Below are 72089 nucleotides of genomic sequence, written 5' to 3'. Positions count from 1 at the left end.
GGCAGCACTCTGCACGTGAGAGGATGACTATCGGGAGGAAGGGAGGATGGGGGCCAAGTGAGGGACAGCAAGAGGGACAGAGGGAAAGTAAACCCTGTGAATCATGAAGCATGAAATACAAGCCCATGAGCAACAAGACATCGCTGTAACTTTGGAGGAACGTGTCATTTGCTATATTCTTACTCCCACTGAATTATGTGAGCAGAGCTGACATCTCATGCATAAAGAATTAAAAAAAAAAAAAAAAAAAAAACATACATAAAAAATAAGAGAGGAGCTTGTTAAAATTTCTGATATTCTGTAATTTCAACAGAATTATTTATCAAAGCTCAATGATGAGTCAAACTGTTTATTCCTGTCCTCCAAGGGAGTCTGGAAAAGTATATTATTATATATGATTAAAACCTATAGTATGAAAATAGCACAGTGACGAGGCATTCCAGCAGCAGCAGAGAAAGAACAGATTCACTTCATTTTAAAAACAGATCAAGTCACAAACCACTGCCTGAGCAGTTCAGTTAAACTACAATTTATTCACAGGTTCAAGTGAAGGTCAACAGATTATGTTAAAACACACTTTGAAAAGGTTCAGACTGAAAGAAAAGACAGGATTATCTGCATTATTCTGTTGTAAGGAATGGTTGAAAGGGTAAAAGCAATATGAAAGTGTATTCCTGAGGAGTTCTTTTCAGGGACACATTTGGTCTAAAACTTTGAAAACATGTAACAAGCATGCTAAAACTTCTCACCAGTCATCAACATGCTGTGATATGACAAAATAACAGGAACACGCAAACGGGACAGTTTGACACACTTGGCATGAAGTGTTTTTACTGGGCTGCCAATTAAAACTGAGTCATTTTTTCTGTGCGTAAATAAGCAAAGGAGCTTATTTGGCTGCCTTGCTACAACCGTCCAGAAAACTGGGTCAGTGAAAAACTGATGCAGGAGTGATGCAGATGCAGACAGGTGGCTTTCCACTCATACAGTTTGCAGTGCATCATATCAGCTCTGAATCACTAGCTGAAGTAGAAGTGGGCACGGCACGGTGAGGGAAAGTGAATGTACTAAAAAAATTGCAAATTACAGCACATCAGATCTCAAAATAACTGCTGGAATCTATCTAACGATGTATAACAGTCCATATTTCACCTCTCAATTTCAAATTTGAAAACATTCAGAGCGGTGAATAGAGAATCTTCTCTTTAACTGCTTTTGAAAAAGTCTGCACTTAAAATCATTTTAAGGTCTGTTTTACAGTTTTGTTAATCATTTATTGCTTTTTATATTTTATTGCTGGTAAGTATTTAAATTTTTCTGCTTGTCCATTTTATTCTTGTTACCTGATCTTGACTTTATTTTCTATTTTGCTGGTTGTTGTCATATTAACAATAATAATAATAATAATTATTATTATTATTATTAGTAGTAGTAGTAGTAGTATTCACATGTTTTAATATATTTTATTTTCATGTGCTCTTTGCAAAGCACTTTGTAACACTGTTTGTTATACAATGAGTGCTACATAAATTAATTTTATTAACTTTTCTGTTTTAAAACCAACGTGCTCACCCACAGACAAACAGCCTCCCTCATAAACCCTATAACCACTACATTTGGCTTTCCCTGCAAACAGCAGCAAATGTCATTGGACATTTCATATTTGAGAGCAATGTTACCACCACATCGATTAAAAAAAAAAAAAAAAAAAAAAAAAGTGGGTCAAATTATTATTGATACGCTCTGTATCATATTTAACTTTGCCTGTGTGGAATTATTGTTAAAAAAGAATCTGATAAAGAGGAGAACACCCAAACACTGTCACACGTACACATACACAAACGTGAAATGTCTCCTACAGATAAGACGTTTTGATTAATGAGCGGTGAATAAGCTCTCCTGGTTATCAGGGCTTTGGGAAACTGTGCCACCACTGGCTCATAGTCGGACTCCTTTGTGGCTACTTTGCCCGTCGTCATCAAACCAACCTTTACGTCCTTAGGTTAAAAGCTGCACGTGCCCACACAGTGCCGTACTGCCCTAGATATATATCTCCGTCAGTGACTACATTAATTGACAGCGAGACACAATTTGCCAATGACAATACACCATTAACATGACAAAAGCGTAATACCAAGTGAACTCCGGTGATTCATCCTGTCAAGCCTCCTTAATTAAAAACTATAATTCACGTGGGCCAAATGGGGGCTCTAGATGATGCATTAATTTTTTGCTTTCTGGGTTTCTGGGTCAGAGCATCAGTGCCTGCATATGTTTGCCATAAACTCATCATCTTAACATTGGAGTGGAAATATGTGGGTCACCGAAGTGCTGGTTAAGTTTTAGTTTGCTGACGTAAAAAGGATAGTTGGCTAAGGTCAGATCTTGTAGACAATAATGGAAGTGAAGACTGAACGTTGCTGCACTTCTTGAGGGAGTTTGTGATTTTAAAAGGGCAAAACCACATGGCAGCAGTGCACTGGCACGTTCATGTTTGAGGCATTTTTTTTTTTTTTTTTGTGGTTTAATGCATCCAGATCTCAGATTTCAAACAACTACAGGGCAATACTAAAGAGAGCAGCAGGGTTCGAAGCAGTAGGAAGAATAATATATGGAGCAGCCATCTAGGGCAAATTATACAATATGTTCCCACTAAGCGAACATCCTCACTCCGCACATGCACCCACATACCTACAAGAGGACTCTTCTCATTGTTTCATGGTGGATGACTAAGTGTATTTGTTAAAACATGACGTGGCTCTTGAACCATTTATTTCTAGCTAAGTGGGCAATTAATTACAAATTTCTCATTTTCTCTGCTGCCATGAAATATAGGTCAACCAATAAAAAATGTAACCCATTTATCACATCCTGGCAAATATTTTTAATCTGTCTGCTGCTCCTTGACACGTAGTGCCGCTGGATTACCTCGAGAAAAGAAAATCAGACTGCTCCACAGTACGTGACATGCTTTTGATCTCTTCACTACAGGAAAAACAAGGGAAGACTTTAAAGGCGAATGCAACCCATTTTAAGAATTCACATGCCAACAATAGTTCATTTAATACTAAATAAATAAATATGTTGCACTCTTTTCTAAGTGGATTTAAGTGTGTGTGTGTGTGTGTGCTTTTGCATCCTAATGAGGTTTAAACTCTGGTTCACACCTGTTGCATGTCACAAAGTTATTCTCTAGAGAAAAGCTCCTGTTTTTTGTTTTTTTTGTGTGATTTCAAGCTTTAGGAAAGCAGTGTATTCGACAAACATTTACTGAACTGTCCTGGAGCACAGAAGTGACAATATATTTGCTTAAAACAAGTGTGTGTGTTCCCCTTTATCTATGTATCGCATAGTTTAAAAAAATGATGCTGTTTATAAGCCTTGTCTGTGTGGGACTGAGCTGTCCTGTCCTCTCTTTGTCACGTGAGCCTGCTGGGTGACTTTGGCACCAGCTGCCTGTCAAAACAGCAAACCAGGAGAGTATGACAGACCTTCTAAATGCCTGCACTCTCTCACAGACCCAAACATCTTATTCATCAGACCTTAAAAAGAAAAAAAAAGACCGTTTAAAGTTGCTCATCCTCGCTGAGTGATAAAGGCGCTCAGTGCTGTGACAGAGCTTGAAGCAGCTGAAGACACGCACGCATTCACAGCTGCACACGCACGCACAGTACATGCACATCAACACAAGCACATTTACCGATCCAGCAAGGATGGATGAAATAAATATTTTAGATTCAATTTGAGATTAAATTGAATGCTGCTTTCTTCCCCTCTGCACATTTGCACACTTTGTCATGTGGACCCTCCCCATGGATCGGAGCCGTGACAGATACAGTTGGATGTGGCAGAACTGATCACCCAGCTGTCACACGGCTGAGGCCAATGCAGACTGACAGGCCATCTGACTGCTGCTGAGTCACATGTGCACACACACACACACACACACACACAGAAAGAGAGAGAGAATGTATGTTACAATTGAGTTAAAAGACAAAAAATACATATGCCGTAATAAACTGGGACTGTACCAGTGTATAGCATCCTTTCTCACCACTTTAACACCATATATTCATCTGGTCCATTCATTTCCATCCATCCGTTTATAAGAATTTGGTGGTGTATTTGGTGTTGGATGTAGTAAAGTAAATTAGTAATCTGAGAGCTGATCCTGCTGCAAAAATATTCTTTATCACTTAGAGGAAACAGCTACTCAGAGGAAGGAGTTTAGGTTTGCAAAGTGTGTGTGCAATTTACTGACACCATTACAGGATTTCTAGATACAGAACTCTATAAAATATGACTTCTTGCTGCCATTTGGTGCTGCCAATGTGCGAAATTGCCTGGTGCAGCTTTAAAATTGCAAATCTTTTATCTTTTATGTAGATACTTTCTGTTCCTTCCTTTGTCTCCTTCTCTGATACACACACACACACACACACACACACACACAGAGCGAGAGAGAGTAATACAGTAAGTGTGTCCGTTCCAGACGTCCAGTGCCTGTCTGCTGCTCATCTGCCTTCCTGAAATATCTCGGCTCTGATTCATTCTTATAACAACAAACTGATTATGAACAGGATACATTAACCCTTACACACTTGGCTGCGAGTCATGAGGTTGAGCTGTCTGCTTGTTTGCTCGTGTATTTCCTGTTGACTCCCCATGCCAAGTGATATGCTCACATTTTAATTGGAGACGAAAGATAGAACGCCTGCATTTGGGCTGTTCAGGGTTTGAACTGAGATGTGTTAGTGCCGTCTGGCTGACACTGAATATATTGATTTAGCAAATTTTATTCACCAACATCAAAGTGGGCCATGAGGAAGGAAATTATCCTCCGGCTATTTGACTGGAAGACAAGTCAGTGGTGCAGCTAGTCTTGACTGGTGTGAATGTGGAAGCTCACCTCCTGTGGCAACCAAATCGTTTTAAACCATATTTAAATTGGATGTATTTGTTTTTAACAATAAGAGGAATATTTAGTGGTGGTTTGGTTACATATTATCAATATCTATAGAAGAAATTTACTTATCTTTTAAAATTGAGTATGGTCTCTTTAATGACAGTACTGCTGCAGTTGGTGTCGCACATATTTTCATTTATGCACAGTTCCCAGCATTTTTTTCAGCATGGGGTTATGTCTAGATAGTAACCCTAGATGTGCAAACCTTAACTTTAACACCAACCGCTCTCACAAGAGTTTGAACCTAGATTGCCAATCTAGGGTTACGATCTAGACAAGCCCATAGTTTGACATTTTTTTCAAGACAATTTTTTCACCATGGTATAGTTTTGGTGTAGGAAATGTCATTTTTGGATTCACTCCTGTAAAGAATATACTTGCCTGTTGACACTGACCTGTTGGTGGACACTCATCTTGGAATCAAGATTGTTTTTATTTTTATTTTTTTATTTTTATTTTTTTATTGGAATCCTATGAAAGCTTAACCTCAGTTCAGCCTAGTTCCATGGCCAGCCCCAACACCTCCCCCTGCAAGTACTCCCGTTGCATAAACCACTACAAACAATAAAAATGAATTGGACAACATTCAGAACTAAATAAGATACATAACAAAAACTGATTAGATCTTCCATACCTCAGATTATGCAGACAAAGGAGCAAAGGACCATTTCACGACACATGGATGCAAATTATGCAAATTATCTTTGACTCCTACCTCTGGTTTTAATTGGTCCACTGGTAAGATTTTCAGTTATGAACACATTCGGCTGCTGTGATGTGATTCATTCTGAATTCCTGTGAAACCCCACTTGCCCAGTAAAGCATTAAAAAAATATTCACACTTCACCGGTAAAATATTTCCTCATCACTATCACCCGCGGAGGACTTAATAAGACTTTTCTTAGCTGACGAAGGAGCTGCTGTTAAAACATTATATTGCATTACTGCTCTGCATTCTCCGGATGACTTTACTCAGAAACTCAGTAACTCTAGGACTCTGAAGTTCCCTAATCATGGGAAATAATCCAACAGTGATTACAGCTATAGGAATGTGTGAGATGATGTGCATAATTTAGCATCTTTTTTTTCCTCAGGGCATGAGTTCTTTACTGGGTATTTCCATTTCCCTTTTTTAGCCCATCCTTCAGAATAATTTACATACATTAATCAGCATTCAAAAGTTGCACCTTCAGAAAATTCAGTCAACATAGTGCCTTCAAGTCACTTTTTTATGCATTTTTTCCCCGCGCATTGCTTATATTCCATATCAGCGTGCAAAATTCAGGTACATACATTTTTGCATTCCCTGTTTGTGTCACATGATGCTGGTGCCGTATGGAGAGGATGTGCGCTGGGTTAGTATGCCCAAGAGATAATGTGCTGAGGAAGAGGACATATTTTCAGGGCAGAGGGGTGTGTATCTGTTTACACACAGATAAAACTCCTTGGTGATTTGTCTCCTTTCCCAACCTGCCACCCTGTTAGTAGGGGTGCCAGATAATAAAGATGAGACAACTAATTATGGTGCCATGATCGTCTCAGCAAAGGTTGTCAGGCTATCTTGGTAGCTGAATACTATATAAACACTGAAAAAAAAAAATGTTACATGTCATGCAGTATCATAAATCGGTATTTCCTGCACACAAATATCCTCTGAACCACAGAATTTCGAGACTGAATACAAAGGATTAATACAGATGAGGAGGGAACACTTGGAGCACAGTGGAGGCGCTAGAGCAGTGTGTACTGCATACTTCAAGGGCACAAACCCTAACCTGTTTAAGAAAGTGCACTGGAAAGAAAATCAACAGTACACTATGAATCAAAAGAGAGATGCTGCACTTTGCCGCTCTGAATCACAGTCCACTTAAGGGATAGAAAAAATGAAGCCCTGTGTGTAAACAGAAAGACGGCACCAGTCCAACCTGCACATGAGGAAGAAAAAATGCAGGGGCTTATGTCCTCTCCTTTTTTTGTGCAAATTTCTTTAGCATAAAGTATTTTCATCTGATTTTGTTTTAGTCAGTCACATAGCAGGGGAAAGAATAGTAAACATGACATATGCTTTGGTGGTTCCAGCACATTCACTTCAATGTGGTTCCATGAATAACTGAACACTGACTTTAGATTACATTGACAGAAATATTTTGTTCTACAAGTGAGTATTGGCAAATGGTTGATGTATGTACATGGGAATTCATGTGGCATTACCTTCAAATGTCCCTTTAAACCATCAGCATCGTCAGCCAAGTCAAAGATTCAAAATCAAAACGAGAAAATAGGGCATGTCAGAAAATCAGTACTGATGTAGCGGACAGGGATGGGTCCAGAAGACGAGGGACACCACTGTCTCCCTTGGCTGAGTGATTGGTAAGCACCACCGATGCATGCCTATCACTAAGCTACAGAAGATACAGCTGCCCTGATTGTGCTTACCTATCTCTGAGCTCTGTAACACAGGTGACTCTGTATGACTTTATGGACCTGGCAGACATCCTGTCAGTCCAGCAATAAGAACAGCTTCACAGTATGTTGGCGATTAGCGCCGGCTATGAGCTTGATTCCTGGATATAACGATACCAAAGATGTTTGTTTTCTCAGCTAATTGAGCTTATGACTCCACTTTCCAAATCAAATGTCTCTCTTCCTAAACCTGAAAGGAAAAGACCAAACCATAAACACGATTAGCTTCTACGTAAGGAAGTCATATCAAATAATTGCATGGCTACGTCAGCCAGCTTTGAGACCTTAACGACAAAAACATAACCATAATGATGGCATCATTTCTCCCATTCTCTTTTACTACTCACCTATTTGCTCACCTACTGCACATGTACTACTCGGTTTGCTGAGACCAGTACTGAGAATACTGAGTGGAAGGCCATTTGGAATATATCCAAGTACCATATCAACAAAGCATTATAACCAAAGAGAGGAGATTTTACAGTGTTGATAGTGGGCGGTCATGACTAACATGCAACTGACCAGGGCTCCATTGCAGGAGAATCATAGAAGAACATGAGAGGAATGAGTGTTGCATCTAAATCCTGAACACTAAATTAATGTTCATTATGCATGATCTCAAATTTGAGCCAGCAGATGAGGTGGTGATGTATGTAAGCCCAAATAAACAAATATAGCAGCTTTGTACAAATACAGATGTCATCTCAGCTTTTACACTGCCTCTGTGCTTCCCAGGTTCAACACTGGTGCAGGCTGTTGTGTTAGCATAAAGTTGTTTTCTGGAACTGCATATACAAACTTACACCTAGGTAATGCTGGCTGTACTGTAGGTGCTTTGCCAACCACATTTGAAAAACAGTAATAATAAACAGTCACTCCTTGAGCACATGCACTTGAACTTGTCACTTTAAGGGCTTGGGTCATACGGTTGCATTAGCTGATACGCTCAGTGGCCGCTTTATTAGGTCCACCTATACAATCTAATACAATCCAATCCGACTGCTCTGTCATAAAGTTTACTTTTATGATGCCCATAATGCTCAGGTTTGCTTTTTGTCAATTCTTGGTGATGTTGTACTGGACTGCATTTTATTGAGAGGTGTTTCCACTATTCTGTCTCCCTACATATATCTAAATAGGGAGGACAAAAAAAAAAAATAGAAACACCTCTAAATATAATGTAGTCCAATACAAGACCTCTACAAACTACAACCTCAACAATAAGCATAATTAAATTCACACATTCTCCATAATGTTAGCAAAAACTGAACATTATAAAGTTTCTTAAAAGGTAGAATTGCATTAGATTGTACAGGTGAACCTAATAAAGTAGCCACTGAGTGTGTATTGTAATATAATTGTAACATTTTTGTGTTCACCTCTTGTATGTATTGTGTGATTATGGGTTATATGTTTGTTGTTGTTACCTCTGAGCACACCAAAACAAAGTCTCAATCCATTGTAAAGTTGAAGTGGCAGCACATTATTGAATCTTCAATCTTAATAAACAGTAGCCATATCAAACTGCCAATCCCAAAAGGTAAAATCTGGATTTATTACATAAGCCCAAACTGGAGTCCTGTACTGCACACTGACTACCAGAGAGTGCTAGCATACTGCATCAAGCTCTGGCCTGCAGCTACACAACAGCTGGCAGGCAACAGGTCACCGGAGGGGCACGGTCAGCTGTCAGAGCATGAAGGATAATTCACCAAGACACTCCAGGAATAAACTCGAGACAGTGAGAAACTCTAGACAGCGGAGAGTTAAGTGATTCTTCACAGTTTCATTTAAATTCTACAGTGACTCAAGAGCTTAGAGAGAGACTGTTAAACTGGAATTATACATCATGCACGGCTTGTGGGGTCTTAGAGGAGGATGCATATTGTTATATTCTCATGAGCAGCGGATACTAAAATCCTCCTTCTGTATCTGCATCAAAACATTAGAAAACTTACAGAGAAAAAGCATCTTCCAGAGATGGGGGAAGGTTAACTCATATGTAGGCCAACGTCTATATTTGTCTTCTGTCAGACTTGAGCACCGTCATCTTCTGGCATCATCATGACAAGATGACAGCACGCTCCATGTGTTTCCCACAGGACTATAGATGATCAGACTGAGGGCCAAGACACAACACACTCCCTCCTCAATAATGTGCAAGGGACTCATAGCAGCTACAGTCTATTCCTAACAGTTAAACAGACAAAACTTAACAAGAGTTGACCTTCTCTCTTTGAAAGAAAGACTTGGGGCAAGTATAATTACAACTACGACATGTATATGCAGCATGCAAGACTGAAGGGTAATTCTTTTGTTCACTACCAACAGTAACGGGTACAGGCATCAAAGATTCAGTGCCATTTATGACAAGCTGACTCCGAAAGCACATGCTGCTTTTTAATTGGTGTGCACAACCAGCTTTATGAGGGAAAAATGGAAAGCCTGGTGAGAGGCGTTTCCATCAGATTAGAGCTGAAAGAAAGGAGAACAGCACATGTTGGTGATGTCTGAATGAGCGCTCTGCATAGAGACCTACAGTGAAAGGGGGAACATTAGCAGTCAGGGAGAAGAAGCAGAAAGGCAATTAGACCAAGCACTGATTAAGCAAGGTCACGTGTCCATATTTAAGAGCCACCCCTACACACACAGACACACACACACACACACACACACAGCATTGCACATGCAATATAATTCAAAGCACACCCACCTATTGAATAGAGACTGAAAAAAATGAGGAGACATTATAGCAGACCACATAAATAAAAAGAGATCCTCACTCATATAAGAAAATGTCAAGGTAAAGTCTTGTATCAAACATGTTTTAATCACTGACCTGGACTAGTGTCTTTCAGTGTCTCCAGATGTTCGCCATGTGACGACTGTCTTATTAAAAAAAAAAAAAAAAACAGGAATAGGGAGGAAAACTAAAATTCTCAACAACAGGTGTCCATTGTATTCCATTTCTATTATGTGGTTTAAAATTGTTTGGGACAGTCAAGGAGGAAACACTACCCATAACACAGACAAGACAAATCTTGTGCAAGTGCCACACAAGAAACGGAGTGTCTAGTGGCTACGGATATGACACTCCAATTTTTGTTCAGTATTCAGCTCTCAGTGTTGCTGCTTCTTGGGATACATGTGGGTTCTTGATTGGTTGTTTTCCATTCTGCCATGTGCACATTGGGCATCTAGGTATGCAAAAATGGTTGTGCTTCACAGTGATGAATGAATGATGTCTAAAAGGCAAGGTAAAGCAAACCAAGGTTTATATGGCTGATCTAACATGTGGATGTTTGTTCCATATATGTGGCATAATAACTAAATGCTGCTTCACCATGTCCTTAGACACCAAGAATGGTTAACAGACCAGAGGGGGTCATACTGTGAGAACATATCACAGATGTATCTTGGCCCTAAACCACTGAGTGACTAGTACAGCAGCATGATTTTAAAATTACGATCTTTGAAAGGAAAAATCCACTTTAGCGTACTGTTGCACTGTTAGATATCATGACTTAATGATAATAAGATAATTCAATGAATAATTTTGTGATGCAGTTTGTATTAATTTACTTTTTAGTGTACCCACTTTCCTTAACATGCCTCATTTATTTCTACTTCAGCTAGTAATTTCCTACCTACGCCAGAATGCCTTTCAGCAGCCTGGAGAGAGGAGGGTTATCTGTACTGTACATGTGTAGGTGCAGAGAACTTTAACAAGTTGTATTGCAAAAAATGCAATACATTTTGTCAGAGGACATAAAGTTATAGTGGAGTGAGAACAATGCAACATTGTTCAAATTATTAAAAAGTCTTAAAGGCCATTATGTTTCACACACTACCCACAAGAACAACTCCAGAAAGGTGCAAGCTGTGGCTTCACTGCATTCTGATCTATTGAGGGTTCAGTCTGTGGAGGAATACAGTATATGTGCCTCTTATACAATCTATCTCTCCATGTAGGATTGTTGGACGTCTGTGCACATTTGCAAGTTTAGAAGTGAGTTCTTTCTATTTGATATGGAGGGACTGATACCAAAATCTTTTTACTATTAGAGTTAAATAGCTGAAAAATACAATTTAATTTCACTTGCACCTTGCAACATCTAACATATGCACATCCAACATGTACCAAGTACACTGGCCGAAAAAGAGGAAACAGTTCTTGAAAGGAGATGGCCGAACACATGATCGATGCTTTTAAATTATCTCACAAACACATTATTAATCACAAATACAATGATGTTTTGCCGTACATCTTCATTAGGCATCTCTTTTCAAGTTACATTGTGTTTGGTCAGTTGGCCACAGGACCTAAAAACCCAAACTTAACAACAAAAATGAAAGGTCCATCGTCAATAGCTGTTTTAACAGAGTTAAAAGATTTAAAAGTCATTTTTAAAAACCACTGATGTTAACAGGTAACACCGTCAACTGCAAGGTGTGGGATGAGGAATTGACTATTGATTAAGCAGAACTGAACAGTTATGGCAGCCATAGAAACTGGACAGGAAAAGTAAACATTTCTGGAGCACTGATTGAAATTCCACAGCGGTGGCTTTATCATTATCACACGGTGTGTCAGAGCGAGCACAGGAGCAGCTCGTATTCCCACAGCGCTCAGCTCTGCTCCACTGTCTATCAGGAACACCGGTCCCATAGGGAGATGGTGCATGTGTGATTTTCTGTGTGTATTGTTGGTGGAAGAGGTTACGGTGTCCCCTGAGGCTCACTAAGGTTCCACACTGTTGCTAAACCTAACAAGGCAGGGAGAGACAGTCGGTGAGACAATGGCTGTCCCGGGGGAAATTTAGGAGGATCATGAATCAGCCTTCGTTGTCTAAAAGAAACTAGAAGGCGAAGGGAGAGACAGGCAGGGTTCAGTTTCAGACAGTTACAGGCAATGCATCATATCTAATTGGACACCAAGGACAGATGAAATGCAAGCTGAATGTTATCCACACACACTCATCTGCCTCATCATGTGTGATTGAATCGAGGCTGTCCTTCGACTTTCCATGTGTAAACTGTCTCTAGAGTCGAGACAGATCAGTCCTATGAGGGCATTTTTTAATTTAGTTGGAATTAACACCACAGGATGTAATTTTTTTATGGCTTCCGATCTACTCCAGTTTGAGTTGCATCTTTAGAGAAATAAGACAAGCTGCTATTACAAGCTGCTAATTCTAAGATCAATACTAAATACACAGAGTCACAAATATTGAGACAAGTCACAATGATCAGTGATATATCAGAAACAACTTTCAGCTGATTATGAGACAATATTTGGACTGGCTTTTGGAGAGTCTTGAAAGTAGTCTAAGGAAATCCTCACAAAGAACCCCCAGTCTTGTCAAGTAATGAAATACATATGAATGAGACTGATTACAGGACCATTGATAGGATTACTATATTTAATGGAAAATCATCTTTCATCTACCGACCAGAATATCACAATATGTAAATTTCCAGTGTCCTTGCTGTACATAAGGTATTCTAGTGTGTGTTCCTCTCCTAGTGAAAACACAAATCCTGAGGTAAATTATTTATTATCCACATGATATGCTACTTTGCATTCCTGTCGCCATCAGCTTCTCAATTGCAATTTACATTTTTATTGCAGAATATGCCAAATGCAATATTCATCCAAGCAGAGATGTCATTTTTGATACATCAGCATGCATGACACATAATTTATCAAAGTCTGTATTATTCATGGAATGAGCCAGTCAAGGAACTGTAGCACACAGTTAATCAATTAATCACAACACCAGGGAGGATGGATATAACTCTATTAGCAGCTGTTGAGGAAAACAACGCACTATCACAACCAGCACTATCCTCAAGCACAGAATTCCTCCCTTCAAACATCTTAGAACATCTGGTCCTATTTATGGAGAATTGCTGATATCATTCTCGATTTCTTTATTTCTCTGTATTTTCCTATCCTGCGAGAACTGAGGAATAAGAATGACAGACAGATGAATAGGAATATCTTTTCTCCGAGTCTGCCTAGAATCATAATAAGGACCCTGTTCATACGGCATTTTCTGCGCTCCGGCTGCTGTTGTTTATTCACTTTCAGATATCACCTCCTTTCTTCCCCTCCTGAATCGGTCCCATACCCTGATTTGCATGCCAAGCCATCATTGGCTGCCTGGCTGTTGCATTTCAACAGGCTGCCTCGTCCTGATTGGTGAGGACTGCGAGAGGGCAGTGGAGCTCTGCCAACAAAAACAGGCATAAAAGGCAGTGTGTGGGATCACAGACACAGATGAGCACCGGTTAGACAACTTTGAGAAGGTCTGACAAAAAGCTACTGCTGGTCCGAAGAGCGGGCATGTTAAAGAAAGAAGTCAGAGAAGTCAAGAAACAAGCTGCTTGTAGAGACTCACAAGAAAGTGTAGAAGGGATTTTTTTTAAAACAAAGGTTGAAGTGAGTGTGTGACAGGTGTTGAGATTCTCAGTCACTTTTGCAGCAGCTGAGGCAGCCACTGAAGTAACCTCTGAAGTAGTAAAATTGAGACAGGCTTGAGTATTTGGGACATTTTCTCTACTCATTCAAGCAAGTGATCCTTTAATAGAAGCAGCAGCATGTCTCTGGAGGTGAAGGAGAAGACACAGGTGCGGCTAGTGTTTTTGGGGGCAGCCGGGGTGGGCAAGACAGCTCTGATCCGCCGCTTCCTCCAGGACAGCTTTGAGCCCAAACACCGGCGCACGGTGGAAGAGCTTCACAGCAAGGAGTATGACATCGGCGGGGTCAAGGTCACCGTGGAGATCCTGGACACAAGCGGCAGCTACTCCTTCCCGGCCATGCGCAAGCTCTCCATCCAAAACAGCGATGCCTTTGCCTTGGTGTATGCTGTGGACAACCCCGAATCACTGGAGGCGGTCAAGAGCCTGAGGGATGAGATTCTGGAGATCAAGGAGGACAAGTACACACCCATTGTAGTGGTGGGGAACAAAGTAGACCGGGAAGACGAGCGTCAGGTGTCCACCGACGATGTGCTGTCAACTGTGGAGCTGGACTGGAACAACAGTTACCTGGAAGCGTCGGCAAAAGAGAACGCCAACGTGGTGGAAGTGTTCAAGGAGCTTCTGCAGCAGGCAAACCTCCCGAGCCGCCTGAGCCCGGCGCTGCGCAGACGCAGGGAGACCTTCCCCAAAGACACCAGCTTCCGGCCGCCCATGAACAAGACCAACAGCTGTATCCTATCATAACGAGAGACAGGGGGGGATGTGTTGCTGTGTATCATGAAGGGACAGGGTGGAAACAATAAGAGTGTATGTTGTGCAATGTAGTGCTGCTGGACAGACCTGAAGAAAGACTTGACTTTAGTGAGTGGGTGCGAAGTGGAGAACTGTCTGAATCAGAAAACTCATCCTGGACCGACAGGCGCATGTTAGTTCCCAGTCTTTCTGATGTTGTTGCTATATGAGGAAAAACCTGCGTTGAGACTGAATTTGAGCTGTCATCAGAGTCACACATTAAATGGAACTAAGAACTAAGAGTGAGAAGATGAGGATGCATTTACTAGTTTTGTTTACTCGATGTGATGTTGTTGCTGCTTACTTGGTGACATGCTGCTGGTGTTTAGATCAATGTATAGCTTTTGGATTTCCACTTAAATGTTCATCCACTTTAAAGGCATTGGGACTGTTGCAGATATTGTTTACTGATTTGAAAGAGGGATGGTGAAATATACCTATATATATATTGTGATTTGTGCAAACATATTAGCTTTCATGTGAAATGTTTTAATTGAGACAAATTCACTTGTAGCACATCATAATGTTTACAATTTTTGTATACAATTTTGCTATCAAGCATGGCATCACTCTTATGTTTGACACAAGTGGTGAAATTCAAATGCATACTGCAAATGCACTTTCCATTTTGAAATTACCATGCACATGTTTTTTGTTTTTGTTTTTGATATTTGAATTTTTTTTCCTTCATTTGTAACACTTTTGCTGTTTATTATACAAGTGTAAATGGAATGTTCATCTAAATGCTTAATAAAAGATAAAAGAACACAAACATAAATTTTCGTGTGATTCATTCCATAGTGTATGTAGTAAATAAACCAGGTGCTGGGTGTGAAAAGGAAAAACAGTAATGATGGTGAAACAGATCAATGCATCTATTTTCTGACTGGTATCAGTTAACCTTTAAATAAGTAGATGAAAATGTAATGATTGCTGGGGGGAAATTGGGTGAGAGAAACAGCAAAGAATGAAATGTAGGTAAAAAAGAACAAACAGAATACACTGATGATGAATAAACGACAGAGGGAAGATGTTAAAAACAAATAATGACATATGTTTCATGTTTGTATTGGTTGGGCAAAATTCTTGACATTAACAGGTTAACATGTTTGAAATTTGAAAACTGATGATTAATTCCCTGGTTTACCCAAGCGGCCTTGTGCCTATTTACAAGGAATCTGTAATGAGAAAGTTTGATCATGTGAGTCAGGGAAATGCTCTCCAAAGAAGGAGCCTATCATCAGCTGTCATTTGTAGAATAAAGCTCCTAAGGGCAAAATTTACAAATATTAGATTTTTCCAGGACATTGCTATTTGGATGCTTTATCATTTACCAACTGCGCAACAGCTTAATAGGAACGAAAGGAGAAGTGTGTGAACATGAGATGATGAGTATTGTGGAACAGTGTAGATTAGAAGCCGTGGTATGGCAGTCCCACTGGCCCATATTCATCATCCACTTGTAAGGCAAAGCATGAAGGTAAACAAAGTATGCCCACCCATCAGCCCAATTACTCTTGACATGTTAATACAACTCTGGGTGGAGGGGTCTCATCACGCTCACCTCTTCAGCTGTACATCTTCCTGTTCCACCAGTCATAAACTAAAACAATGGACAAGAGACAGACATCAACCAGGAAGTGTTAATAAAAATAGTTCACACCAGTGCTCTCTGACCCTTTGCTTTTGAAAAGTGCACAAACGTGCTGAAACCTGTCAAATTTATATGACTTTAATATTCAGAGAGTCAACCAGGCAGAAAAACGTGTTGGAGTGCATGAGCTCAGGGGGTAGCAGGAGTTTCTAGAATGTCTGGGCCCTATATTAGGAATTTGGCGCCATCTACTGAATACAAACACACACCACATTTCCATTCAAATTACGTGTACATGTGTGGCATTTTGCTGAATTTTATTCATCCCTCACAAAAGAAATTTGCTCTGCCAGCCGTCCCCCTTCACAGGGAGACAAACAAAAACAATAATCACATAGGTAGGAGGGACTGACCTGTTGGACACTTCAACAGAACACATTGAAAAAAAAAAAAAGTCTGTCTGATCATTATGCCACAATGCTGCACCTTAGGGCAACTGTAGTGGCACTGGAAGACACAATCTTTGAATCACATCACTAATATGACATTTCCACCAAAAAGGTGCTGGTACCTGGGACCAAGGTGCTAACTAAAGAATTTGCTCGCAATTTGACTAGTTTTTGGAGTATAACCATTGCAATATCGATAGTGGGTGTGCACAACAGAAGTAAAGACCATGAGTATCATGGTAATTAGCCTACATAATCAATTAGCCCACATAATCTGATCTTAACAGGATTCAGATTGAGAATTACAAACTCTAGTTTTTTATGTTTTCATTTGTAGATATGTGAGAGAATTTCTGTTTAGTGTTGGTAAAAACATTTAAGCACTATTTTTAACCACATCCCAAAGTTTCTTGTTAGTCGTCTTCATCGGTCTTTGTAGAATAATACATTCGCACTCGTTTCACACTTGAGAGCTACTACTTTCTGGTTCCCACTGAGATCCAACTTTTCCGTTCAGGAACCAATCTAAGTTTAGTGAAAATGCAAAGAACAATTCAAAATCTAGTGCGCAAATCAGAACGGAACTGGTTCTTTGTTGGTGGAAAAGAGGTGTAAGCGCTTCAAGTTCAATGCTTCCTCTGTAGTGTCAATGGGCCACCTGTATGCTGACACAGGCACATCTCAGTTTTTAGGTCAAGAACTCAACAAGCAATTCCAGACTTTTTTTTTAAATCCTCAATTTCATTAGTCTTCTGGTAACTGGAGAATATGAATATGTGTTGATGTCATTATCCATCATCAGCCTGGGGTTAATTCCACTTATGATGCACAAGAGGCTGATACTGTGTACACAAATTGTTTCCACTCAAATGAGGTTCATTATCCACTGTTTATTATCCAAAAATACATGTTTACACAACTGAATCATCCCGGGAGTAATCACAAACACATTTTCCATCTCTGTAAATTGAGACTCACTGAAGAGAGTGGCCCAAGTAAGGTAATACAATGTGAACTGCCCTGGAGCATAACATTTGAATATTGCATAATTCAGTGGTGCTCCTCTTTCACCGGTTGACGAGTTGGTTGACAGGTTGGCCCATTGTGCAGTTCTTGTAATAGATGTGTATGGTTCCCTTAATTCAACCTGTAGAGCAGACAGTTGTGTGTGGTGCTCCCCCGCTCTCCATCAGATAGGATTGAACTAAGTTTCCTGTTTTAATTTGAGGAAGTGGCTGGGCAAACGTTTGCTCACTAGTTCCTCTTTCAGTCCACTTTTTAAAACAGTCTTCCGCACTCTACTGCTGTTCACTTGCAGGCAGCAACAGGAGGGAGGCCTATCAGCTTCACAATCATGCAGGTGTGTGGACTTTACCTTGCTAGTAACATGACGTTTCAATACTCTAGTTTCTGCGTCTGGGATGTTGAGGTTGTCAAGCTGGACACTTTACTCAGACTAACCTCTTTTTTTCGAACTACTTGGTCACTTTTTAAGGGAGCTGCAGTGAGGGTGGTCATTCATCCAGCAATAACTGTGCGTCTCAGCGCCAACATGTCTTTGCCCCTGGACTTGGTCGAAGCTCCTCAGCAGATTAATGCAATTCTGAGGCGTTTAGAACAAGTTCAGGGTCCTGGGCAGAAAGCAACAAGATTATCCATTGCAGCGTAATGAAATGTAATTAATATACGTAATCCTTGAAAAAATAATAGCAACCTGAGACAGAAAAGTGGTTCTTTGGTCCGCTCAAATCAAAAGATCATGCCGAAATATTACCATTAAAAAAGATTTACAGCTTCAGTTCTGCTTTAGGCAACAGCCCTAGATACAGAAAAATAACTACACGGAATGTATGACATGTCTGAACATTTAGATTATGCCTCAATACATCGTGCTGGTATACAAAATGTACTTGTGAATTAAGTCACCAACTGTACATTAAACTTCACAAGAATGACTATGCACTGTGTAATCATTTTTGTTATTTTAAAAAAGAAACACTGAGTATGTATGTAATTTAAGTTTAGTGCAAGATAATATCTATGTCTACAGCCATATTGAGAAAACAGAATTTATCAAGTCTAAATGCAAATCAGTGCACACAGACACAACCAAACCTCAACGGCCACTTTTTAAACCATATTTCATGAATTAGTCCCATACTGTATGGAGGCAAGCATAAAATGACTTCACACCTGATACATGTGAAGCACTGCTTCATTGGCACAAGCTTGCAAAGGGTTAATGATGATAATTAACATTTATTTTGTAATTTTGTGGTGAGCACTGCCAACTAAGATGTCGTGCTTTTTCATGCTTCACAAAGCAAAGGGCCTCTAAAGTGACTGAAACTGGTACTGAAAGTTTTCTGTTCAGATGCAATGCTTTTCTTTTTCATTTCTTAGTTACACCATGTGCACTACCTTATTCCCCACATTTACATTTCAACAGTAAACTACAGCTGTAGTTCATATTGCTGATTTAAAATTAGAAAATGTGATGCTTTCATCCAAATACTCAAGTACATCCAAACTTTACTCATTGGTGGAAATAATGACAAAAACTTACTTATCCAAGAATAACTTTTATTAGCCAAATACCGGTGCATACTGGGAGGCTGCATACAATACATAATGTAACACTATTTTCCTCTTCACACGAGAGGAAGGAAACACTAATGCAGTGAAACACTTTGTGCTGTTTGTACAGTCCCCATATTTAACATACTGTTGGAATAAAGCAGACTGTGAACGTTGAGACAGAAATTTCTTTCATGTAACATACAGCAAGTACAAGCAATTTTTGTCAAGGAGGGGTAATTAGCAAAACAAACAAAAAAAATGTAGTATGTGGTTGGTTCTTGGTCCTTGATGTGTGTTTGTCATGTGTGCTTAGTGTGTACAGGAATGTAAATGTGTGTTTGCGTGGGTTGCCTCAGTCATCCACGGCGATGTTGCGGAACAGATAGGCCATGGACTCTCCATTGTGGATGCGTCGGATGGCTTCAGCCAGAATCATACTGACATCGACAGTCTTGATCTTTGGACACTGCAGCTTCTGTACCTCATGAGGAACAGTGTTGGTCACTACCACCTGGGGGCGCAATAGGAGAGGGTTAGTTCATTTCCTGTAACCTTTTTAGGGACTTGAAACCATGACACTGACAAAATCTATGCACACTGTTGTATTCAATGTAACACACACATCCTGACTGTTTTTTTGTATCACTGATACGAGAAGCAGCACATAAACATGTCTGACATAATACATAACAAAACAAAATACATCACACACAAAGTTCCCACAAAATCTCATGTAAAATTCCCTTTTCACGGTTTTCAATGGCTAAAATACTGAATTTCCATGACCGACATAAATGGCAACGTGAGGTTTTTTCCTTGCCCAAAATGGTTAACACGTCAAATTGAGAGGCCTTAGTAAAGGTTATTATTCTGTTTTATTTTGCCAGGGATGTTAACATAATGTGAACACTCACAACCCCATGATATTCTATGCTTTCTCATAAGAATTTATTAAATTTGTTGATTTTCCCTGTCTCTCGAAATTTCAGGACTTTCAGATTCAGATTCATTCTTTGTTATCCTCCAAAGAAGAAGTTTACTTTCACAGTCTGTACACAAGTATCATTCAAACCAGAATATAAAAAACAAGAACATCACAACAACATTGTTACAGTGTGCTCAGGCTATTTAAGGCAATGATAGCTGAGGGCACAAAATTCCTCCCAAAGCATGTTTTTGCACAGTGGATGTCTGAATCTGTGGCCAGAGGAGAGGAGGGTGAAGCTCGGGTTGAGGGGGTGGCAGGGCTCGTGTGCTATGGTCAGTGAGCTCGGTCAGGATCAGGAACTTGTTTCTATTGGTGAGGATAAGCATGGTAAAATAGCAGGTGATGCAAAATGGGAAGATGGGTTCAATAATACTTTGGTGCAGAAGGAGCAGGAGGTGGGGTCTGACTGAGAAAGTCCCAAGTTTGCAGACGGTTAATGGTTCAGAGCAAAAGCCAGTCCTTACGATAGAACACTTGCTGTTTGTCTCCAAGCCTATCATTTATTTGAGAAGTTTGGAACTGGGGTATTTTTTTAAAGTTTTGGCTGGGATGGTAGTTGCTGTGCAAAATCTGATGTAATCCGTGATTATCTCCACTCTCATATTCAATTGCTGTCAAAAATATCCCAGTCAGCACACCTGAGGGACCCTTGTATGTATCTGTGCACTTGGGTCCATCAGCCACTGGTTGATTGGCTATAACTGGTGAGTTATGGCAGTTTATGGTGCTCACATGTATTATGGAGAACAATGTTATGTTCTGTGGAGCCCAGTGGTGGCTGCAGACAAGCAATGTAAGTGCTGTGTATGTTCCCATAACACGAGTCCAAAACATTTTCTTTCCTTGTTAAAGTATCAATGTACTGATTAAAGGACAGGAGAACACTGCCCAGCCTGCAGCTGTTAAAATCCCCCATAATGAACAACGGAGAATCTGGGTATTTTCCTAGCACAGCATGGGCACTGTGGTATGCTATCTCAGCTGTGTTTTTTGTGTTTACGCCAGGCGGGATGTACACACAGCTGATGACCACAGTAGGAAATTCCCGTGGGAGGTCGTACACACAAAGCAATAGGGTCTGCATTTCTATGTCCGGTGTGCAGACTTTATCATCTTGATGTTGTTACACCATCGGTTATTGATGTAAATATCAGACCCCACCAACCCTCTTCTTACCCGAATCCCTCATACTGTTTTGATGATGTTAAGTTATCTAAGCTAACCTGGAGGATGTCAGCTCGGATTGTATCTGATGGTTTTAGGATGTGAGGGGTGGAACCCCAGAGAGAGATTTTCTAGAGAGAAGGTGGGTCTGTTTTCACCATGCACTCCCAGGTGAAACACAGCATATGACTTGTAGGATCATCAGTATAATCCACAACAATTTTCTGGTGTTGGCCATGTTATCCATGATAGCAAGTTGCGCACTTGCACAAAACATGAACAAACATAGACTGAAATGTTAGACAAAAACTTGACAGACGAGGACCAGGGACATGATGCAGACATGACAGACGAACCTTGCATACACTGTGCCATAATTTTTTGGTGTAAGAAATGCTTATCCTGACATTTTCAGGCCTTAAGACCTACAAGAATTGCTCTGAAAACCAATGCTGGGGATTATTTGGCTAATCTGAAATATAATGGAGCATGATGAGTTAAAATTTAGTGAATGATTTGCTGTTGCACTTTTTCCGTTCCCCGATGTGTTTAGGATATAGACACTTTTCGCAATTAACATTTAACTTAAACTGTACAGTCATGTTAAAGGCATTTGGCCCAGTTTCTTTACTGGTGAAATGTGTGATTCATGCACTAATTAATGTTGAGACTCCCCTCCAGGTTTTGATGTCAACACACATCAAAAGGCGTGTGAAGATGATAATGATCTTCAAAATTTGTTCTCTTTGACCTACTTCCCTCATGTTCAAAAGAAATGGTTTCATGATTGCACCTCATCGATCGCAGACTCCTCGATGAGTCTTGGCGCCTCGGCAGACAGCAGGCCATGTGTGGCCATGATGTAGATCTTGTAGGCTCCTCTCTCCTTCAGGATTTCTGCAGCTGCTACAAAGTCCTCCACGTCATCTATGATGTCGTCCTACAATGTTGGCCACAAGGGTAAGAGTTAAAAATTACACAAAGAAGTGGAATAAAATGCAGAAAATCAGGGTACAAGCTTCTCCCTGGACATGGAATTCCATACAAACCTTATTTTTGGATTGTTTGACTACATCTCAACATTTATTATATTTTTGTCTGTAAGTTATGATGTAAAGCATAATGAGTTTTGGTTATTTTTGTTATTCTCTGCTGTCAGACTTTATGCTAGATGCTAAGAATTCATAGTTAATAATAATGATTCGATTCAATCAATATGAAAAACCACACACCAGAGAATCATCAAAATGGTCCCTCACACAAAGTCTTATCGATACAGTTGTTTTTGGAAATCTCATCTGTGATTAGGCTAGCCTAGGCCCTCTTCAGCTATGTTAAGAAAAAGTAGGTCACAAAAGCTCAAGGTCTTACAACAATGATGGCGATTCTGCCTCCTACATCTCCTACAACAGTAATAGGTGGCTTCTCCTTCGCCATCATTACTGAAAGACAAAGATAAGAGGAAGTTATTTTCAGCACATAACTGAGATCTATCCAGTGTCTCAGATCAGGAGAGGATACTGGGATCAAAAAAAGCAACAAAAAAACAAGGGACGGAGATTTGGTAAGAAGGGATTTGGTTAAAAACCTGCAAACATCATGCAAGACAGCTCTACCTCACCAAACATCCAGCTACCACAGCACCAATGCAATCACTTTAGGCAAACTTAGAAAACTTTAGGAAAATGGAGTAATTAATTGGTGGGATTGATTTGTAAGATGAAGATCCTTATGAATCCAATCCAAGAGTTCCCATGGTCTTGCACTGTGATTGCTTTTGGTAAAGTAGTACATGGATTAATGAGTGTAGAACTGATGCTTTTGAGCCACCAAACCAGGTTCAAATCACTATTTGCAATCAATTCAAATACAACTTGTAATGAATAAATATAATGAAATAAATGTTTATTTAGTAACTGATCTTGCCAACCAATCAATTTAACTGCCACAATCTTAAGTCTTCCAAATTCAGGCAGGCATGTACAAAGTAGTTAAGTTTAGTTTAGTATGGTTTATTAAATTTATTTATATCAGGGACCTTGTACAAAATCCATTAACCTTAAATAAAGAGAAAAGATGCTTTGTGTCAAATTTAGCTATGGTTAATTTCCATGTGTAGGCCCTGTAGTTGAAGAGATTTCAAATAACAATCAACCCTGGTTTTCAAAACCACCACATTTGAATAATATGGACCACCACACTGAAGCCCCGACCATGCCAAAAAACTTCCTCCGAACAGCAATGCAGTTTCAGTGGTCAGTCCCCTAATGTGTCACAGACCATCCAACAAGGCTTCTGTACAATTAAAAACTCTACAAGAGTGTCAGTCAGGTGGTTACAGATTTCTGGGTAGGAAAGGAAGCTGGGAAACTGGAATCCAAATACAATGACTTTTTCAACAAACAAGAATCAAACTGTTGCTTAGCCAGCAGTTTGAGCACATAACAAAAGAGAAACTAATCAAGCAAAAGGATGCAAATGGCAAACATGAACAGAATACATCAGTGCGCAGCAAACTGGCTCATACTCATTTTGGTTCAACTCAAACAACAAACATGAAGGATATTGTTCTTTATGGAGCTTATAGCATGATTTCATTCATGTTCTGCAATTGATTTCTTGTAACATGTCATTTATGGCTAGCGGTAATTTGTGTTAGCTATTATAATGCAATGCAATGTAATAATCCATGTTTTCATTTCTATTGGGTGTTTCCGCTCAGTTCGAAGCATTCAGCAGTTTCAACACATTAAATGAACAGATACTGATATCTATGGTGAGGTGTGATATCTGTGATTGAGGGGAGACAATTAATAATTTTTCAGGTCACAATTTCTCAGTCCTGTAACAATTGACGTTTATCTCACAAGAACCAAAATCATTCAACAGGAAAGGATCTGAGACTGAGGGCTTCCAAAAATTACCATGGCCACACAAGGGAAACTATTTTCATCTCATGATCCAAATGTGCCTCAAGGTTGAATCATATCAGAGGAGCGCAGCTCCCTGTTCTAGAAACAATGTTAAGTATTTTATTTTCCCTTGCCAACAAGCAAGCTCAGGCACACACACACAGTGTAACATTTTGTGCCAGGGGCTGAGTTTGAGGTGCATCTACTGACTAGTCAGAGTGCCTCAGTGACCTCTTCGTGGCCAAAGCACCAAACAAGCTTAGCCTTCAGCAAACTGGGTAGTTCTGTATTGGTCCCCTTGTCACTTCACAAAAGTGTTTCACTTCTAGCTGACAAAAGAATTACTGTGTGTGTCAGGAAACGTGCACACTGAGAAGAAAACAGAGAGACTGAATGAATAACTTGATTAATTTGTTTGATGTAATCAGAAAAGATATGACCAAGCAGACCAGGGTGAAGCATACTTTAAGTTGTAAGTCACTCATCAGACTAGCAGCTTATTGGCCTGAACAACACAGTTCTGCTGTCCCGACATCGTTCAGTGATGGGATGGACAAAACTAGGACATAAACGTCCCATGGGCTTTACTAGCTTGCACCACCCATTTCAAACTCTTTGCAAAGCAAAAGCGCCCTGTTTGACTCAGAGGTAAACTCTCACAAAGAATTCATTAAGAAACATAACGTGTCGCTTGCACTTCACTTGATGAACAGATCTACCTTCTACTTCAAAAGCCGCAAAGAGGAGACACAGTGTTAGCTAAAGTAAATGCAGCTGGCATAAGCAAGATATCCATGAAATCCCTTAATAACCTCAGGAGTAAGCTGGAATCCGTGTATTAAGTATCTCCCGTCAACATAAAGTCAATCAGTATTCCAGCTAGCTTGGATTTAGCTCTTGAGTGAGGCCAACAATAAAAAGAGCTGACAGGTTTGCTGCATCAGGGTCAAGTGTGGGTGAACTCAGTGCAGTGAAACAAGTCGGAGCTACTGGCATCAGTGTTTTCCCCTAGAGTGACGTTTTTTTTTTTTTTGTTGTTGTTTTTTTTGGGTGGGGCTTTGGGGGGATGGGGTTCTGACAATCTTTGGTTTTAGACAGATTACATTAATAAATTACTCTTGTTAGGAAGCTTTTATTGAACTTACAGTAACACAAGTTGCCATCAACTTCACCTGTCTCTCGCGTGCGTGCATGTGTGTGTGTGTGTGTGTGTGTGTGTGTGTGTGTGTGTGTGTGTTATCGTTTAATATCATACCACCATTTTCATTCAAATTTAGTTTAAAGTAATTCCTCAGTGTCCAGCTGTAAACTATATTGGAAGCCCTCAGTAGCTCATTCTGTTATTCCATGCAGGGAGGCATAAACAATCAGACAGAGAGAAGCGAAAATGGATTCAAGCGTTATGGTCATACTTGGGAGCTCTATCCCAGGGAATGGGACATGATGTCTGCTGCCTGTGTTGCCAAAAGATAGGATGGTACAGAACATTAATGGAACAGTCACACATATAAAAAACACAAAAAAAACAAGCATTCATTAACACACAATCACAAAGTTGTGAATAGAGACAAAACATTACAGTACACAGAAAAAAAACACCTTCCTCTCAGAGGGCTCTTTCCCAAGGCTGTTCAAAAGGGAGGAAACTCATATTGAGAAATGAGAATTGACATTTCATGACAAAAGATGACAGACATGTGTTTGCAAAGCAAAAAATTGAAGTGGAATGAGTGTGATTCGGTTCCTATTTCAGAGAATGAAGAGGAGATCAACAGAAAAAATTGCCAAGCCAATGAGGGAAGGCGAAGGAGCTGGATGAGAAATTCATCTGAAAGGAGAGCAGATGAGATGCGACAAGAAGAGAAATAAAGCCCACTGAGGGAGAAAAAGAGGCAGTGTCAGTCACTGCCTGCAGTATTTCACAGCTGGCCACAACAATGTCTGGGTAGTGGGATGGGCTGTGCTGACCTAACACATGATGAGAAAACTGTGTGTGTGTGTGTGTGTGTGTGTGTGTGTGTGTGTGTGTGTGTGTGTGTGTGTGTGTAAAAAATCTTGCAGGGTCAGCATTATGGCTACCCAAGCCTTTTCTCTTGTCTCAAGCTGGCCTTTTATGCTGCTTCTGTAAGCAACTGACTGAAAAGCTCAGTGTCAGGGAGGTATTATAATACTTAATGGTCTTTAAGAGAGGGACTGGGATCGTCCAAGTGAAAGATATCATCACGAATAAAATAAAGATCTCACAATGTCTGCCAGTTCCACGCCATTCTCCAACCATTCGCGGAACTAAAGCTTGCTTCATGCTTTCTGTGTGGCTAAAAATGTGTGGAGACGCAGACACGCCACATGTATATGTTGGCATTAATAATTTTTGTGCCTCTCATGACAACCACCCAGCTGAAAACTCCCAGAGTTTTGAGACACCACAGGAAAATAAATTTAGCTCTGTACATCCCTCAACAGCAACAACAAAAAAGTTCAGTTCCTCTTTGCTATTCAGGATGTTTCAGATTTCAGGTGGCATGAAAGTGCACACAACTGCAATGATTTCAGGTCACAATTACATTGTTGTGATGTCTCACACTCCATGTTCATTTCTGTGTGAAGTGTAATCCAGGATTAAGTGCTAAGAAAGCCAGACATTATGCAGGTTATTTCAAGTGCACAATCCTGACACAGTTTGACTGCTTCCTGTCTGTGGTGCAAAAAATCTCTTTTTCATTATAAACAATTGCAAAATCCTGCTATCACTCTATGACTGTTGTGGTGTCTCAATCAAGGAACAGAAGTGTTGTATCTTTATTGAATGAACATAATCTGTTCATGTGCACTCTGATGTGTATTGTGTGTTTGTATTGAGGATGGACCTTGCATTTAGCCCCTACTCTAAGCAGACATGTGATTAAAATTGTTGAAATCTCAAATCACTAAATTTATTTGCAGATAATACTTCTGCTGCACGTCAGGTCCACTGCCGTGTCTTTCTCACACAACTTTATGTCACCATATGCCTAAACTAACCCTGACATTAAACTGAATCACAGGAAACTTTTATATGGGATTATCCTCACTTTTCTGTTATCATAAGAGGAAAGGCATGAGGAAAGCAACACCCAAAGGCACATTCTTGGTCTCTCAGAAGAAGACTGAATGTAAGAAGGGCGTTTGACAAAGAAACGGGCTTGGTGCCAAATGTACAATCTGAAAAATTCTGAAAAGTATAATCTGTCCTAAAAATGTTTGGCCATATGTGATACTAGTGCTATGTCATATGTGATTGAGAGTGTGAAAAAAGGAAAAAGTAAATAAGAAACTGAATGGAGAGAGAGAGAAATTGGTTAATTATGTGTCTTCCTTACATGGCAGCTCCAGGCCGGTGTGACCTGTGGTGGTCCGGGACGAAGGGGGCGAGTGTCGGCCATCAGCCATGTCCGACTCTGAACACTGGGCCTCTCCATGGATCACAGCCAGCCCTAGCCGCAGCCTCTCAGCATAGGACTGAGCTCTGAGACACACACACACACACACACACACACACACACACACACACACGTCAAAGAATCAGATAAACAGTTAAGATACAAGGGTAAAAGAAATCAGAAAGTAGTAGAAGTAGTAGAAAGTGCACAGTTATTTGAACACACACACACACACACACACACACACACACACACACACACACACACCCACACACACAAATGACACCAAGTGCTAGTATGCAAACACACAATAAGAATCATAGTAACTGTGACAGTGACATATGAGATACAGTTTTGTATAACAGGAAGCATGACAAGCAAACCTGCAAGTCCTGCATGTGTACGACTTGTTCTTACCTTTTGGCAGCTGATGGGGACTTTGCAACGATTATAGCATTCCTGTAGTCTGGGATCTAGAGGAAGGAGAGAGAAATGACGCTTACTGCAATATAGAGTTGATCCTCAATCTTTCAACCCTACTTCACAAATACAAAGGCTTTATTGTGTAATTTGAAGACATTTTTGAAAGTTATTTTCAGATGTACAACATAATCTTACTCCTGGCATCTGTTTGTACACACAACACTACTGTGCCCTTTTGTCAATGTAACGCAGCTGTACCTCCTCTTGGATGTACTGAATGAGGAAGGGCGAGGCCCTCAGGTTGTCGACGGGGAAGCTGAAGAAGCCCTGGATCTCCTTCTGGTGGAGATCCATGGTGATGATGTGAGTTAGGCCTGCAATAAGCAAACGTTTTGGTACAGCTTCCAAGAAAAGCTCTTCAGTGATTAAAGTGCAAACTACAATATATTACGTTTTAAGTTCATCAATAATGAGGTCATGAATAACTGTGGATAAATAAAAAAGCCAAACTAAATGTGGTTGATTCTGTGTGTAATACAACGTCACATTTGTATTAATGATAATGAAGTTTACAGTATCAATGGATTATTCCAGACAGACCGTACCAGCTTTAGCGAGCATGGATGCTAGCAGCTTGCAGACAATGGATCCCCTCTTCCTCATCTTGCACTGCTTGCTGTAAGGGAAGTAGGGGATGACGCCGATGATGTTCTTAGCACAGGAAGTCTTCAGGGCATAAGCCATGATCAGCAGCTCCATGATGGCCGTGTTAACATCTCTGAGCAACAAGAGAGATCCAATCAAAAACACTATTACCACCTTTACATCAACCAAACTTTTATATCGAAAAATGAACACAAATTAACACAATGTTTAACTTTGGAACCTTAACCCCACGTGATGTCACATATAACGCAGCGCGTGCTGTCACCACCAAGCTGCTGAATAATGATAACAGACAAAATAAATGACAAGAGAAAAGCTGTATGGCAAGTTTTCGCTCAAGAAGTTTCCAGATGGATCATGAGACAGAAAGTCATGAACAGTTTAAAATATCATGTGACAAACAGGTTTCTTTGTGCTTTCAGTGGTGGTGCTCATCTATGCCACTAAACCACACTTCTGGGTTTGCAAGGCACAAATCTGTCAACACAGCAGAAATGAGCAATGCATTTGCCAAATGGATTTCCATGGACTGTCGGCCCATCAGCGCTGCTGAAGACAACAGGCTGAAAAACAGAGAGACTGCACAGGGGAATTCATCCTATAAAGCCCGTTGAAGAGCAAGTAGTACAGCAACTAGTGCATTGTAAAATACACTATTCAACGGTGAAAGGATAAGCAAGAAATTTTGTATATTTTAAATGTATGATTAATCATGACTATTATGATCATGACATATACACAGACAGTTTTTTTTGTGCAGACATGCTTGAAGACTGCACATGACAGGATTTTGCAGAAGTGGCCTTTGCAACAATTTTTGAGCAAAATTATGTGTGTTTGGGAAATACTGAGCATATGACTGGATACTAGAGACTTGGATTACACAGCATGATGAGCGTGAGTGCTCTAATGATGAATCAGTAGTTTGTTCAAATCAGCATTGTCATCATCTTACTCACATTGAGCAATGTGTTATTACTAATTTTATGATTACAGGGCAGTACAATAAGACGTCAGGCATTCCACTGAGTTAACAGTATATAAAGAAGACCAACTTGTTTATATTCCCATTGTCTTCCAGCTTCTGTTATTATTGAGCAGCATCACACCCTCACCAGCCTTTAGTCCTGCCAAGAGGCAAATATAACCTCAAATGTACCCAGCTGTTTGTTTAAATCATAAATTGACCAAGATGCAATTAAAGTATGACTTCATAGCTAAGCACTGAGACAGAGGAAAATGCTGTTTAGAAAAAAGCCTGCTCACAAGACCTCCTCACTAGTACCCAAGCGTCACACCTAACAACAGACACTGGCATCAAAAATTTCAGCAATCAAAATTTCTGCTGGCTGCCATACAAACACTGTACTGTGGTTAGATGTTGATTAAGCAACATGATGATTATTACATTGATGACTGGTGCATTATAAGGCAAAGAGTTGGTGGCTGATGTAACGGGATAGTGTTTGCTTCCTTTTTAGCCTTGACAGTTTGATGACACCGAAGGCCAACACAGAGGTCAGCGGCCTGCATGGTTATTCATACTCTCTGTCTCTCTCTTAAAGGCAGATACACACCAAACTGATGTTTGGCCATTGGTGAGCACCTATTGCCCTTGTTTTTGCGCTGTGTCACGCATCGATGGCACTAGTCGCACCCCTGTCAGCGGGTTTTCGACCAATTGAGCATGCTGAATCATCAGCAGAGCTGGTCGATGAGAAAGATCACTGACTGGCTATTCAGTTTAGCAAATAAGTGCACGAGAAGACAAACGGAAGGACCAAAACAAGCAAAATACGAAGTCAAGAGGGCACGTGAAACTGATCAGGAAAGAACTGAGAATTTATTTATTTATTTTAAATCAGATGGTTCATATATCTCTAGCTCTCAACACAGGTTCAGGAAAACCCCTTGAGTCTGACACTGTAGGTTCCATAATTTCATCCATTTAGTGCAGTTTCCCTTTATTTTTGGCCTCCGCCTCTGCCAGTACCATTTGCAACTTCTTATCAGACACATTCTCAATTAGGCACAACTATATTACAAAACTGTGGTGAGCGAGAGAATTTTGAAAATTGTAAGCAAAGCTGCTTTGTTTACGGTTTGTGTATGTGCATTCGTGAGTCTTCTGGTTTCCCTTTTTCAATAACAAATACAGACTGAAGAAAAAAATGAAAAAAAAGAGCGCTTCATGGACTCATTGTTTAGTTCAAGGTGCTCTTTGGAGAGGGATATATGTAGTGCAAAAAACAGAAAAATTCCAAGGCACTCTCTTATAAACAGTAAAATGCCTTTATTTGACTGGAATTGTCAAAGTGACATACTAATAACCACTCCGACGTGTTTTGGTGTCAAGCCTTCATCAGGGAGTTAAAGTTTAAGTTTAAGGTTTGCCAGTCAAATAAAGGCATTTTACTGTCTATAAAAGAGTGCCTTGGAATTTTTCTCTGTTTTTTGCAACAAATACAGACTACTGCCACCTGCTGAAGAGTTCTTTCCTCTCACACAGGCACAGAAAGTATGAGCTAGCTGGCTATTGGTTGTAGTCTTTGCAGTGTGTTCAAGTGCAACATTTTGGCCCCAACGCAGGCAACATGAAAGGATGTGCCTGTCGGCCTTTGTCGTGCTAGTTCTTTGTCGGTTTGGTGTGTCTTCGGTCTATACAAGAAAAGACAAAAAAACAAAAACAAGAAAACCCTAAATTGCCTGCAGGTCCAGCGCACATTAAGGTTTTCCAGCTACACCTGTCTTGACTTGTTTCAGTCAAGGTTTTACCTCTGGCTTTTTGGAGGGCTGTGTGTCTCTGTGCATGTGAGTGGGAAAGAAAGACAGAGAGTGTTTGCATGTGTACACATGTGTGTGTCTCAGCGGCTTCCCTTTGATCAATAAGGTAAGTTCTGCACCAAATGTGTACTGTGCCAAAACTATTAAAAATGATTAAGTCTTATTATGGCAGGGAAATACTGTTGAAGTCAATAACGCAATAATGAAAAATACAGTCTATTGGTGTACATACTGTGATTTGGATTACCGGAGCTAATATAGAACTTTGTAAATTTTTTTCTGAGGAGTTTCGTCATGTGATTAGGATTGAGCAGTGCTTTAAAGGCTTGTGGGGTAAATAATGTTAAATAACTGAATTTGCATTTTGAAATATGCAAATTAGTAAATATGAATGAGAAATTCATCTAGGAAAAAACGAAGTAGGCTACATCAATTTAGGGGAAAAAAAATCTCTGAACCTAAACATATGTGCCAATCAAGTATCCGTAGCAACTTTTTTCCACAGTTTCACAGAAACATTTTTGGGAGTGATGAGAGTGAATAAAGGGTAAGTTAGCTTTGACTTCTAAGGTAACAAAGAATATTATGTAAATACTTATGAAACCGGTCACAGACAGATACAATAATATCTGTTAACAAGATGTCACAAACAGGACTGGTGCGGTCCTTAAGATAAGATGAAAATATTGACTACTGCAGTGAACACTGATTGTTGAGTCAACAAAATCAAAACGATGCAGCGGGAAAAGGAATTTGAACATCAGCACACAACTAGAATATTAAAAGAATCAATATAAATGGTAGAAAACTGTGAAATTCAGTTTAATAAACTGAAACCACAGAATGTGTAATTGCATCAGTAAAAAGGCTTATCTCTGCATCATTAATGCACAGTGGTCTTACTTCTGATATGATAATATCATTATAATATTATAATATGATAATACTGTGCCATCATCCTGAAGCCATGAAAAGGTTTTCTATTCACGAAGTCGCCTCATGTTCCTCAGGGCTGCAGTGATGGGAATAGTACAGTCAATTTTACGGTCAGAATTTCCCTTCAGGATGAATGAAGCTCTATCTATCTATCCAGAGTGGGCGAGTGGCCTGGAAACTATAAACCTTTATGATATTGCTGATCTAATAAATATTGTAGCTCTGATATGATAAATTACAGTGGAAAACAAAGTGGTTCTGCGGGAGTCTAAACACTACTGCCCTGTGAACAGACCTACTTACTATCTGTTAATTAAGTAGCATATCCCTAATCAGCTCTTTTTTTATTGCTTTAATTTAAGTTCAATGGTTTTGTTTATATTGGCCTTTATGAATGCAATGCTTTCGTTTATACCAGGTTGTATTTATATTGAGATGAAATTTGTGCCACGATGGTTATTAAAAAGGTTTTGTAGGAGTGGTGACAAAATTTTTCTAGAGAACTGAAGAGAATGTGTGCCTTTTAGTGTTCATGAGAGCTCTGTTGCTCAAACTGTCCACAAAGAGTTGAACTGAGGACAACTGGACTTGTTTGTAGATTCTCAAATACGTTTCACTTCTCATTCAAGAAGCATCTTCAGCTCTGACAGACTGGTATTTAACCTGTGTGGGGAAACTCCTCTAGAATCTACAAAAACATTCGTCTGTCCTTAATTCAATGTTATGTGGATAACCACGAGCTGGAGGGCTGAGAACCTCCACAGACAACAATATAACTGCTGCACAACACCACGTGCATTTGTTGTCATCTGTGAGAGGAAACATGAGGGAGAGTGAAGAATATCTGGCCAACCACCAACAGGACATAACCCAACATAATCAACACAACAAAGAACTTATTAAAAAAAAGAAAAGAAAAAGAGGAGCAAATTACAGGAAAGATGCCAGACTAATCTCTTGACATACGGAGAAAGAAATTTGCTATGCAACGTAGCAGAATTCTATTTTTATAAGCAGCATGTTTTTTTTTTTGCTTTGCAATTATTTGAAAATCTCATCTTTTTTTCTGTTTTGACAAAGTTTGTGTGACTGCTTCAAATGAAAGACTAACTGTAAAAGAGCACTTTCAATGTGCCAAATATTCCATTTCTTTTATTCATAAGCCATGGCCAGAAAAATGACTGTACTGTGATATAAAGCACTGCTGCCAAAGTTATGCAAATATAGATGAAATACACAAAATCTCATCTATACACAATCCACCACAGTGAGTTGTAAATGAGGTGTCTCTCCCCGTGTCTCACCTGGGAATGGTCTGGATGATAAAGATGTCTTGCCCACGGACGGACTCTTTGACATCCACTCGAGTCTCTGACAACAAGACAAAACACATGCAGTCAGTTAGGGTCCAAGTGCAAAGTCAAGCGAGACGGCACGAAACCAGACCTCAGCAGATAAATTCTGTACTTGAAATAGATATTCAATGTGAAACGGGGTGACTTGAAGGATATTTCTCAACCTTACCTCTGTTTGCCTCCTGATAAACCACTGACTTGCCCAACTCAACACCTAAGCGTCTGGGAAAAAAAAAAAAAAAAAAAAACAGAGCAGAGGTGATAGTGTCAAAACACACACACACACACAAACACACACCAATTTCAACTAGTAAAAGATTAATTGATGTAACCTATATGTGGGTTGGTTTCACAGGCGCTATCTGAGAAAGATGAAGGTTGTCAACACAGTTATGTCAACCCTGAGTGTTAGCTGAGTGAGTCATTTACTGCATGGTTACTGCTTATCTGCTATTGTAAGCATCTGTTGAATGGGTTTCCCTCTGCTATGCCTTTCCCAAGATTCACTGGATGCTGTCAACAGGAAACAAGCCCATCATCTATAAAACAGAGTGACTGTAAAGTACTCTGTCATATGCCAGTTTGTTATCAACTCACTTGAACAAATGTTGTAAGACAGACAGGCAGATAAGTACCATGGGGAAACTGAGATGTTGCAGCCAAGTAAAGTACAATAAAAATATGTATAAACATCACTAAATGTATTACAGCAAATAAACAGACATGTGGTAGTTGAGAAGCAATTAGACAAAGGTTGCAATACCTACAATGAAGGCAATATGAATTGCAAAATGCAAATACCAATGAGAGAACAAACTTGCACAAGTGAAAGCAGAAGACACTGTCATGACTGAATGACTGTCATAAATAAGTGGTAACAGAAAGAGGCACGAAACTGCTGCAACAGGCTGTCATTAGCACTGTGCAATTTTCAACCCTGAGGCGAGCCTTGAGACACAAATTTAAGTGTTTGTTTAGCTTCAGTACTTTAGCTCATAACTTTGATGGGCGGAATCAGGTTTGCAGCATCAAAGACAACTTCACAAAACCCTCTTATACGGCAATACTGTGCAAAAAAAACAGTAAGTTGAGACACAGCATAATATTTAAGTGTTCATAAGAGCTATATTGCATGTGTAAAGTCACAGGCGCAACAAGCCCAGACGTTATGAAAACAACCATACCAAGATTCCCACATAATTATGCAGTCTAATTTCAAACTAAGAAGTCACACTAGGATATCAATTCAAAACAAAGCATGCAACAAAAGACTCTAGGACACATATGACTGAGGGCTTGGCATTGTTGATGAGGGAGGCTCCTCTTGTTCTTGTTAGTATGGATTACTCTTGGCAAGATAGGGCACCCTGGCCTCTGTGGCCTCACCCTGTTTACACGCCTGAACCTGGATCCAATGTATGGTAGTTTCATTAACTTTGATGACTCCGCCTAAGTGCACAAATAAAAACACTGATCAGAACAGACTGTGTTGCATGTGCTGGGCCTGCTTTCAAAACATCTGCCTCCGCCTATGAACCATCTATTTGATTGGCTGGGGAAAGATCCAAGAATGTTGCAGAGGCGACCCAGTTGGCAGAGTCATGTACCGTTTTAAATCTGTCACATTAGTAAAACTTTACAAGGCAGTGAAGGAAGAAAAATGAGTTTAGTTCACACAGCCCAGTAACAACATGTGCATGTCAGGGTAAATATTCTAATTACGTCCCGTTGATCAGCATCGTGTGTGCCAGCCCAACCGTTTCACATCGACCTTTCGTTCACCAGACTTCACCTTTGCACCATAACAAAACTCTATTCAGGTTTGTAATGGCAATGCTATCCCCCTAATAGTGTTCTGCAGTGTTGCCAAACAGTATGAAGGGGGTAAGCTCTTTTTCTTTGTGTGGGTAAGGCGATACAACTGCTGCTTGGCTGACTGACAAGTCTGCAGAGCCGGAGGAAAATGGCTGCCTTTTTCCCCCCTGTCAGTCAACTCTAAACTAGACCAACAAACAGAGATAATGCTAGTGGTGCCAGTGATCTGGGAGTTGGCTCGACTTTAAATGGGTCACTCCTGTGTCATTTTAATGTGCACCAAAAACCATTTCACTGCCCCGCAGAATGATGGCTAAGTGAATGTTGTCTGACTGCTGAAATAACATCCAATATACAGTATTAGGCCAGTGCATATTCCTTTGATGCATGTAAAGAAGCCATATATGAAGTAGGCTCCTTTTATCAAAATGATTCTCAGTGACAAGTCCTTTGAAGCTCCTCAGATGATGTCCTGACAAAAACCCTGATAAGTCCTGATCTAATATAACAAATCTCTCATCTTCACTTGAGAAGCGTGTTGTCAATTTGCACAGTGATGTCACTATTGATGATGGGCTATGATGACGGCAGACAAAGTCAAACATATGCTGGGCATATTTATTAAGTCTGACCACTTCAATGTCAAGTAATTACAAGCAATCCACGTTTCCACCACAATTTCATTCTCATCAGGCTGGAAAAGTCTCTGAAACAGCATTTAGACGATCATGTGACTCTAAATCTCTCAACTGAGACCAAACTAATTGAATTATTTTCGTGTTAGCAGCTTCTAAGGCAGGGTGCCTCACCCCACCCATGCAAAGACTGGGGAAACTGTGGGATAGCTTAGGCACTCAAACGAATAACTGATTTACAAAAGAAATGGACAGCAAATAAGAAACAGTGTGCAAAAAAATAAAAATTCTTAACAGTCTTTAAAACGTTTTCTGATGAAGAGAGGACCCTCCTCCATCATATCTGAGGTAGGCAACACTGACCTGTGAAGATATTAATAATAATAAAGGCCACTTCTCTCTAAACGTACCTGAAAAATCCTACATTTTGAGGTCCAAGTACACAGGAATACAAAATTGATTGGAAAAAACCATGCTACCCCTTTGAGGGAGTAAGACCCACAATGCATTAGGCCCTTATTAGTAATTGCCCAATGAAGAAAGCTGATAGTAACAGCATTAAAAGTTGCATTACCTCACAATTGATATTTTCCTATCTATTAAGCACAACTGTGATTGTCAACCACACACTAATCTGATGCCATCATGCCATCAGCAGTGCTGTCTGTATTTCTGAGAAGCCCTCAGTGTGTGAGTGTGTGTAGTCCAATAGTACATAATTCAAAACACACACACACACACACACACACACACACACACGCCCTGTCACCTCACTCTTCTATGCTACGATCCCAAGTTTACGGTCATGGACATGGCAGATCCTCATCAAAACTGCATTTAGACGGAAACAAACAAAACAACGCAATCAAAAATGTATTCATAGATTATTTAAAGGCCACTTACTCTGTGATCTTCTTGGCCAGCTCGGTCGAGGCGGTGGTGGAGTTGGCAGAAAAAACACGGTACCCACTTTTTGAAACATTCATTTTCGTGTAACCATAGGACAGCTTTGGAGGTTGAGAGTGAGAGACAAGAGACTTGTGAGCCCCAAAACGCCTAATGGGCATGTTGCTTTGGAATCAGTGTGTTATGTTATGCTTTTTTTCCCCACCAAAACTGTCAAAATGCGACCGTTATTACCTGGACAATGGCATCCACACCAAAATTTATGACTGACTGGTTTACACTACTACCATGCAGACGCGTCTGCAGGCAGTAAACATCAACTGAAGTCGATTAAATTAATAAAAACACAACACTGAGGTCACTAGGGCTTCGTAAAAAAACACGATAAAATGAAGTAAAAGAACAAACCGCACAAGTCCCGTAAATATCCAGAAGCTACATTCGTTTAGGTTGGGGAGAGGAAACAACCACCTTTAACATCGGTGACCACAAACAGAGTCTGGCACGCAACTGGGAGCAGTTAGAAAACCGAGCTCCCTTGTTTCCACACGGGCCAATCAGGCTTTTTAGTCACCAACACGCACACGAAATGTTTTTTAACCCCGAAAACAACTGAGAAAGACACAGTGACAGTCGGCGCGCCGCTACAATGTAGCAAATCCAAACTCCGCAACTAGAATTCAAATGTGTCGACTGTAACTTTGTTGCAATGCGGTCGCATCCAGCAGCAGAGGGGGGGAGAGGAAAAAAAACATGCCACGAGCACACGTTCATTGGATAGTTGAAAAGATGGAGTGGCGTTTGAAGGATCCAATCAGAGGCTGAGTCGGAGGAGAAGAGGGCGGCGCGAACTTAGTCTCGACCAATCAGTGCGTAGTAGTCCGTCTGACATCAAATTAAAGCGCAGCGGCGCTGCATGTGGTCTCGTCACAGACAGTTAAGAAGAAGACGGCTCACTGTAAAGGTATTTCCTGTACCTGTGTCACATGGATGCCCCGCCCCTTTAGGGGACTGGCGACAGTAGCATATTTACCCATCCACACCACATTCACATCACCAAAAGTCTGTGACATCACTTAAAAACGAGGTGTGTTTGTGTGTATGTGTGTGTGTGTGTGTGGCCTGGGGGGGATTAACTCGCTTATGAGACCGGAAGTGTGTACCATTTCATACCACTGGTGCAGCTTGTATAGACGCATCTTTTGCATACAGTATCTTTGGTTTCATCATGGGAGGGATGACATTGACATACTGGACGTACAAGCCCCGCCCCCGCCGCCCCTGAATGGCTAGTAACCGTTGCCCTTGATTCAGATTAGGGTTTAGGGTTGGATGAGGATTAGGATTAGCCAATCAGAGGCGGAGTAGGGGCGGGTGTTCCTGCCACTTGCACGCCCACTATGTCAATTTAATATCCCATTTCCTCTTGGTGGTGCTGGGTTTAATCTGTTTCATATGCACAGAAACAGTGTCTGACTTTTTTATTTGTTTGTTTGCTTGTTTTTTTCCACGCAGACCAAGCCCTTTAATGTTATTACTGGCCTGTTTATTCTGTTTATTATTATTACAACACGACGCCACAAATGTATAACATCAAGATATGTGAGTTAAAGCTTGAATAAAAGAAAAGAGGTAGGCCTACATGAGGATTATGTTGAATATTTAATAACAGAAAGAGATAAGAAAGATGAGGTGAGAAAACTACATTCAAATTCTTCTCAAGTAATCTTGCCTAAGAACTGCAACTCATCTAACAATCACTTTTTTGTCTAATATTAAACATATAATTAACAACATATAATGAAACATGTATACTGCAGAAACCAATACTAAATATAGCCTAAACAATAACCAGTATTTCATCTGGCTCCCCATCATCCTGGACTGATGTGTGTTGTCTACTGATGACAAATCAGTATCGCATCAATAAATCATAAGCAACTTGCTTTTATATCAAGAAATCCATACAGCAGCAACATCCATGATTTAAAGGACAAAGAACAATTGAATAATAAATGCAAGCTTCTTTTCCTCAAAATCATATAACTAGCAATTTGGACAGATACCTGCTACAGCAAAAAAATTGCCCCACCATCACAGACACATGGCTCTGCTCTGGTGTCAGCATCCCTCTGTATAAGGTGGCACATAAATTCATAAGATCAGTGACCCTAATTAAAAGTCTGTGATTTTTTTTTTTTCCCTTATAGGAACATGAAGGCACTTTGCAGCCTTGAGGATATAGTTGTGACCATTGTAATAAACTTTTTCATTGGGAAGCATGTGGCAGTATTACCAATAATATCCCAATGAACAGTTACAAATCCAAATTTTGATCTAAAATGATTACATTACATTAAAATAATGAGCTCACCTTGATTGTTTAACCAATCTGAAAAATGTACCTTTATATAGTGGTTGTTTATGTAATGCTCATTAGTATTTTTATTTAAAGCATGTTGTCATCAGTGATATAGGCCCTTGTATCAAACAGTAACATCACTGCTGACTAATATAATAATATAATGTAATAACGTCAAACTGAAATGATCCTCTAAATGAGCTAAATATGTAACAAAACATACCAATTTATTTATTATTAGTAATTACTGATTATTATTTTATTTAATATTAACCATCAACTGTTGCTGCTTATGGGGTGTAACAACTGATGATCCGATAACAATATTAAATAATAATGTGTATCTTGTAAGATTAAAAAGAATGTGGCAGCTTTTTGACATCATTACTTAAAATAGCATCATTAGTTAGGAAGTTACACCTCTTATGAAGTAGCAATCTATTACATTATTCGGTAATTTATTACATCAGTTGGTTATATTATATTTTGGCTCATTTGGAGGAATGTTTTTCAAATACATTTGGGAAAGTCATATATTATCCAGCAACTATTTTAGGAGCTTGCACCATAACTCGAAGTGAGAGGATCTCTAATTTGTCATCTGGAATGTAAACCTCATACGCAGTTAACTACAGTCTGCATATAAGGCGTGGTCAGACGCCGAACACTCAGCGCTACCAGATGAAAAACTCGACAAATGTATCTTCGATCTTCAGCTGGAAGTCATATTTCAGCACCACAAGCTTGGAAAACTGACGCATAATTTGATCAGGGTATTTAGTCTAATATCAAAGTTAGGGCCTTTGCAGGGGGGAAAAAACAACTTAAACTTGATGAAAACAGTGATTTGTATTGAAATACAAAATAACATCAGTGACATAAAATTTGTCAGTATTTTATACATTTTGCACACTGCACAGGTAGATTCAGATTGGTTTATAATTTGGGGATTTTCAGATAGAAAGAAGTGCATATCAAGCCTATAAGGCACCATTTTTTCAGCACATTAACAAGACACAGATTTTGACTGACAGTGACTAGAACTTGAATAATATTTCGAAATCTCTTTATGTGGAGAAAGAAATGGTTGACTAAATGCACGCCTGATCTTAAGTAATATGCTTAATACTTGGGCCTGCCTCCCCCACACTTTTGTAATGTTTAGGGACTTGGCTTTTCATTGTCAGCGTGGAACCCAAACAAACCACTTCTCTTCGCCTGGAAACAAGAACTCCTGATTGTGTCACATGACGATAAACCAGACACTTCAGAGCTTATGCAACACTTGTTTATGATCCCTGCCCACCCGTTGTGATCAGTGGATCACCACACCTACTTTAGGTTTCGCTACATTCCATCATAGGAGGAGACACCACAGTAATTGCAGCTCTGTATCATTTAAACACTGCTGATAAATGGGAAAATAAACACAAGGGAGTGTCTTTTCAGGATCTAAAGGAATCAGGTTGGTGTTGCTGGTGCAGGCAAACATAGTCACCTTTAAATCACAGTCAGCTGTTCTGCCTCATACTGGCAACTGCAAATCTTTTATTGGTGGTCTCCTTTTTCAATCTAAATTCACTCGTCATCTCTTTCTCCATATTCTGTTCGATTTTATCAGGCCGACGCCCTGCATGTACCTGTAGCCATTGATCCCTTCACTTCCTGTTTCCTTGGCCTCCTCTCGCTCAGATCCTTCCTCATTTGAGTGGTCTATTTAGTGCCTTATTTCCTTTCTTCTTTAAATGTTTTGATCTCTGTGAAAATGCCATTAACTTCCAGTTGATGCAGTTCCTTTCTCTCAGCCTTTCAACACCTTTTCTTTGAGCAGGTCGAGGATGACCTGCCTCTCTTGGCTTTCAAGCTCAAATCTCCTCTCTCTCTCTTTCCTCTCGGCTCCCAGACGCTCCCTCTCCAGGGCGATCTTACCTGACAGCAAAGAAAGATAAAAAAAAAAAAAAAATGTCACTAATCGCTGCTTGATGATGATGACAGCAGTGCATCCAGCAAAGCCTTATTTCCTCCTTTAAGTTGCTTTTTTAACAAAACTGTTCTTTTTCAACTTGTATTATATACAATAAACTGGTGCAAAGGGCAGGTCTCCCTTATTTCTGCAATTCACTTCACAGATATATGATGTGATTGACAATATGCAGTTCAACACGGCAGGGCACACCACTTTGTTTACTAAAGTTAAGGATGAATCTGAGCAAGGATAAAATTCTCAAGTTCATGTCAAGACTAATAACTCACAAAATTAATTAGATTTAGATTAGATTCACCTATATTGATCCCCCAAGGGAAAAATTCAAAGGACACAACAGCAGGTAACATCAAAGCAAGAAATACAAAAAAGGTAAAATAACGTAAGGTAAAAATGTAATGTAACACTTTGAATCTAATGTTTTGATGTGAAATATACACAAAAACATAAAGAATACAGCAAAACACTTTTTTATTTTGGGTGATGATGAGGTAAAAGAGTTGTCCTGAACTCCTGAGGCATTTCTAAGTTCTGTTCCTCTGAGAAGTGACAGGCGTTCATCACCATTTACCACATCATAACAAGGTGGTGTCCTCGCCCATGAAACCGAATAGTCTAGCTTTAAATGTCATGGTCAAAAAATCTCTTCATCAAGACTCTGACATATTGAAATCGTCATTCCTCACATCATGGACATTTTGCAGTGTGGAGAAAACATTTCTGCGGCTGTCGTTGAGCTGCAAAAAAAAAAGCAGTTCACGGGCATTGTCAGCATTCCACACAGAAACCAACGAGCAGGCTTATCATTTATTTCCATGAGGAATGCTAACAACAGTATTACATAAGTTTCCGCTTAGTGACAATCAAATGTGCCAATACAGAAGCTTTTTTCCCCACAATGTGACAAGTAGTTGGAATGAAAAGGAATAACAAATTAAAAACATCAAGATGTGTCTTTTTTGTGGTGCATTGAATTACGGTTGTTAATCACTGTGTGCAGTGGTTTTGATAGGGAATAGTGCTATTGGCATTGTCAGGATATTTGGACCTCACTCCTTTCCAGTTATGAGTGGCATCTTTTTAAAAGGACAGGATTAATATTTTAAATCAATTTATGTTTGAAATTTATTTTCTAACAACTATGGTATTGCTTTATCATTGTGTCACACAGCCACTGCAACTTGATCTTGACTATACTGTCAATAACGATGACATACTGTAACACTACTTTTAATTGTACTCATCTTTTCTATTGCATATTTGTGCAGCTTAACTCCCTCATCTTATGTATCATTATATGTCTGTTTAATGACCAGAGCCCAATGTCTGTTTTTTTTAGCTATCTGCACAGGCACCAATGATTAAAACTAGTTTTTAAATGTGCACTGTACTTGTCAAATAAACTAACAAACTAGACTAAATTAAACTGGGACATATAACATATCGTGGCTTGCAATATTTGATTTTTCCTCCTCATAACTGATGAAAATCCATTCTCATTCCAACTGGTTAGTATTCGCCTCAGTCATATTTAAAGGCAGTGATTTTTACCATTATTTATTTTCACATTAATGTAGCACAGGGTGGGATCCAAAATATTTGAGAAACAATTGCATGCCACATTTGACTGTTGTGTTTGGGTGTGCTCCAACAGGGTGTGCACGGTTTTTGGTCCAGGTAGGTGTGGTTTCATGCCATGTAAAAAGCAGCTCATGCCAGGAGAAGCTGGTTTGGCAACAACAGGCGGTAACCCAACAAAAACTTACATGTGGTGCGGGCATGGTGAGTAACAGCATTGGGTTAAAACAATAAATTAAATATTGTCATTCAGGCACACACACGACTATAACTGTTCTTCATGCTGGCAGTTAAAAAAATGTATTTGTTGCAATTCAAGGGGCATTTCAAAGTCAACAAGGGCAGCTACAACCACGGCTTTTACTCCGTGTCAGGGTCGGTGAGGGAATGATTTACAGCAGAGGTTTGTACTTTAGACCAGCCTATTCCACCAGACCATCCTCAGAATGGAAGTTAATCATACTACAATTTCTATTAGGGGCTCACTCATTACAAGTACAGACTGTTCCAGGTTCGCAAACTGTCTTTTCTTAGTCAGTGTATTTAGAGTCATTTTTTATAGAGCTAGTAGTGGCAATAAGATTTCTTGTTGCAGTTTCCAAATTGTGTGGTACTTAATGTAATAGTACTGGGCACAGTTCTGCCTGGGATCCTCCTTGCCTCATATGCTGCCCATCTGGCAAACTCTGAACAACAAATGAGTTTTATCAAAACCAACTGTCATGCTGCATTCCTACTTTAAGACCACACACATCTCTACCTGTCCTCTCAGGAGTTAGAGTTAGTGGGCTTTATCATCATCAATAAACTGGCATACTGGCAAATTCTGAGCTGTGACTAAAATGGAAAACAGCAAATGTCTAGGGGTCATATAACAGTTTTAATATTCGTTCTTTGCATTTTAAAAGCAGAGAAGCTATTTATACACAGTCCAACCAGTCCTTTAGCAAATCCTACACCCTACATTGTGCTTCGTATACCATATTGCACTTTACACGGCAACAGCACTCTGCTGCTACCTACCACATCGTCGCCATTACTCCCATGTCATCATTACCCACTGGGCCTTGTGCCACTGGCTGTAAACTGGTTTGAGCTCGAAATATATTGCTAAGTTAGCTGTACTTGCTGGCCGAATCTTCCTCTATCGCTTTTCTGTTTTTAACTGTTCTGTTTTTACTTTTTGCTCCCTCCCTTCCTCTTTTCACTCTGCCTTTTCTTTACACCTGAGCTCCGTCTATACACAGACTGTAAAATCGCTCTCATCCCCACTATCAGCATCTCTGTGTATTTTGGTGTGTGTCTGAGGAATAAAGGTGCCAGTAGTGCCGGCTCTGTGTAACCCAGAGATAGGGCAGACTGGGGCCTGGCTGGTGTGAAGTCACCGCTCAGCTCACACAGCAGGTACACTAAAGTATAGAATTAATTTATAAATTTACTATACATTGACTCGTGACCCACCACTGGCCCAAACACTTCCCAATTCTCAAGATGAGATACTCGGACACCGCTCTGTATTCCCTGTTTGTTTGTTTACTCAGCTGTCCAGTGTGCTGACAACGACGTGTTTGTTGTCGGCAGCTGACAGATTAGATTGCACTTTTGCTGCTGTGTAATGAGCGATGCATGGCCACAATCTAATGCAGTGTACCCTCTAAAAACCTTACTCCTCTGAATTTCCAGTTCCTCCCTCCGCAGGGCAAGCTCCTCCTCCCGCAGCCGTTGCTCCGCCTCTGAGCGTTTCTCCAGGAAGCTGAGGATCTCAGAGTAGGTCTGGCAGCAGCACTGGCAAGGCCGCTTGGCTGTTGGCGCCGTCGAGAGATCAGCCAGCTCCTCACGGTCCTCCTCTGGCTCTGCAGTCACTGTAATAATAAGATCACTCTGTTACTCCCTGTAGGAAAAGTCTTTTTGTCTGTTTTCCGCAGTTACAGGAAAGGTCAGGGGTTAGGTCACCTCCAGAGCAGCAGCCTGGAGCCTTAGTAAGGACTCAGTGTCTTGTTCAAGCACACCGCAACAGAACCCCACTCAAAATGAGCTCTCTGGATGAAGGACAGTCTCACTCAGAGCTGCAACTCTTAATTTGATTAGTTATTAATCTGCTGAGTATTTTATCATGTAATTAATGAATGCTGTATGTATCTGAGCAAAATTTGCTACAACAAGATCAAAATCAAAATGACTTCTTCACATGAATGTCAGTGTATATTAATGTACAAAAATAGTGTAACTAAGAGATTTATTGAAAAAATATTTTTTTTTACATGGAAAGATTATCAAAGACAATACTAGTTATGGGCCGATGTGCCAGCAGGTTGCGGGTGGGCGGGGACGATTTGCATGTTCGTAGACCAGTGCATGCTTAATTAGTGCAAGGTGTAGAGTTGTATCTAAGGTGTGAAAGGGTGTTTCTTTCATGGGAAAATACTCTAAATATGTATTACTGATGAACAGCGATTATTTTTAGGGGGTTAAGAAACGACTGGAGGGGGGCTTTAAATATTATGATGAATGCTTATTGCAAGTTTTATTCCAAATTCCAAAAAGCCCTACCATTGTGAATCTGTAAATATCAAATGTTTGGTATTTTCAACTGATAAATGTAACGATTCATTGATTTTCAACATTGATCAACTAATTGATTAATTGACTAATCATTTCCATGCTACTTACATTACTTGGCTGCAGGGTGATGCAGTGAACAGAGAGACCATGTGAAGGGTTAAAGGTCAGAATGGGCAGGGGGAATCATGTGTTTTACCCTGTGATTTCCACTGATCATGTAAGAATCACATTTACAATAATATATTTCATTACCTGAGTTAAAGATGCTTCTTGGTGGATTAAATATTTTATTGAGCACCTTGCCATGATACGTGATCCATGGTATAGTATGACCTGCTGTCTTTTTCTGGTTTTAAAGGCAGCATTACAGTAACGAGATGCAGTTCTGCAACTTATTGGACTGTCCTATGATTTTCCACTGCGTGATTGTTTACCAAAGATCTCATGTAACTATTTTATGAAACAATAGTCATCCATATAATGGTAACACAATGTCAATATTGAGTGAAAGATAGTGTGATATTTGATGTTGTAAATATCGCCCAGGGCTACTGACAACCTGTCTCCAAACTCAGAAAGTCAAAAGTGAAACAAAAAAAAAAAAGATTTTATGTTGTGTTGTCATACCAGCCGCTGTCTGTGTGATGGTGACGTTGGGTTTGTCCTGCTCGGGTAGATTTAGTTCTTCCATGGCTCGTTTTCTTAGTTCCTCATCCTGTTGATGATAAAGAGAAGAATAATGATATTACTTAACAACAAGAAGAAGTAGCGGAAATTTCAGTACTGGTGTAGCCTAGAAATGATCATGGTGATAAAAGTAGTAGCACTAATAGAAGTAGTGTTAATAGTGCAAGTAGTAGCATTACAGTAGCAGTATTATTATCATCATTAGTAGTAGTTGTTGTACTGGTGTAGTACTGCAATGATAATAAAACCAGCAAAGGCTTTTCAAAAACATGTATTTTAAAAAAATGTCTGCACCTGCACTTATACCAGCACCCTGGCGAAAATCTTGATGAAAGTGCAAAGAATTCTATTGAACTAAAAAATTAGGTGGCAAAAATGTACAAATTAAATTGTTGTACCCGTTTTCTGGATCTCACCCTTTTGTCAAATGCTCAGATGTGATCGTGACTACTGTCCCATGTGAGTCCTTCACAAAACAATGAAGTACATTGTGTGAATCAGGAGGAAATGTTGCACCCACACAACCAGAAGTAGAAGGAAATGTCAACCCCACACAAACTACTCTATCAATTAAAACATTAATAACCAATAACAGGAAAAACCTCAACAACTGAGGGGTGAAATTTAGACTGGGTTGGGCACAGAGAGGGAAAATGGCATCATTGTCTTCTGTAAGGTCTGCCATGAGTTTCCAGCAGTGGTTTAAGTTGAGACAAATTTTAAAATTGAGTATTTACTGATATAGTATTTCACAGGATAATAAAGTTGCCCCTGAAAAGGACCGAAATGTGCCTAAATATTAGACTGGGGTCAAAACAGACCCTCTGAAAATACTTATTTGTACTTTCAAACCTGACTGGGGTTACTGCATACCCACCTCCACAGCAGTTTACCGCTCGTCTTCCATAAACTAACACAACACTACTATACCTCGGACCCCCACCTGGTACTTGGTGCCCTCACCGCTGCTCAGGAGACCCTTCTCGGCCTCCAGCTCCAAAACCTCATGGAGCAGGTCCTCCTTTTGGGCATACAGCCTTTCTGTTCCAAACCTGAATACACCAAAAGCACACACGCACACGCACACACACACACACACACACACACATCTCCACTTCACTGCATGTCCAGTGTAGTCCTGTCATTCCCTCGTGTAACATGACATAAACGGCCAATTATCTGTTACCGACCTGCGCAGGCTGGGGTAGTCTTGTTTCTTGTAGTAGTCCAGCAGCAGCATCGTCCTCTCCCTGCACCTCCTGGCGTCCACCTCAAAGTTTTCGTCCTGGAGGGCTGCCGTGATTATCTCTCCCACGCGGGCCCAGATGCGTCCTGGGGAAGTTTCATTGATTTCACATGGAAAAATATGACATGTTCAAGCAGAGGCTCACAGACTTGTAGGAAAAACACTGTCACACTGTGAAACCGTGGTTACTTAAAAAATGTTTAGATTTAGATTTATTTCATTTGTTTAACAGGGACCATGCACACACAAACTTCCAAGTGGTCTCATGCATTTTACAGAAATAGCCTATAGCTAGACAGCCACTTTTCATCTCCAGTCCCCATTCTTGTCCTATGGAGAGACACCAAAAACAGGCAGAAAATAAAAAGAGTTGGAGGAGCCTCAAAACCAGCAAGGGATTCTTTAGTAGCGTCCCCTAATATGTGGCCTCCCCTTGCATGTTCACTTTGTGAGATGCAAAACAACTGCAGACGGGACTGATGAAACTGTTTCAAATTAAAAGTTTGACTGTGAAGAATTGAAAAAGATACGTTATATAACAAATTTTCTCTTATTTTAGTCGGTGAACCCACTTTCCCTCACCCTGCCTCATTTACTTTTACTTCAGTTCAGTTGACCCCTGAAAATGGCCTTGAATTTCCAATCAAACGCTGCTAAATAAGCATATGAATCTAGCTCCTAATCCAACTAGCTGATGAGCATTGGGTTATTTCTATGATTTGGCTGTGCTGCTTATTCAAATTACAGCATGCCTTGTGGCAGCATTGTAGTCTCGTCTACTCAGGCAGCTGTTGGTGAGGAAATTGGTTTCTTGTGATGTACTTTATGATGGATTTCTCCTTGTAATATTGCTGAATGTCGATGCAAAATATTAAATCTGGAAGAAGGTTTTGATCGTTGATTATGAGGGACTGAAGCCAAAAGTCTGACATTACCGTTTTAGATAGATGACACATGTTGCATATTCCATTGTAGCTCTGCTAATAATATCTTCAAATGACACCAAATCAAGAAATGAGAAAATTACACCACCAAACAACAAAATGATGGTAATGTTAAAATGAACAATGTTTAAATAAAAAAAAAAAAGAAAGAAAGAAAGAAAATGATTAAGTCCCAACCTGATTCCTTGGAGGCAAAGGGGTTCTGGGCGATGACCTCCCGCAGGAGGATGATGTCGTGCCGGGCTGAAAAACGCACCTGACGCTTCCGTGGGGTGGTGGATGGACCAGCCAGGGAGAAACCTGAGGGTGAGAACATTAGAGAATAGAATAGAATAGAATAGAATAGAATAGAATAGAATAGAATAGAATAGAATAGAATAGAGCCTAGTTTAGTGTTGTTGAGCAGAGGACTGTGTCCCTCTCAGCTCTATGGATGCTGACCCTGACTAGACTGTGGAGGGTGAGAGAGGTAACAACCACCTTGCAGGGATCAATAAAATCTCACATCATTATTATCATCATCATCATCATCATCATCATCATCATCATCATCATCATCACACAAATCAGATGCCACTTCAACCCCTTCTTTTTGGCTCACATAAATCTTTACAGTCTAGGTTTATATTATCATAGCAAGTGGATAACTGGTGGAAATTATAAGTGCAGAACGATTTAAGAGGAAAATATAACTGTTTTTATTTCTAAAAGTGGAGTGGTTCTTTAACCGCGCTTTTATTTACTTCCAGTCCAAATGACATTACTACATAGATGCTTCATATTTGTTCACAAAAAATAAGGAGTAAGTTGTGGGCCTGTGTTTGTGGCGCAGAGAGAGGTGAGTGGTGACCAACATCTGTCAGTTGCAGCCGCCCTGTGTGGCAGATGACAGCCGCTAATTCCGCCTGCCAGAGCACACAAGTGCAAGCAGCCCGTCTCCGCTGCAGACACAGCGAGCATTCAGGAAAAAAAAGGAACCACAAAAAAAACACGGACTGTAAAGCACTGACAGCCTTACAATACAGCACGTCGGTGCCAAACCATGCGTCAGCAGCGGCAGCAGGAGGAGGAGGAGCAGGAGAGCAGGAGGAGGAGGATTTGTGCATAAACCGACAGAAGCACCAAATACCGGTTAGGAAATGTTCCTCCAAGTGGTAAAACAGGCGTGTTAGACGTAGAGGTGGCAATGAATCTCACCATCGTTGATCGGCATTTCCACCACTACCCGTTCCATGTCTCTGTTTTGCACATCCGGGATCCGCCTGACGCGCACTGTACACGTCCACTCACCAGTACAGGTTTTCCCACTGACGTGTAACTCAACTTGGCGGGGAAGCTGGCAAAACTGGAGAGCCGCTCGCAGCGGTTTCAGTTGCGCCTACTCCGACTGACCACTAGATGGAGCCAGAGAAACGTGCTGACTTGAATCTCGTTTCACTGGGCGAGAGCTCCTATGGAGAAGATCAGTGGAGACTGTTGACATGGTTTTCAATCTGTTTCATGTTTCGGCCTCTCATTAAGCCTCGTTTGAAGTGATGTGGCCCTGCAGTTCCTGATATGAAATCATATTTGTGTTTGTGTTAGCTTTAAATTGTATAGATGCTTAACTATAACCCAGATGAACAGAATCAAAAGGACATTACAGTGAAATAATCATTCATACATTTATTTTTATCACAACAGTTTCTACAGAATTCAGTTATAGCGGGATTAAATTATTCCTCATTTGGCTGAAGACCGCTGAAAGTCCCTAAATGACCACTGAGGGTCCCATGGCCCCACTTTGAAAACTGCTTTAGACCACATATCCCTATTTGATAAGATTATGTCTCCAAGCAACCCCACCTAAGAGGAGATTTTGTTATTAGACATGACTTTAAAGAGCTTTGGACTACAAATCTGTCCATACCATAAGTGGGAAGATTATCACATTAGGGAAGCTAGCCCTGAGAAGAGAAAAGAGGGGGGAAAAAAAAAAAAAAACATCCAGTCATCCTGATCCTTTTTGTCATTGCACCTTCTTCGAGGAAACTAAGTAATAGCTAAATTAAACTAAACTCTTCATACTCGTGTGGTCTCCCTGAAAGCCTCCAGGGCCATTTTGTTTATCAGCGTATTTGAATTCCCATTATTTGATACCGCAAAAGCAATTATTATTCCTAGTTCCCACACAAAACACACAAACAAACAATTATCCTGTCCTCAAACCACCACACAGTCATGCAAATGAGAGAATAGCCTCACACTACTCAGGTTTTGATGCCACTGACTTTCTTTTATACAGGAAATGTTTGACTCTAGGGGTTTGTTCTACTTAAATGCCTTTGCATAGCCTGTTAAGTTTTGTGTTTCTGGCTCAGTTGAAAAGGTCTGGACCTTCATATCACTCCTTTGTTGATCATTGAATGTTGATCAAGATCAACAAAAGAGACTGGGACCCATTCTCCAATCTAAGATATTGTTTTATTACAAGCATCAGATCTTTATCAATCTAACCCAGGCAAGTTTAAGTACTGGACCAGGCTAACACTGCTGTGAGCTTGGACAAGGACTGGGAATTATGACAAATTTAAGTGCACAACCTAAAATAAATACTGTAGGTCATAATTCTTAGCAATGTAGTCCAGCTCGGCCTTTGCTTTCAAGTCACAGTAATGCGTGGGCTATTTATGTGGGTCTATCACTCTCTCTCTCTCTTTCTCTCTCTCTCACACACACACACACACACACACACACACACACACACACACACACACACACACACACACACACACACAGACATACACATACATACACACACAAAGCCTTCTTGTCATAGTTGTCTCTGCGTCTCGTTCCAGTCCTTCTTCTGTCATACTGATTTGATCACAGTGCATGAACACTAATCCTGAACTGGTCTAATCAAGCATGGATAATACTCCGTATAGATTCATAGAAAATAGGAGAGAATACAAGGCATTGTTTTGTGTGTGTGTGTGTGTGTGTGTGTGTGTGTGTGTGTGTGTGCGTGTGTGCGTGTGTGTGTGTGTGTGTGTGTGTGTGTGTGTGTGTAAGAGAGAGAGAGAGAAACGCCAGCTGTTTATAGTATCAGTGATGAAGTAGTCATCTTAATGGTCTATGTTCCCCCCATCAAATCAATGCGCTCCAGCATAAGACAACTGTGGGTATTTGGAGATCTGCTCCAGCTCTGCTGACCTATTTGACCAGTCTGCTGGAGTGGAGGCTAAAGTCTTGCATGTTAATGAAATGTGCATCATGCATGATTCTGGCATGATGCTTCATAGTGGGACGTATTTGAGAATTCACTCAAAGTTTAGTGGTCTGTGCATTAGAAGAATAAAAAAACCTATTACAGTATTACGGGATTATCATTGGCCAGCTGTTACACTGTAAATGGAAAACTGCAAACTTCAATAATTTTGCTATTTCAAAAGCAGCTGTCATAGCAGTGCAGATACCTGTTACTACAGCTGGGTGTTGTTGAGGACCTGACAGTACAGTAGATATCATGATACATGGATAATATTACCATTTGTATCATGATACGTACACAGTACTCAGAAGTGATTGAAATTACAGCTTAAAAGACCAAACCAGTGACTCTGCATGTTGAGTGTAATATCTACAAAATGTATATACTTCACATTTCTGCTAATGTTTTCCCAAAGCAAGCATTCGTTGCAGTCATTTAGAGCTCCAGTATCATCCAGGCATTTTATCCAGCCACTGATTTCTATTCATTCCACTACAGTATGGATTTTTTTTTATCGGTATTTCTGCTTTATTTGATAGTGACAGTAGGGAGACACAAGAATAGGAGGCAAGAGAGAGGGCCACTGCAGTTTTGATACATGGTATGCACTCCATCAGGTGAGCTACCAGAGGGCCCCTATGATATGAAGATGAACTTTCAGAGACTTCAAACTTCCTTCACAGCAGTATTCCATTACAGTAATAAAGTCGTGCACATAATTTTTCATAAAAGTAGCAGCACTGTTGTGTTTTGATGTCTTGAAATTGGGCGGAGTAAAAACAGTCCCTCCACCAAAAAATAGTCCCTAGGGAAATGTTTGCTTTACACAGTGAATTATCAGTTCTGTGGTTTATGAATGGCACCAACTTTGTCAGGCACAGAAGCAGAACATTATAAGTTGAGTTTTTCAACCAATAAATAATATTTGAAAAATCAAAGGATTTTGAATTTATGTTGTGAAATCCTTAGTAACTCTGCATGATTTGCAAACTGGTTTGTTGCAATGTAAAATGTGGGTAAATTCAGAATCACTGGTATGGTCCTTTAAAATACAACCCAATAGCATTTGATCAGGCTAATACAATATGCAACATGTTACATGATAAATGAGGTGACGAACTGACTTAAAACAATTAAATCCAAATCCAATTAAATCCATTAAATCCCATTCTAATTTATCAAAACTAAATTAGCACAATGCAATGAACACGAAAGTGACATACTGATACAAGGCACTAGAGAATAAATGCAATATTGAGAAAAAATATTGTGATACACAGCTGTATTGATTTTCTTTTTCTTTTTTCTTTTTTCTTTTTTTTTTTTTTTTTTTTTTGCACATTCGTACCTGTTACTCAAATGTTTTTTGTCAAAACATAATTGTGAATTACAAAGAAAAACCTTGAGAGATGCAATCCAATTTGAAGTGCAATAGACAGGACTGCAGTAGTTTGAGGAAAGGATGGCTTTGATGGAGATCCACATTAAGTTAGCTGTGGTCTGAATCACATTCTCTGTCTTCTGTGGGTTTTGATCAATGCTTTCAGCTGTCTTCATTTGCAGAAAAAAAAAAAAAAAACTTCCGCCAAGCTTTTTCATCATAAATCCATAAATCCCATATGTCTGTGAACACTAAAACCCTCATCTTTGCTGTTTTGCTGTTGTTGTTTTTTTGTTTTTTTTTTTTTTTTTTTTTTAAACTCAGAAGAGATGAATTTGCTTCTGTCACAGGCGCAGTGGCAAGTTGTTGATTCGGAGCTTGAAACTTGACTCTCAGACACATAACAACATTTTGGGTTCAACTTTGTCCTCATATACACTTACTCTGAGTTCACTTACAATATCCTGAGTCTCATATGAACCACTCATGGATTGCTACACAGATACATCAATCACAAAACAGTAGATGGAGTGTATTTTTTCTGACTCCTGTGTCACATACTGAGTGTCGGCATAGCCTGAGTGACAGATGCAAGATGTCTGAGTGAGTTACTTCATCTTGTCTTGACGAGTGACAGAGTGACACCCTTTGGTGTTGTGCAGAAATCTGCCATTTTGCAAAACGCTGTGACAGCTCCATCTCTCAATTGTTGGCTTCCTCGGTCGCCTCGGTGGCATAATAGACCTGTCATCAGCGCCGTCCTCCACCATCCCTCTTCTCCTTTTGTCTAGACAGCAGTTTATCAAACATCTCCAGTCTTTATGCGAGCGTAGACAAGGAATGTCAAATGTGGCGTTTGCAGTACCTCCAAGCCAGATTGCATAGAGATAAATGTTTGACCTCTTTGGGATCTTCCTTCAGTCGTCTTGTTTTCTGCAGCGGTATAAACTGAAGTGCTCTCTGTTGACATTTGGCATCAATTCGCTTTCAAAGATGTTTTCAAAAATGTGTGGTATTTCATGTGCTTGAAAATTGTGTTATATTATCTCAGTTATGAAACTTAACCCCTTGAACTCTGTTTTTTTCCCTTAAAATTTAAGTGGCTTCAAATTTATAATAAACATTTTTCCATTTTGTGTAAAATTGCACATGTATGTTCCGTGGTTCTGCTGGTTGCAACGCTTCACTGAAGCTACATCTCACTTGTATTGAGTGGAATATTCAAACCCAAGATGCCATTGTTTTGTGGCTGCAACATTACACCCAATAGGAAATATCTAGACATCTTGTATATCACTTTTCACACATTTCTCTGTTATTCAACAGGACATACAGGACATACCAATGGGACTGACAGAGTTGTAGTTAGGGGGGAAAAAAGGAGCATTTTCATCACTTACTTCCCTGTTTTTCCACGACACAGTGACCCCCTACCCACCCAGCCAGCCTCCTCGTTCTCATGCCGACTCTCCCTCTCTCATCTCTCCCTGACAAGCTGTCTGCCACGATGTCCAGAGAGAGTTTGCGGGGAAGCAGATCTTTCGTATTGTTTTTCTGTCTGACTGTATGCTGCCTCTCTCCTGAGACAGACCAGGTACAGTACCCTTCATGCAGACACAAGCAAAACACAAACAAAACGCACACATACACACGTGAGAAGCACAGAGAATGAACACCACCGCCGCCGCTTGTTTCTGTTGCGTCCTGTGACCGTGCCACCTGCATCCATTCAATGCAAGCAGCAATGTATGTGTCTAATAGAGGAGGGGAGAGAGAGAGAGAGAGAGAGAGAGAAAGAGAGAGAGATACTGACTGTCTGGATGTGCATTCACACTTGCATGCTTCAGAGAGACAATTAGTGTGTGTCTGTGTCTGTGTGTGTGTGTGTGTGTGTGTGTGTGTGTGTGTTTGTCTGTGTGTGTGTGTAGGGGAGGGAGAGCACCAGAGACCCTTGATGCTCACTCTCTCCTGTCCTAGCTATCTCCCTCTCTCTCTCTCTCTCTCTCTCTCTCTCTCTCTCTCTCTCCCTCTCCCTCTCTTCTTCGCTACCCTTCCTCTATTTCTCCACCCCCTCTCTCTCTGTCTTTTTCTCCCCACCCCTCTCTCGGTCCATCAGGTCCTCACAACACACACCACAGCCTCAAACGCCTCATCTCCTTCACCGGAGCGAGAGAATCGGAAAGAGACAGTAGAGAGAGTGGAGGTGACGGAGGAAAACAGCCGCACGAGCCGACGAGCATCTCCCTCGTTGGGGGAGAGAGGGAGAGAGAGGAGGGAAGAGGAGAGGAGACAAGAGAAAGGGAAAAGGAGCGTAAACGGAGGAGAGAGCGCAGTGGAGTAGAGAAATAAGTTTTTAGGTAGAGGAGCAGGAGAGAGAGAGAGAGGCAGAGTTTGGAATAGTGAGAAAGTAGGAGTGGCAGTAGCTTGGTGGGTGGTTGAGGGGTTTATTTTTTTGAATGTTTTCTTATTTTGGGCTGTGAGCGCCAGCTGCCTCCTCTCCCTCTCCCTCCTCTCCCCTCTCCTCTCCGCTCCTCTTCTCACCCTGACTCTCCTCTCCCAGTTCCCGCCGTGGGGTCTCAGCTCTCCGTCTCCCTCCCCCCCTCCCTCACTCCCTACCTCCCCCGGGCCCTGCTGGGAGCCTCCGAGCTGCTGCGCCGCAGGAGGATGTCTCGCAGGGAGTCTCCACCGCCACCCTCACCGCCGCCGCTGCTGGGAGTTCGAGGAGGAGAGATGGAGCACGAGGAGCGGCCGGAACGCGTCGAGCCGCTGTCCGACGCCGAGAGGGAGATCATCCGGGACACATGGGGGCGTGTCTACGAGAACTGTGAGGACGTGGGTGTGTCCGTGCTCATAAGGTGAGTCATGGGAAGTGCGTAGGGCTCCCAGATCTTTACCTGGGTCCTTGTGGAGAGCATTGCTCTGTAAAATTGAGCAGAACAAACTCCTCAAGAACACAAAATAAGTGAGGGCATCTAGTTTGAGAGGAGTTCTGTGCTGGACATCGTGCCATCAAGACTCACAGGTGCTCATTTTTGTAGCTTTTTCAGCTGTCTCAGCACTTCAGGGTGTTTAGATGTGATTTGTTGTCGTCGCAATGAGTCGTGGGTTTTCCATTTACTCTTATCAGTCAGGTCCGGCACATCCACAAGATTTTGTGGTTAGCCAGTAAACTTTTGGGATATTTGTCTTTGTCTGTTGTATTGTTTTGGGCAATTTGATATTACACTAAACACATCATGGCGCACACTGAAGGGACAGAATGCATTTTAGAAAAGTGCCTATACAAGGCGCTCTCCTTTAAAATCACCAATCATACCCAAGTGTTATTATAATTATAATACAGACATGTATATATGTAAAGACAAGCAAAAATCAACAGAAATTTACTGTATTTACTATTTTAGGACCAGTGTTGCTTTTAAGATGAGACAACATCTGATATTTTATCAGATTAATTTGAAAACAACATCTTGTCAGTCATCAGCCATCATTCCACTTTAACTCCAGAAATCAAGTTGTGATCGGCAGATACTGAAATACTGGTTGCAAATTATATTAAATGCAGTCTAGAATGTGATAGAGCCTTGTGAAGTGACGCTCATAATAAACAGCGTATCTTAAAGGGTTACAAGGACAAATAGCTCTAGTTACAGGTAAAATACAACAGGAGAGGGCGATTAAATGCAAAGCATGGAAGAGTCTGTATACTTGCCAGTTCACAAAAAATCCCCTCATATAAAGATCGGCTTTAACACAGCATAGAAAGCACAGTTCCTCACCATGTGGAGCTCAGTCTTCAAAGCTTGAAGGAGCAGGTTGTGCATTATAGTTTCTCTTGGTATGATCTTTGAAACTGTTGCCTGTCATATGTAATAACCTTTTTTGATGAGAAACAAAGCTGCCGAAACCTGAAACGAAATGAATGAAATCTGGTGTGGATGAAGTATTAAATATACAGCGGTGATGTTACAGAGTTTGCTGATGCTTTTGGTGAATAGCTTCTACATGGGTAGGATACTCCTCTTTTCCAGTCTTCCAGCTTACAGTCAGGTTGTGTTATGTTTGTGTGTGCATGTGAAAAAATTGGTAGCCATGACCGTTGGAGCATTTGGTGCATAAGCAACACATACACATAACCCCCTGACCTTATGACAGTTTTGAACTTCCCAGTCGCACAGCTGTTCAAGATTTTCAGTTTTGATAACTGTCCACGTTTGTTTCACGCGTGTTGAAGTGATGCTAGTTGTACAGTACGGCGATCTTTCTGAATGAATTTTGTGAAGTAAATTAGAAGCGGTCACCATGGAAATAAGATCAGTAGGGAGGTAAAGCAAAGGTTTCGCTGCAATCCATGTCTGGTATACAAGCGCAAGTAACTCTACTTGGCTACCCACATTGGTGACACCAAGAATGTAGCGTACATCTTAAAATCAAATTGAAGAATATGCTGCTCTGCCCCCTGTAGCGACACCATAAGTTGTCTTTTGATACAGGTCAAACCAAAAAAAAAAAAAAGAGAGAGAAAGAGAAAAACTCATGATGGGGTATTCCATTTATCATAGCTCCAAGCCATGTCAGCAAAGGATACTGGCACTTATGAAGGAATGCTAGTGCTTATGCAGCACACATTCTGCATTTAACACACACACACACACACACACACACGCTCGTTTTGCACCCATCCCCTCAGCCTCTCACCAAAAACCGAGAGATGTGACAAGTGTAGGGAAGGAAGGAACATTGCATTCCTCTCTCATTAAGATGCTGTAGAAAATATCCCATGGTCCATTTCTCTCTACCACTTTCACATCCAAAGTGCCAGAGATGCTTCATGCCTCAGACATTTTCATTTATCCTGTCCAAAATTCATGTATAGGGCTCAGCTTATGTCTAAATTTTCATCTTTGGCTAAATTCAGCTGCAGATGACCTAAGCACCTTGTTTTATTATTCTCTGGCTCATTTTATCTCTAGCTATCAAAATATATCCTAAAAAAATAAAATTAAACAATTTTACCAAGGCTGTAATCTTCTCAGGGCAGACAGACATTCACTGTGAAGGCTTGCTGCCAGTTGTTGCAGACTGACTGGATGTTACACTGCTTGACTGTGTTTTTCTTGCTCCTTTTCATGTTTTTATACCCCAGGGGAGAGGGACTGATTTATTTGACTGTCCCCAGCTAAATTGTCTCACTGTTACACTAGGAAAGCCCTAAAGGGCTTGTTAAAATGGACACTGTCGTAGCCAAGGCGACTGATGTGAGTGAGACAAACTGATTTTCAGTTTGGGGTGACAAGAATCCCTGAGGGAGAGAGTGTAAGGGGCAGAGAGCATCCTCTTTTTTTCTCTCTTTTCTCTCTCTCTCTCTCTCTCTCTCTCACACTCCCTCTCTCTCTCTCCCTGTGTGTGTCTGTCTGTCTCTCTGTCTGTCTTGTACTCTTATCTGTGGATGACAGCAAGAAGCTTTGGCACTAAAACGTCTCTCTCCATGCTTTGCTTTCTGTCCTTTCCTCTGTCACTCCTTTCAATTTCATCTCTCTCTCTCTCTCTCTCTCTCTCTCTCTCTTTCTCTCTCTCACTTTAATTCATTCTCTGTCGCTCCTCCTCCACTGATGAAAAGATGAAATTGTCCTCGCGTCTCAGTCAGCCATAATGAACATCAAAATCGATTACATCAAAACTGCCAAGCACATAAGCAAATCTCCAGGAATGTATCTCGGTGAGGCTGCTGTAGATAAATACTGAGAAGTTACAGTTTTATTGTGCAAACTGTCACACATGGCTAAGAGACAGCAGAGCTCACATGAAGTGCCAACAACAGCATACAAAAGTAAGGTGACATAACTTCTCTACAAACTTCCAACATTATGCAAGGGATGAACAACATCATAATAAACATCACATTGCAATTACATTGTCAAAGTGATATGATAAATATTTTAGTGGGAGTGATCATTTTTACATCATGACTTTGTTTTGACTGAAAAAAACAAACGATTAAAATGATAGTATGATCTTTGGTGGGGTCCAAACAAACCTGTTTTCTCACATCTGGAAAATGCAATTTGTATGCCAGGGCATCTCTGTTGCACCACATTACTTCATTACTTTTGTCAGAAATATGTTGCATGTGGCCATATTGTGATGTTGATATTTTGAGTAACTCTTCAGCCCAACATTATCATGCTGTGGAATACATGGGAGGCAGAGTTATCAACCACTGGCAAGCAGTTTCTAAGTTACCTAACCTAACCTGAGGCTGACACTGGGTCAAAGTATTGCATGGTTGAGCTCTGATTATTAGGCTCAGTGCATTACATTCCCCATGTGAACACAGATTTGCATTCGCATGTCTGTCCATCTGCCTGGATGCATGGAGAGAATAGACAGTGACAATAGCCTCGGTTGATCTCACCAATGCGTACAAATGCAATTGCACCAAAGAGGGAGAGCACCCCAGGCCCAGCAGCACAGTGCATATGGCAGCTCTGTGAAAGCAATCAAACTCCGAATATCTGTGGTGTTGTGGGGTCGTAGGGTGTTGATTGTACAGCTAACATTCTTGTGGAGGCACAGGTGCTAATTATATATTCATTTGACAGTGGCAAAAACAGAACTATAGAACAAGAGAGGCTATTTTTATTTATCAATACCTAAGTGAACCATATGGAGACTGTTTAATGCAAAAAGCATCTCTCGAGAGCAGAGTGGTTCAATTTTTTTCTTTTCTTTTTTTTTTTTTTTTTGTTGCTGCTCCTCGGAATTATAAAATCCTTAAAGTCTAATCAAAATTTGATTAACAAGTTCTTCTAATGGCACTGCTTTGGGTTTGATGAGTTCATTTAAATGCACAGACAGGTGCAAGAACGTGCTCAATGCTCTCCAAGATCCCAAATGCTGGGACTCATTCAGGGACAAAATGTTTCACGGCATGCTTGTCTAGAGAGTCAGTATTAATTTGTAAAACGTATCAAGCTACCAAGCAGCCTTTAGGGTGGCTTTTAGGCGTTTTGCCCAAATTCCCTTGTCTCTCGAAAAGAAAGTACAGTGCAGTGCAGTAGCAACACTGTGCACGGCTTTCAGATGACGATAAATAATGTAAGATGGGTTAAGTCAGTGATATTGGCATGTAATGGCATTTTCTACAATTAGTCCATATAAAAATTAGAATTCTCTTTTTGTCTCAAGGCTAACCCAGGCGTCAGTCCACAGAGGCCAAGAGATAAGATAAGATAAGATAAGATAAGATAAGATAAGATAAGATAAGATAAGATAAGATAAATACGATGTATGGGCCCAGAACATGCCATGGACACCCCCTCTCTCTTCTTCTTTTTTTTTTTTTTTCGATAAAACACACTGCACTACAACCAGCAAAAGTGTCCCATATTAGGCCTGTTGCATTCTTATTATTTAAACCAGCCTGCATCCTTGAAATTGCATAAAGTGAGTATGATGTATTGAAATGCAAATATAACACACTACGTATAAGAGGTGAGTGGAATATTTTCCCAAGGATTCCACAAAGCATTCACAATAAAGAAGAGGCAGTGGTCTGACATCAGCTTGGTAGAAACAGCTAGCAGAAGGTCAAAATAAAAAGATTTCTACTTTGACTCAGGTTTTAATGATTGGCTAAGTTTTCTCCTAAGTATAACCATTTCTTTAGGTTGCCTCACTCTAAACCAAGCCTTATCCCAGCCTGAAGTTTTAGTTGCTTGTCCTCAATTATAACCAGAGGAATAACAACAATAACAACTTGTTGTTGTCACATAATCCAATTCATGGTGAAGGAATGTGATCTTCATGTCCTGTAATTTATGCCTACAACAAGAAGTTTTAGAGAGCTTATTTTCATATATATCACAGAACTTTTTGTGTGCATCACTGCCTTACAATGCACTATGGTTGTCGTACCAGGCTTACTTCCATATTCCAGTTGGTGGTAACTCTTAATGTTCGTAACTACTTTAAACAAGCAGCCACAGTACAACTTATGTTCTCGCTTCTCAAGCAAGTGTGACACACTTTACTGACCTATACGTGCTTTGTCACTATATCAACCAAACAGAAATGCCATTTTATTTTGCACAAGTCAAATGACCGCAGCAAACACTTCATTGACCATTCTACTCCATTTGTTTTATTGTGGAGGGTAGTCCAAACTGAAAAGCCAGCATTGCCTTTCAATACATTGACGTTTGACTGCTGGACAGTGAAACACCACATCAGAAAAAAAATCTCTTTTCAAGGCCTGATGACATGCCTGTTTTTTTTTTCAGTCATGCCTTGGCTAAATGGCATTAAACATTTATCACAGTGACACAAAGCCCAACCACAAAGAGAGGAACATTTTTCTAGAGTGAAAACATTAGAGAGAAAAGCAGCCCTTTCTTTTCTCAAAGTGCTGTTGTTAACTTTCATGTTTATCTACCCAGGACAACAGCTACTTGCTCATTTATTATTCCTGCCACAAAGCAAAAGTGCGTGTATACATTAAGCTGGGAGAGCCAAGCTAGTGACAGTGCAGGCTAGGTAGAGTCATTGTTAACCATAGGATCTGGGGGAGGTGGATGTGGGGCAGCAGACCTGCCCAGGGCCAAACTCAAACTGAGAAATATCAGGACGAGCATTTTCATTCAGCTGCATGCTCTCCAGTGAAAGAGCACTGACAAGAGTCAAAGTGGGTCAAGACTGAAGAGATGAGGTGAATACTAGTGTGAATGTACATATGTGTGTGCATGCATGTCTCTAACTGTTTTTCTGTCCCTGTTTGTGTATGTATGTCTCTAAATCTGTAATTATGTCTGTAAATATGTGTTTTGTTAACAGCAGAGCCTTGCATTGTTGTCAATGAAAAGATAAAAATGCCTGAAATGACATCCATTTCCATTTCTCCTTTGGCAATCTCTGAAAAGCCCTGTAGCTAAGCTTATGGAAATTTTTATATTGCCTTGGCATCGCACACTCACACACACACACACACACACACACACACTGATCTCTCTAACCGAGGTGCCATGAGTTTTTGTTCAGCTCTCACATTACCAAACCCCTGAATCAAAGCAAAAGCTGATTTCTAGAATCCCACTGGACAATTCACATTTTCTTTCTCACACTGTGCTTCTATCAACCATGGTGGCTGGAGAATGGGATTTACTACATGACCCTAAAATAACTCCCTATGCAAACAGTGGTTGGTGTTCATCAGGGTCCAAAGACGTCAGAGATATCCATCACTGTCTTACTGTCTTCCACATAAGAAGTCTATTACGCATGTAGCAGAGAACTGGTGGGATTTCTAGGCAGGGACGAGGTGTCTGCTTCTTCTCTGCTGCTCTTGAACTCCAACATCAAAGGGAAAACTGTAAGACAGTCACCATATGGACAACTGCCCAGTCTAATTTTAAGTTATCCCATTTGTGGGAATACATATTTGATTAATGAATGGTACATGAATGGATATACAACAATAAACAGGATGCCAGGTGCTGAGATTTCTGGCTCATCCAATGTGTACTCTCTGTTTTGGAGAAAAAGCTCCCCACCCATTGAAAGGTCAAGAAATTCCTAGAACTAGAGGCCTAAAGTAGAACTCCTTAGTTGAACTGATCAAGACATGTGATATTGGGGAACAACAGCAGAGTGCTTCCCTGAAATGACTCCAGTTTGGCTTTATGTTGGCACCAGAAGAAAGATCACAGAATCCACACAAATCAATAGGGGTCCTCATTTGAAAACATTAAAATAATTGATATCTCAGTTATCATGTTCGAAGACAAGATTTGTGGCCCCAAATGCTGCAGCAATCAGAGATACTGTTATTTCATGGATATTTGAGTAAAATTACAACTGCTACTATTATTTCTGCAAGAACAAGCATTTTTAGATTAAGCTGAAAAAAAAAAAAAACCATACAGGGCAGCCTCTATTAGCATTCCAGGGCTGAAGTTCCTAATGGAATACAGTAGCCAGTTAGCCAGTCAGTTCTTAAAGATATAGATCCTCATTTACATACAAGGCTGCTGTTTCCTGCTGCCTGCAGGCTGCTGGGGGGCCTGACCCGGCTCAAGGCCAGCATAATAATGAAAGAATTACATCTTGAATCTCTGCTGAGCCGAGATTATTGGCTGTAGACAACAGTGGAGGTTACATATCAGTAACACCCCTTTAAGTTAACTGCTAGATGAAACATAAAATGCTCCAATATATACATGATAGTAGCTGACATTAACCAAAAAGCCATCCATTCAGCTACAGTATTACTAGTAAATTTCAACATTTTGCCTCAGTAAGATATTTTGTTATTTTGTCCACCCACGCTGCTACAGTATTCATTTTTGTACATGGAGTTGTGTCTTTCAGAGAGATCCACACTCTGCAGACATGCTTCGAAAAGAGACAGCAGCCACTCCCCCAGTCTTCAGCACACCTGCCACCAATTAAACTCAAAGACACTGAACAATCATAACCGCCGCTGCCTCATTAGCACTACTTCACTGTTACGGTTCCTGCCACTCACCTCTGGTCGTACCAGTGGTGTATAGGGTGGATTCCACTCTTGGCGGATGCGAGAAAATGCATATTTCTCTCACAAAATTTAAACACTTGAGTCGTTAATCTAGGAGGAAGCCAATCATATGAGAGTGTTTAGCACTCACGGCACAATGTGCATGTAAAGTATAATTCCAGTTATGTCCGAACTGGGCTGTGTTTCCCCAGTTTTTGCCATTACGATGATTTATGTTGTTCAAAATTTCATCCTTTACTTCTCTGTGGAGCTCAACGTGCCTTTAGCTTGCAATAAGTGCTGCTCTCCAATACACACCCACAACGCTAAGGTAATCAACAACTGAACTGAGAAAAACTCAAAAAATATGTCCTTTCAACATGATAACACCATCAACACCATGGGGCCTGCCTACTTTACGATTTTCCATTTCCTGAAATGTGGTGCATATGGTGTAGTATTAGATATGGCATTTTGAGAGCATATCTGTTTTTGCATAAATATGAACTACCGACTGGGGAAAAAAGTTCATGTCAGCCCGATAAGTATAAGTAGTAGATTTGTGTTTTTCTCTCACCTGGCATCATGAATTTCAGGAGTGTGTCGACACAAGTGGCAAACACAGCAGTCCACGGTAAATTCTTGAATGCTTTAAAGCTGAAGCAGCAAAACAAAATTCTTCCTGATATGATGTGAATTTGGCAGAGGTCTGGCAGCCAGCAGAGTAAACACAGTGTGTGAGACACAAATGAACTATTACAACTGAAATGTCGTGTCATGTCGATTTCTATTTAAAGATGTGAACGTGCAGTGGGTGTTATTGTGCTGAAAGGTCATTTTTAATTGCTTTTTTTGGTGTCCTGTGTTAGAGATTGCATTAGGCTTCTTAGTGTATATGTAAACCTCTATAGTGAAGTAAGTGGCAAAATTTTGGAAAACAACAAGTGATCATGATGGCAAAAACTAAATAAGGGCCTTGTTGAAAAAAAAAAAAAAAAAAAACACAACTAATCATTTACATGCCAGAGTTCAGGTTATCCTTTGCAGAGTGGGTGTTGGTCATACTTTGCAATGAGCGCCAAGATATTAAGAGTGACTTTGCAGCCTTGGGCCACTCATTTCTTGAGTAGATTCTTATTTTCATGCTTGAGTGCCTCAGTGCTTCAGTCAAATGTCGTGAAGCATGCACAGTTCCCATTAAGATAGATTTTTGCTTGCCTTATTAAAGGCTTCTAATTGGTTTTGTCCCAGTTAAGCCTAATAAATTTTCATAGCTGTCATCCCGTCAGGTTTATTTCCAGCAATTTTTCATCAAACATGTACAGTGATAACATCTGTGATACCATCGGGTGCACCACTGGTTTCTTGAATGAATCTTCACTCTTTTATTCCTATTTTTTCTTACACTACTGTTCTAGTGAAAAAGTAGCAAAAGTCCTGACCCAGTACTCAACAAGCCAGCAAAGTTTGACCTTAATCAGATCAAATGACAGTTGCTGTGACATGCAAAAACAGTTGATTACCATACCAATTCCCATGTAGCATCTCAGATTGCATTTAGGTTTATAGTCTGAAACTGGCCATAGATGGCAAAGGGACTACTTGTATATAGTGCTTTTCTATTTTGCTAAATTCTCAAAATGTTTTACAGTGTATGCCTCACATTCACCAATTAACGCCTACAGCGGAGGCTGCCATGCCAGGCACAAACCTGCCTGTTGGGAAAGGACTTGTCTCAAGGCAAGACCTCAGGGACCTAGGCAAGGCAGGAGTCATTGTTTTGTGGCCTTAGTATGGATATCACCAACCAAAAAAGCTGCTGCTGTGGCATGACACAGCTGAATTTGATGCCACCAGCACCAAGAGCTGGATCCTTTAGTAATTAAACATGAAATGATCCATTAATAAAGGTTGGTGCCAGTAGGAATAAAGACAGCAGGTGCGACTGGTGATAAGAGGGTGGCTGCGGAGGTGAGCTTTCCATCCTGCACCCAGCACCTCCAATGTGCCCTGTGTGCCATAAAAGCAGCTGTAATGCATTATAGCATGTCTTGTGACAGACAGTGAAATTGCTGGACACCCTGATGCTGCAAATAATTAAAACATGGTACTTAAGAGCTCATAATGAAATGAATTGCAAATTGGGAGATGTCTTTTGTGCAAATTAGACAGCTTTAAGACTAAGCAACTCATAAAGGATTTAGACCTGAACATTCCTCTGGGAAATTGCTACTAGAAGTCTATGTAATTTAATAATATAGCGCATGTTGAAATGTCATTGACTCGAATGAAATATCATTAGAACCTTTTACTTTATTACAGTGCTATGCCATCAGAGTCTCCATTCCTCAGTGTGTCCAGAATATTATATTAGATTAGATTAGATTAGAGTCAACTTTATTGTCATTGTGCAGAGTACAAGTACAGAGCCAGTGAAATGCAGTTAGCATCTAACAAAAGTACAAATAGCTTTTTTTATGCTGTAAACAGTGTGTAAAATATTATGCAAAATAACTGTGTACAAATATGTCATATATTTACAACTATCCATGCATGTACACACAAAATCCCATCCATTTTTTTTTTTTTTTTATAAATTCCATATTTTCATGTGATATGGACATATTTCAAGCCCCACTATGTGTGCAGACAACATTTATGTATGAGGGCCCAGGTTATTTGTGACCTTAATTTTCAAGCAAGCATTCACAGCATTCTCTCTTCTCACATGTTCATGTTTTTGATCTACACCTTCATTTTCTCCTCCAGTTGCGATGCGGGATAAACTGTCTCTCTCATGATAAAGACAGTATGAATGATATTCGATATTTTGAGAAAGTCTGGCTTTTATAATTTTCCATTTTGCAACTTGAAACAAAATACAGGCATAACATGGGGGAGGCATCATTTAAAAGTGATCAGGAGTGGATTATAGCAAATTTGAAGAGTGAGAAGATCTGGAAGTAAGCGTGCATTTCTTGTCCAACACCCCCATCATCCCCATTAATGGATCAGGCAGTGCGGAAAGGTCTCAGGCTGCAAGAACTGAAAGAGGATGAGGGAGAGAAGGAATATTTTGGCCATTGCTGCATACTGTATTATTAGTTGGAATTTCTATGTACACCTAATAATGCACGATACATCTGCTAGAAATATGTCATTTGCCAGGATGGGAGAAAAATTGGGTTTCACATTGAGATACAATTATAATTTGTTTGGCACATACTGTTGTCAGTACATGGAGAAATCACTCACAAGTGGAAAAGTTATTGGTCTATGATTTTTCAAATTACAACTGACCTATCATTCATTCCCCTGCTTAGGTTCTTTGTGAATTTCCCATCGGCCAAACAGTACTTCAGCCAGTTTCAGGACATGGAGGACCCAGAGGAGATGGAGCGAAGCAGCCAGCTTCGGCACCATGCCCGCAGGGTGATGAACGCCATTAACACTGTGGTGGAGAACCTCCATGACCCAGAGAAGGTGTCCTCTGTTTTGGCTTTGGTGGGAAAGGCCCATGCTGTCAAACACAAGGTGGAACCCATGTATTTCAAGGTATGATGAATGGGAACTTGATGTTCAGTATATTCCAGGAGTTCTTCTGTGATTTTGTGCTGTTTTCCACCGGTGTTCCCACTTTCCCTTAGGACTCTTCATATGGCCTTTTTTGACTAAAAGAACTTACTGACGCACACTGTGCCATATTTCACAGGTTCTGAAAGCATTTCCACTGGCAACAACAAGGTTACAGGTTAAGTCCTGGAACCTGATTTAGTCCCTGCTCAGGTGGTGATACTAAAATCTGAGTTCTAGGAGCTTTTAGGAGTTGCTAGCAGCGCTGTCGTCTTGATTGGCCGTGACTTGGCAACATCTCTGGAAATAAGCACTATCAGAAGATGACAAAACAAAGCACCCAGTGAAAAATCAAGTAGCAACACAATGCAAGCAAGCAAGTTATACTAATTGGTGCCTGTCCTGATAAGTATTTGGGAAGAATTAAGTATCTACCCTGAGCTGCTTGTGTGCACAATAGAACAAACAACATACCAGTAATGTTGGAGCACTGCCACTGTCCCAGGACAGTGAGCTATATCTCACATTGACTATACCACAGAAGCAGATACAAGAGAAGGTGGCTTTTCTCCCACTGGAAGAGCAGGGGTGAGCCACTGTTGGGAAAAGAAACACTGTAAAAAGAGGCTGATATAATCTGATTTAATCAACAACAGGGGGTTAAAATAGATTAGTTAGCCTGATGCTTCACAACTGTTTTTATGTAACTGACTTGGCTTTTTATTGACTTTTTACTTGTAATAGGAGAAATCTATGGCCGCGAAATTGGTGACCTGTAAGACTGGTCCGTAGCTCTATTTCGCAATTTGCTTTAGCTTTGCCATTTACCTGCAGCCACAGAGCTTAGCAAGTTTTGTCCTAGGCTGGCCTCTGTACTAATGTGACTTATAGTTTTGGAGAGAGGAGAGACTGGAAGGGAGGGAGAGCGTGTATGTAAACTCTTTGCAAATAATGTACACACAAAGATGTTACTACTCTCTATACCAGTGTTTCCCAAACTTTTTTTCTGGGGACCCATTTTTTAAAAATGACAAACCACTGCGACCCAAATCACAATGTAGTTTGGCTAGCAGTGTCAGTCTGGTCTTTTTTCTGTTTTGTTTTCCCCACCGAGGTCGGTGCACGTTCAGCTTTACCCCAGCTTCCCTCGGATGTGGTAGTTTGGGTAGTAGTGTCTTTATCCGGGGCTCTCTTTTTGATCAGCCAAGCATCCATTGTGGCTGGCTGCGCGCAAATTATGGTGAAAATATGCCGGAAACACACTATTGGTGATCTGAGCGGAAAGTGCGAGTATGGTTTAAAAAAAATAATTTAAAAAAATAACAACGAGCTCCCTCATGTGGCTAAAAGGTGTACTGCAGATATAGATCTTAATAGGCTAGACTGGACATGGAAGAAATACTACAAATGTATTTGGCGACCCAAATAAAATCTCATGCGACCCACATGTGGGTCGCGACCCAGTATTTGGGAAACACTGCTCTATACCATCTAGTGGTGAGATAAATTTGCATAGTGCACATTTAAAAGATTTCTGCAACTCCATAGTTGTACTGGAAATATCTGCAATTGTCCAGTTATCCACAATATTACACCACCAAACAATAAAGTTGGCCTAGAAATGCAAAGTGTACGGTCAAAATGTTTTAGATGGATATATCCTTTAAGATGCGTAGAAACCTATACTGTCACAGTGTCACAGAGATCACACAAGTGATTTTGAATGTTTGGCACTTTTACTACAATTTAAACACATTTTACATTGCAGCAAACCATTTTGTAAATCATGCACGGGTACTAAAGATTTCACAACATTTAATCAAAATCAATTTTCAAGTTTAATTTTTGATTGAAACACCCACCTTTTAAAGCTCTGCATCTGTGGCTGAGAAAGTCATCACCATTCATAAACCACAGAAGTAATAACTGGCTGTGTAAAGCAAACGTCTCCCCGGGGACTGGGCTCCTGACTTGTGAGGTTGTTTAGTTCAGTTTTGCTGAATGATGTGAAGCTAGATTGTGAAGACGCTGCGGCATTACATTTATTTTGCCTTTACAACTACATTTCTTTTTTCCCCTATCTTCATGGTTTTTCTTGCTCTCTACTTCATCGTTTTGTCTCTGGCCTTTGTATTGCTCATTCGCCCACGCTTTTTTTTGCTTTATACTGTTCCCGTTTTCAATTCGCACCTGTCTCTCCCACTCTTTCTGTAACAGTACATTGGTTTCCTCCTTCCTACCTTCTCCCCCTTTCTACCCCTTGTTTACCCATTATATACACAGTTTCACTGCATCTCTGTCTCTCCCCTGTAGTCAAAGCCTACGCTCCTGCCTCCACCTACTATAGTCTTCATATCCCCCTCCAATCTCTCTCTCTCGTATCTCCTCTGTCTGCTATCCATGTTAACAGCATATTTTCTGCTCACCCCTCTCCTCCCAGATCCTGAGTGGGGTGATGCTGGAGGTGTTGTCTGAAGATTTCCCAGAATGCTTCACAACAGAGGTGCAGATGGTGTGGACCAAACTGATGGGGGCGGTGTACTGGCACGTCACAGGGGCCTACACAGAGGTGGGCTGGGTCCAGGTCTCCAGTTCAGCTGTGTGAAAGGTTAGAGAGGACGGCGGGCAAAAGAGTTTCCAGTGGACTTTATGAGAATGAAAAAAAAAAGAAAATGAGGTGTGTGATGTATTGTGAATGGAAGCAGGAGAACTGGAAATTATATGAGGCTTGGTTTCACAGACATGGAAAAGGCTTAAAGTGGTAATCCGCGAGGTTGTAGTTTTTCATTTTGGTGACATCTTTGGTGCTAAGTGGTCATTGCTGTGGTGTCTTCCGCACTGCAACTCCCACCGATCACTTTGCAGCCAGTGTGTCCAGCCCTGTGACGTCTCTCTCATTGAATTTCCTGTTGATGGAGTTGGTGTGTCTGTAGGTGGCGCTCTTTTCTCTCTCACTCTTTTCTTTGCCTGTTCCATCGCTGCTCATACTAACTCTCCAGTTCTTCTTATTGTTTCTCCAAATAAAAACTCATCACTTCATGTGCATCAGAGGGATTTTTTCACAGGAAAGACCTCCCTGACACCAGGTGGTTAGAAAGGCAGATGTAAAAGCTTTAATGAACTGGGTATGGGTTTTAATCACTACTGTGTTTTGTAAGTCAATAAGTAGCAAAAAGGACATTTATTACTACTTTTAAAAAAAATGCCGCGGATTATTACTTTATTCCTTTCTGTAGAAACCTACTTTTTTTTTGGCTAAGCCGTGCCCATGAATCCATCTAATGACATTTGGAAGGAAAGGTTTAAGAAATGTTCAGACTTAATGACTTTCTAAGTTGTGAGGGGGCAGTTAGTTTAGGATGCCCCAGCTATGGGACCATGGAGCTGCTGACTGTTAATAGTTAATCTTTGTGTTCTACTACTATATCCTTATGTTGAGGGGACCTGCGCCCCTTTCTCTCTAAATCGATGCATTGTGTGCTCTCAATGTCTTGTTTAACTTTACTGGGGTGTTGTTTGTATAAGTGTACAGTGGGCAAGTGTGCATACTCTTCTGCCTTTGTTTACAACTCATTGATGCGTTGGCTCCTTGACGCGTTGAAGAGGGCTGTTGGAAAGCTTTTTCTTTGCTGCCCCACCCCCCACTCCCCCGTCACCGTCCTTCTGTAAGCACTCGGCGTGCAGTTACGTTGTGAAAGTGTGACGGGATACATCAGCAGGTGGAGAGAATCAGAAACCACTCTCTCTTACTCTCTCTCTCTCTCACACACACATATTCACACACACAAACACACATACACACAAAGACATGCCATAAGACCTCCCCATGCTAATATTTACAGGACTGTCACTTGGTTTACCTCTCCAAAGCCCCATCAGAGACGTGATGCATTAAAGACTCCATTAAGGGTTTAAGAAATTCACTCTACGAAAAACATGCCCACTTTTGTAGTTCTGTCGGTATGTGACCCATTTAACGCGAGGAATAATGCCTGAAAAATATGTAAAATACATAATGTGACTTGCATTGTGTATTTAACTATTTCTCCTCAAGCTGTACAGTAAACACCGGAGATTGAACTTAATAACTCTGCCCTGCATGCATTTTCCGTTCCCTTTCCTTGCAAATCCTTACGTTCTTGTTCGTGCACCAGTAATAAGAGGCTTGGGACTGCATGCACTACCGTTTCGGGTCTCCACTCAGTTCCATAACATACACGGCAAATCTGTTTAGGTTGGACATTAGATTCAATCTTGGGTTTGCATCTGCTCCAGTGACGTCCAGTATCTCCCGTCTGGTCCCCCTTGGCATCGGCATCTGGTATTAATGAGGAGGTAATGAGTCTCCTGTCCTTGTCATTTGGTTATTCATCTACTGTAACATCCCATTGCCTCTGTCAAGACCGCCTCATTGAGAACAAAAACAATTATGGCTGGACAGATAGTCTTGACTTATTCTATGTTACATCCATCATGCCATGTCAGCCATTGAGAACGATGTTGTACGATGGTCACTTTCATTCATTTAGAGGGAAATGAGTTTAACCAAAGAGTTATGTTTAAGAATGAATAGCACTGAGCAAAATTGATCGTTTTTGGTACACAGGTACACATTATGTGGTCAAATTCTTTACTCATCAATCAATATTTCACCCTTACATGTCACACATTTCGTT

At 40.5% G+C, this 72089-nt stretch overlaps 4 protein-coding genes across 5 annotated transcripts; 2 read left to right on the top strand and 2 right to left on the bottom strand.

Moving 5' to 3' along the window:
* The first annotated feature begins 13726 nt into the window (after positions 1-13726).
* LOC115363577 (GTP-binding protein Rhes-like) lies at positions 13727-15422 on the top strand. The gene has a single exon (XM_030057843.1). It carries the CDS (start codon positions 14033-14035, stop codon positions 14657-14659), a length of 627 nt encoding a protein of 208 aa, XP_029913703.1. The 5' UTR covers positions 13727-14032; the 3' UTR covers positions 14660-15422.
* Positions 15423-19312: 3890 nt separating this feature from the next.
* LOC115360640 (phosphoribosyl pyrophosphate synthase-associated protein 1) lies at positions 19313-38088 on the bottom strand. Of its 2 annotated transcripts, XM_030053685.1 has the most exons (11): positions 37568-38087; positions 37331-37434; positions 34147-34199; positions 33927-33993; positions 28842-29014; positions 28495-28610; positions 28231-28286; positions 27754-27899; positions 22854-22924; positions 22276-22422; positions 19313-19841 (listed from the first exon to the last, which is right to left on the bottom strand). In XM_030053685.1, exons 2-11 carry the CDS (start codon positions 37411-37413, stop codon positions 19683-19685), a joined length of 1071 nt encoding a protein of 356 aa, XP_029909545.1. In that variant the 5' UTR covers positions 37414-37434; positions 37568-38087; the 3' UTR covers positions 19313-19682. The 2 variants fall into 2 exon arrangements, with proteins under 2 accessions (XP_029909545.1, XP_029909536.1); XM_030053676.1 differs by having other exon boundaries at positions 37331-38088.
* A 1981-nt stretch (positions 38089-40069) lies between these two features.
* Positions 40070-50013, bottom strand: LOC115364771 (trichohyalin). The gene is made up of 7 exons (XM_030059353.1): positions 49894-50013; positions 48874-48996; positions 47697-47838; positions 47450-47558; positions 46447-46534; positions 44925-45119; positions 40070-41624 (listed from the first exon to the last, which is right to left on the bottom strand). Exons 1-7 carry the CDS (start codon positions 49928-49930, stop codon positions 41497-41499), a joined length of 822 nt encoding a protein of 273 aa, XP_029915213.1. The 5' UTR covers positions 49931-50013; the 3' UTR covers positions 40070-41496.
* A 136-nt stretch (positions 50014-50149) lies between these two features.
* cygb2 (cytoglobin 2) lies at positions 50150-70018 on the top strand. Its single transcript, XM_030081241.1, has 4 exons — positions 50150-50162; positions 56053-56185; positions 67164-67395; positions 69854-70018. Exons 1-4 carry the CDS (start codon positions 50150-50152, stop codon positions 70016-70018), a joined length of 543 nt encoding a protein of 180 aa, XP_029937101.1.
* The last annotated feature ends 2071 nt before the right edge of the window (positions 70019-72089 follow it).

The sequence above is a fragment of the Myripristis murdjan genome, chromosome 1 (genome assembly GCF_902150065.1).
Source record: "Myripristis murdjan chromosome 1, fMyrMur1.1, whole genome shotgun sequence".
Classification (NCBI taxonomy): domain Eukaryota; kingdom Metazoa; phylum Chordata; class Actinopteri; order Holocentriformes; family Holocentridae; genus Myripristis; species Myripristis murdjan.
Note: the sequence above shows the minus strand (reverse complement) of the source record. Positions and strands in the feature narration are given on the sequence as shown.

Excerpts from the sequence above, each read along its gene's own strand:
- LOC115363577 (XM_030057843.1), top strand. The coding sequence starts at position 14,033 with ATGTCTCTGGAGGTGAAGGAGAAGACACAGGTGCGGCTAGTGTTTTTG.
- LOC115364771 (XM_030059353.1), bottom strand. The coding sequence starts at position 49,930 with ATGGAACGGGTAGTGGTGGAAATGCCGATCAACGATG. Across the intron at positions 48,997-49,893 it reads GGAAATGCCGATCAACGATG|GTTTCTCCCTGGCTGGTCCA; the intron begins GTGAGATTCATT and ends TCTCACCCTCAG. Across the intron at positions 47,559-47,696 it reads GACTACCCCAGCCTGCGCAG|GTTTGGAACAGAAAGGCTGT; the intron begins GTCGGTAACAGA and ends TGGTGTATTCAG.
- LOC115360640 (XM_030053676.1), bottom strand. The coding sequence starts at position 37,494 with ATGCCCATTAGGCGTTTTGGGGCTCACAAGTCTCTTGTCTCTCACTCT. Across the intron at positions 28,287-28,494 it reads TTCAGTACATCCAAGAGGAG|ATCCCAGACTACAGGAATGC; the intron begins GTACAGCTGCGT and ends TCCTTCCTCTAG. Across the intron at positions 22,423-22,853 it reads GCAGAATCGCCATCATTGTT|GACGACATCATAGATGACGT; the intron begins GTAAGACCTTGA and ends CCAACATTGTAG.
- cygb2 (XM_030081241.1), top strand. Across the intron at positions 56,186-67,163 it reads GGTGTGTCCGTGCTCATAAG|GTTCTTTGTGAATTTCCCAT; the intron begins GTGAGTCATGGG and ends TCCCCTGCTTAG. Across the intron at positions 67,396-69,853 it reads TGGAACCCATGTATTTCAAG|ATCCTGAGTGGGGTGATGCT; the intron begins GTATGATGAATG and ends CTCTCCTCCCAG.